Here is a 72089-nt window from a genome sequence, read left to right on the forward strand (position 1 = left end):
TTATTTTTAGTTTATTTTAGTTTTTAAAATAGTAATGTTAGGTTTATTTTAGTTTTTTTTTTACTTCACAGTTTTTTTATTTTAAGGTATATTGTAACTTTAATTTAACGTTAGGGGGAATTAGGTTTAGGGGTTAATAGTGTAATGTAGTGTGTTGCGATGTAGGGGTTTGGTGGTATGGGGGTTAATAGGTTTATTTTAGTATTTGTGATGTGGGGAGTCGGCGGTTTAGGGGTTAATACGTGTATTTAGTGTTGGTGATGTGGGTGTTCTGCGGTTTAGGGGTTAATACTTTAATTTAGTGTTGGCAATGTGGGTGGGCAACGGATTAGGGGTTAATAGGTTTATTTTAGTATTTGCAATGAGAGGTGGGGTTTTAGGGGTTAATAGGAAGTTTATTGATGTTAGTGGACTTTGTAACATTATTGTTATGAGTTTAGCGAAATATTTTTGTTTCACAAAATTCATAACTACTGGTCTTTTTTAGCGGAATGAGCTATAGCTGGACTGCACAACCTGTAATACAGGTGACCTGAAAATTCCACATTCAAAAGCCATATTTTATGTGGGTAATGGAGAGTTGCAGTATAGGCAAAAAATGCTAGTGGTATAGCCATACCACCACGACTTGTTATACAGGTGGCCTGCCATTCCGCGCACAAAGGCCAATTTTTCAGGGGTATAGCCGTACCGCACAACTTGTAATTTTGGTGAGTACTTTCAAAATATTAAAAGTTAAAATATAGTTACTGAGCAAACAAAACATACATACCAAAAGGAAAGTGCTCTACAAGGACCAAACAACATCTCAGTAGCTTGAACTCAGGTGGCAAATCACCAAATAACAAGCTATTAAGCCTTTTTTCATTTCTTGAGAGAGAGCACTTCTCTGTATGTATTTGTAATATGATACAGGTGAAGCCTCCCTAAGAGTAATGGGGAAACCAGATATGGACTCCTTGCCCCATGTATTCAAAGGAATATGCCTGCACCTCGCTGATGAGGCCCAAAGAAGGCCAAAATGATTGTCTGGGATGGCCATGTTCCTTGTTCATAGAGGTATTGCCTGGTATTTTAGGGCTGGACTGACCTTTTTGTTAGGCGGGATCAGATTGATGTACTTTAGGAAACTTTTTCTCTGTGAAAAGCACTATTGGGCTTAAAGAGGCTTCTCCCGGGTGTTAAAGCTGTTGTTCGTTCTCTTTCTATATTTATTGAACAAATATTCCAAGGGGTTAATTCAAAATAATTTAATTCAATCTTGAGGTATGAAAGGGCTATTTTGCATGTCAGTTTCAGGTGGCTTCCCAGTTTCTATCCTGATAACAAGTACTTAACACACATAAATTACTTTTCGAAAACACCTTTGCAGCCTCAGGCTTTTAACACACTGATCCATTATACGTTGTAATCATTTGAAATATTTGCTGACCAATTTGGCTTGAAAGAAAAAAGCCATTTTAAGAGGAAATTGCTGATAGATTGTTATTAACCTCTATGTCACCTCAACTCCAAGAAAAGCATCACCACATATTTTCCACACCACAATCTAAATTGTACAACACTGCCCTCAGTGGATTAACTCTGAATCTACTGAAACCACCAGTATTATCCTGACAATGGCCCACTTACCACATAAACTTTACTGAACTCCTACCCAGAGCATTAAGTACCTACCACTCAGTTGGACCTACTTAACGCCTAGACCCCAAAACCTATTCTGACATTAAAACCTCAATTCTGATTTCTTCAAAATATCTCTATAAAAAGGAAAGAAAAAAAAATATCTCTATAAAAAGGAAAAAACTAAACACCTGTGGCAAGCAAGAGGAATGCCAGGGATCCTTTTTAATTTGTCTAGAAGAATAGACATTAATTGAACTAGGTTTAAGGTAAAGCCAACAAATTTGACTTTTAATCAGTGACATGTGGTGAGGTCAGTGGCTGGTGAGGCAGTGTCTAAATGTAGCCACCAATCAGCAAGCGATACCTAAAAATGGGCCGGCTCCTAAACTTACATCCCTACTTTTTCAAATAATGATACCAAGAGAATAAAGAAAAGTTGATAATAAGAGTAAATTAGAAAGTTGCTTAAAATTGCATGCTCTATCTGAATCATGAAAGAAAAAAAAAAAGTTTTCAATTTTGAAAATATGTTTCAGCAACCAAACATCACCATAGTACTTTGTACAATAATACTGGCATATTGATATTGTGCCCTAGACATAGAGGCCTTTGAATGTTTATTTAACTAGAAAAAGCAAAGGAAATTATCAAAAGGCAGTGTACATTTTTAAAATGTTAGAAGTTTAGTGACATGTGACAGCAGTTTTATGACAAGTTAAAAGACAGCAACACATCAAGGAGGAATATGTCTTATCTGGTACAACATGGCTAGGCAGAGAAAAATATGCGAAACAGTTGCATGACAGTAAGGCGGAATTAAAATATCTGAACATTTTAACTTGTTAAGTATGGTGAAAAGGAGCTGTACAACTTTCATATACTTAAAGGGACACTGAACCCAATTTTTTTTCTTTAGTGATTTGGATAGAGCATGCAATTTTAAGCAACTTTCTAATTTACTCCTATTAGCAATTTTTCTTTGTTCTCTTGCTATCTTTATTTGAAAAATAATTAATCTAAGCTATTTTTGGTTAAGACCCTGGACAGCACTTGTTTATTGTTGGGTGAATTTATCCACCAATCAGCAAGAACAACCCAAGTTGTTCACCAAAAATGAGCCGGCATCTAAACTTGCATTCTTGCTTTTCAAATAAAGATACCAAGAGGATAAAGAAAATTTGATAATAAGAGTAAATTAGAACATTGCTTAAAATTGCATGCTCTAGCTGAATCACAGAAGAAAAAAAATTTGGGTTCACTGTCCCTTTAAATATGTGTAAATATATTCAGGCTGGTTAAATTGTTGAGCTGCCTTTCTTCATAGAGCCAGGATATTTTACTATTAGTTTTAACATTGGCAACTCTGAAGAGAACCTCATCCCTGCCCAGCATTTGTTAATAAACTAATGCTCTTTTATATTCATGAAAAGGGTTAAGAACCATGTACATTTAAATAACGTGGATGGGAAATAAAAAAAACAAATGAGGAGAAATTTCTAAAATGCAAGACTTAGTACAAGGTTTGTATTTTTTATTTAATTCTTAGAAGAAAATAGGCAAAACATGGTGACCACTAAATATGGGCAGGGTTGGAGCTTGTTAAGGAAACAACTGCCTAAGAATGCTTTTCTTTCCATTGCAATGCATTATGGGATCTACTGTACAGCACAGTAAAAAATACAGATACATACCTTTTATTTTATTAAGCAGAGTGGTGATATCACAAACCAAAAATAAATCAAAATGTCTAGTATACATTTGCCTAGGGGCACATGCCAGTTCTATAAATCCAGCCTTGAATATGGGAAAAAGGAGTTGTAAGGAGTTTGATCACATCGTCAGAGCAGAGGTGGGGCATAAGGACAGAACAGGGTGAGGTCCTAGCAGGCTCTTGAGATTTCGCTCTAACATGAAAACATGAGGGTCTGCCTGTAATGAATTTGAGTGCTTACTATATGGATACACACCAAGTATAAGGGACTTTAAATGTTTTATCTATAATAATATCTTGCTGCATCAAAAGAGCACTGCTTCAGCTATATGTAACAATGTTTAGATTAGTTACAGTAAATTGGCCATATGTGATTTCACATCTTATTTGCTCAAAAAGTATGACCATAGCTCAAAAACAGATTTTACAAATGTTCATTATGGGGAAACAGATAAAACCTGTGTACCTGTACCCCTTTAGTGTAACCTGTATATATGCAGGGATTAAAAATATAGCATGCACACAATGTATTTGCTGCCTTACTATATTACCTTTTTAATAAACAATGATGATGTAAAGTTAGTTTGTACAAAGTACAGTTTACTAGTAAAGCAGAGGCTTGGTTCCTGAGAGGTACAGGCGAGTAATTTCACATAGTACCAACACACATACTAACAGTATCAGCATTGACTTTTTACCCCATGTCATGATGTCATGCATGGACCTGCCAGTGGTTTTGGATTCAAATTGTGCTGACTCAAGTAAGTGTTGGTATCCTCACCTGTCTGTGTAGACTGAGACTTGGTATTTGGTAACAGCATAGCAGTAGCAGTGGCACAGCACTCCACTGGTAACTCAGGAGTCACTTCTTCTGCCACTCAGAGAGAGTCTTCTTCTGCTAATGGACTAACAGCTCTGAGACACTGACAGTCGACTGTCCTCCGTCCTCACAACTCACACGACATGTGACCACGCGTCTCACTCCGTGGTTGTTGGTTCTTCTCGCCCAGACCTTGTCCTAGAATGAATAAAAAGAGAGCGGGCCACTGATTGGCTCCTGAGGCTGCTTAGAGAGCCGCCTCATTGGGAGCGATTTTACCTTTGGGGGTACATCATTTTTGTATATCAACTTAAATTTTTTATTTTTTTTATTAAACATAAAAACAAAGTGTAGGACTTCCTGTTGGAGGCGGGGCATGCAGGTAGCTGCAGGTAGCTGCAGGTGCAGTGGAAGCTCCGCACCTCTGTGTGAGGCCTAATTCATCCCAACATATGCTGGTGTTTCCCTTGGCCACGTACAGGCCTGGGTATTAGGATTTCGATCCCGCATGGGAAGCCAAATTTGCAGCCTAAGAGTGCACGTTGGCTGGTGCACACCATTTCTGCACGGGCTCTTAAAGATTGAAACAAGCAGCCCTTGAACTATGCCTTCTAACTATATCTATGACGTTATGTGGATGGTGGTCAGTTTGCCAGACTACTGTTCCTGCCATTGAAACCGTGTATGTTAAGAGACATTGGACTTTTCTTATATAAGCACCCCTCCATAAAAATACTAATTGTACCCTGGTGTACACTAAATAGAGCTGCGGTCACAATCCTCACCTGGTTGAGAACTGTTTCGTACTTTGGCCGCAGCTCTTCTGTGTCCTGGCAGGTTCTGGACTGGATATCGGAGGATACAGGGTGTTGTGAACCTGTGTGGCAAGCGCAACATCTTAGGCGGTGGAGTCTCTCTCCCTGGCTGAGAGTGGACGGATACCGGTTTCAAGTTTGCCGCAAGAAGTTTGAGCCCCCGGAATAGGCCAATAGCAAGAAGAATTCCACCTCTCCTGACGTAAGGCACTGTGGGTGTTGCCGCACAGCGCCCCTGCCTGCAGCGTGGTCGTGGTTCCTGTTGCCAGCGGTCAGTGTGCAAGTAAACGGAGGAGCTGTGGTCGCGTCGACCGACTGGACTGCTGAGCGTTACATTAGGGACGGACTGCTCTGCCTCTCAGCTGATTCTCTCTTCTGGCTGCAGCAGGAGGTGCATCTGTTCCGGCAGCCCACAATCTGGAACAATTGAACAAGCAGAGCTTCTGATGAGAGCCTCGGTAACAGTGGTGAGGTGCTGTATTCTGTCTGGCTGTCTGTACCCTGCTGAGAACAATAGTACACTGAACTTGTTTCCCTTACCTGCATGATTAGTGTAATGGTTTGGTTCATTGAGCCACACTGAATATTGGCCTGCTTTGGGTATTACTAAACGCACTCTAGACGCCAGTTGACTAATGCAAGTTGCTGCTTCGGCAGCGAAGACGACATGCTTTATTGCTATTTGGGTTGGCTAATGTGGCATGGACTCTAATGTGTGTGGTAGCATTAGCCCCTTTCTATGATGATGCATTATTTCTGTGTGTTTTTCTCATAAAAAGTCCGCTATACACAGGTTCTGATAGTGGGATATTATGCCCCTGTGAATGACAATAGGGGGAACAATATACACTTAAGAATGTTGGTATAAAACATCCCCTATGTGTCAATCATAGGGAGTGGTTGGCAAAGATAGCTTCGCTTGAGATTTAGTCTGCATGGATTACCCAGGCAGAGTTATATCTTAAGGATATAAAATTGGCACTAAGTTATCATTGTTTTGGTAAATTTAAAACGCCAGTTCTCCTTGTGTATGGCCCCTCTAAAGTAATAGTGCCGAACCTAAGGTTATAGAGTTCCATTCTTACCTCCTATAGTAACCTATTAAGGTACTCTGCTTGATATTCAGTTTGCATAGATTAACAAGGCAGAGTCATATCTAAAGGATATAAAATTGGCACTAAATTATCACTATTTTTGTCGATTTAATACGCCAGTTTTCCTTGTATATGGTCCTTTTAAACTATTAGTGCCAAACCCAAGGTTATTGAGCTCCTTCCTTACTAAACTAATTCAATAGTAACTTACTAATGTCTGTACATTTTCACAATTATTTGACACAGTGTCTTACTGGGTAACTACATATCTAAGAATTCCTCTTTCTTCCTTTTTCAAAGCCTTTTTTAGTTAGGCGAATTTCACATTGCTATACACATTAGTATTGGTTAAGAACTAGGAAACTATTTTTAGAAAGTGTAACATTTTAGTTGAAGTTAAGCATAAGTGAATTTACTTAAATTGATACTTGAAACGTAAGCACTATAGCACTTTGTAACATATAAGGGAATATTTGGGCCCTCCCTAATTAATTATCTCTACTCTTTGCACACAATATAGGAAGTTTTGCACGTAGCACTAAATTTGTAGAAAGGTCGCTAAAGCAGCATAGGAATTTAGTTATTTAAATGCACTTGCTCCAGCTAAATACTATAATCGTGATAAGCCGGTATATTTATTTGTTAAATGCAAAATATCAATTCTTTGGAGCCTGCTTCCTCCAAACTAGCAGGGCTAGATTGTATGACATTGAGCACTGTATAGATATATTTATAACCTATTTTGTGTAGTTCCTTGTATGGCCATGAGGTATTCACATTAATTGCTATATTTTGGGTTTAGACAAGCAATATAATAGGGAAGCTGACATCCTTTATTTGATCTTTCTTGTAGCCCTGTTCCCCTTAGCTCTAAATCGTATAGTAAACATCAGTCATAATATAGACAATTTAAAGTGGCGTCCTGTTCATGGACAAATATATGTATCAAAGAAGTTCTCCCTCCAACATGGCCCCTAAAACAAAGGAGAAAAAAGGGAGCAGCAGGAATCTGGACTCCAGTATTGTCTCCCCCTCGGGAAAAAATGTTCCCATTCCTTCTCCCAATAATTTGACAGATTTTGCAGCTGAAGTGGCAAAAATCTTGACACCCCAATTCGATATGATTAAACAGGAGATCAGAAGTGAGATTTCAAACCTCACTTTAGAGGTCAGGCAGTTTTCATCAAGATTAGATGAAATAGAGAACAGGATTTCAGATCTTGAAGACAGATTCAATGTAATGGATCCTATAATGGAAATGCATAGTAAAACTATTACTTTATTGCAAGCTAAGATCGAGGATCTTGAGGACCGATCGAGACGTAATAATCTCAAAGTGATTGGACTCCCTGAATCCTCTGAGTTTTCAGACTTAATGCATTTTGTCACCACCACACTACCACAGGCCTTGCAGATCCCGGCTCCTGCTGCTCCCTTTCAGATTGAAAGGGTACATAGGATAGGGCAACGACGTGATCATACTGAGGGCTCAAGACCTAGGCCAGTTATTTTTAAATTCGTAAACTTCCAGGATAAATTATTATACCTTAAACACTATAGGAAATGTTGTCCTCTTTCTCTAGGTTCTCATAAATTACTTATGCTTCAAGATTTCTCTTCAGAAACTTTAACCAAGAGAAGGGATATGTCTTTTTTTATGGGAGACTGCAGAAAGAGAGCTACAATATTAGGCTGATTTATCCGGCAAAACTAATAGACCTGAAAGATGGCGTAACACACACACTTAACAATGTCATGGAGGCGGAGACTTTCTGCAGGGACGCAGGGGTTCCTTGAATAGGTAGCTAATCTTAACAGGTATAGGTATCGACAGAAGTAGAATATGTAGTCATAATAGAGAAATGGTTATGGATAAATATGTCATTCAAATTTCGAAACAAGTTATTTGCAGTAATGGTGTTTATGGGCGGGGATCTGTGGGGGGGGGGTGTATGTGTGTGTGTGGCCCATTTTTATTTTTTTTTTTCTCCCTCTCCCCTTCTTCTTCTCTCTCCGACTCTTCCCCTCTCCTTCAGGTCATTGCCTTTATTAGAGTGGGGCTAGGTAATCTACAAAAAATATGGTACCAATATGGTTTACCATTACAAGCCCGTTTGGTTCTTAGATGAGTAATATCACTAATCTTAAGTTATTATCATGGAATATAGGCGGAATTAATTCACCAATTAAAATAAAAGCTATTATAAAATATTTGGGGAAATTCAATCCAGATATAGTTCTTTTACAAGAACTACATCTAAACGCTATCGAAGTACCCAAACTTAAATGTAAGTGGGTGGGGGAAGTGGTGGCAGCCCCATTCACCTCAAGGAAGCGGGGGGTCACAATTTTATTAAACCGGAATCTAGAATATCAAATAACTAATATTGAATCTGACCCAGAGGGCAGATTCCTAATACTGGAAGTAGAAGTTAGGAATATCAGATATATACTTTGTAATGTATATGGACCTAACCAAATTGACCATAAATTCTTGTCAGCCCTTACAGTGAAACTTCATAGATTTATCGGCTTAAATTTAATCATTGCGGGAGACTTCAACTTATTAGCTGATCCTATCCTTGATAGCTCTAAGAAAAAGACCTTGGAAAGTAGAGGTAGGAAAGCACAGATTTTTCAGAAACTATGCTCCCATTTAGGTGTGGTTGATGTGTGGCATGTACAAAATCCAGATGTCCGTGCCTATACTTGTGTTTCACATGTTCAATGTTCTTTTTCACGGCTTGACTACTTTTTAGTCTCAGAGTCACTACTTGCTCGGAAATGGGACACAAGAATTGATGACATAGCTATCTCCGATCATGCAGTTATTGCCCTGAGTGTTGATAACGGTCAGAAATATTTCGGTAAGAATCATATTTACTTTCCCAGACATTTGTCCAATAATGTCAAATTTCAGAACCATCTACGATTAAAGTGGGCAGAATATTGTAATAATAATGGGAATTATACAGACAAAATTGAGACATTCTGGGAGGCCTCTAAGGCCGTCCTACGGGGAGAGATCAAATCTTTTTCACGTTATTGGAACAAAAACTGTAATTTAGTATTCAGGCAACTAGCTAATCGCGTTAAGAATACATATCGAGCTTATATTCACAGTCATACCAGAGAACATTGGGAAGCCTACACTACAGCTAAGACACTGAGAGACACGCATATGAAACAGACTAGTGCCCAGGAAGAACTTAAACTGAAAGCAAGATACGGGGGCTTTATAGGCAGATCGGCCAAATTCCTAGCCAGGCTAGTTAAATCTTCGACCAGACATGTTATAGCTTCTATTAAGCAAGGTACTAGGAGGCATACTAATCATGCTGATATAGAAAAAGTATTCTTTGAATTTTTTCCAAGATCTATATAGGCAAGAACCTATTAAACCTGAGAAAAAAGAAGTATTTTGGGAAAAGATTAAAGTACCATGTCTATCTAGGGAAGCCATAGATGCCATTAATGCACCTATTACAGAGGAGGAAATAATGTGGGCAATTAAGAATGCGAAACCCAATAAAGCCGCTGGTCCAGATGCTCTCCCTATCGAGTATTATAGAATTTTACAAAGTCAGATGATGCCTACATTAATCAGACTATTTAATTTTTATTTTTCTGAAAATACGACATGCTCCACCTCTTTTACTGCGGCAAATATTTCATTAATTCTAAAAAAGGGCAAGGATCCCGAGGAACCAAGTTCATTCAGGCCTATCTCGGTCTTAAATACCGATTATAAGCTGCTGGCAGCCATTGTATCGGCACGATTGAAACCCCATATGGGGGATCTAGTTCATGAGAATCAATCTGGCTTCATGCCTGGGCGTAATCCAGTTAGGAATATGAGGAAATTACTAATCTTGATTGAATTCTTTTGGAATAGGAAGAAGGCTATGGAATTCCATGAGGGTATAGACAAGGCTATTTTGACGGTCGATGCAGAAAAAGCCTTCGATAGGGTCAGCTGGGACCATCTATTTACCACACTGGAGCGATTTGGTTTCTCGGGATCCTTTAGTAATTATATACATTTAATTTATAGTGTGCCTTCTTCCGCGGTGATTATTAATAATACAGCTACCCAACGTTTTGATTCATTTAGAGGGACTAGACAGGGCTGCCCACTTTCTCCTTATCTGTTCAACCTTAGTGTTGAACCATTGGCTATTAGATTACGGCAAGAATTGGAAAGGATCTTTCTGGCAGGTGAGAAGTTGGTCCTCTTACTCTACGCGGATGACCTCTTGCTATTTCTGTCGAACCTTGAGGTCGCCTTGCCCACTTTACGGACTGTTATGCAAGAGTTTGGAGAAATCTCTGGGTTTAAAATTAATATGTCTAAATCAGAATTAATGTGGCTATATAAGAATCCCACACTGGACATTATCCATCCTTTTCAAGAAGTCTCTCAAATTACATACTTAGGCTTACGGTTATCTAACAACTCGGGGGATTGGTACAGGTCAAATCATAGGATTGCAATAGAGTCTTGTAAGAAAAAGCTCGAGGAATGGGCTATGCTCCCGATATCCCTTTCTGCCAGGGTGACCCTAATTAAATCAGTTATCTTTCCAAAGCTTCTTTATATCCTGCAAAATATTCCATGGTTTTTGCACAAGAAAGACATCACTATATATAATAAGGCTTGCTCCAAGTTTTTGTGGAACGGGAAGAGACCGCGGATTGCCGTCCATAGGCTAATGAATTCTAAGATATCAGCCGGTCTGGCGCTTCCTAATATTTTGACTTATAATTAGGTTATTATCGCCAGATTTGCACTGGATTGGATAACGGAGAAGGAACAAATATCATCATTTAAATGGGAATCTAAGATTGTGGCACCCTTTCAGCTAAAGGCTTTGCTACACTGCCCATTTACTTCAATTCCATCTAACATATTCTACCTAGGCACTTTTAAGAACGTTATAGGGGCTTGGCAGAAATTATGTGCTGAAGCAGGCAATTCACCTTATGTCTCGCAGTATTTGCCTATAGTTGGTAACCCTGAGTTCAGCCCCGGTATTTCTAATCAGATATTTAAAGATTGGGAGCGTAAAGGTCTCCAAACATTGTGGCAAATACGAGATATAAGGGGTCACCCATTAATATGTCAAGAAATTGCAACAAGATTTGATCTAGGTGTGCGTGAGTTTTACGCTTATCTTCAAATCAGACACTTTCTACAGGAGCTTTGCATGAAGTATGGGAACAACTGGTCCATAGGTGCACTACAGGCCCTGATCTCCGCTTATGCGGCAGGTATATATGCAGTTTCCCCTTTGTACCTATTTTTAAATCAGAAAGTGTCTACACAGCAAGTAAGCGAGATGGTTATTAAGTGGAGCAAGCTATTCCCGGACATAACCGAGCAGACTATTGTGAGTAGCTATAAAATAATTCAACAAAGCTGGGTCCCGACATCTTGGAGGGAAGCACAGATAAAAGTTGGGTTACAGAGATATCTCACTCCTGAGATTCTATCAAAATGGTACAAAACAAGGGTTAACTGCCCCAGATGCTCATCCACAGGGGCGGATCTATTCCATTGTCTATGGAGCTGCCCTAAAGTAAGCCAATATTGGGGAAGAATCACATTTTGGATGATGGCGGTGCTAAAACCATAAAATAACCTCAATCGAGGTTTTCTTTTTGGTAAAATTTCAGGGTAGAATTAAGAACTATAGTCTGATAAATACTATAATATTAACGGCACGTAATCTACTCTTCAAATCATGGAAAGCATCAGTTGCACCTTCAATGGAGCAATTTAAAACAGCCCTGTGTAGTCATTTTATAACTGAGCAGTTTAATGTACCATACCCGCAAGAAAAACATTTAATGGTCTTTTTTTAAAAATGGGAGATCTATGTAAGATCTCTACCCTTACCACAGCAAAAAAAGCTTATTAAGCCTTTTAGAAATTCGGAATTTGTCCAGTTGAACATTTTGGCTGGCCATTTCCCTGGCGAATGGGTGGAGGCTAATGATTGAGAACCTGATGGAGGAGAGTGGGGAGAGGGTTTTTTTTTTTTTTCTCTTTCTTTCTTTCTTTCTTTCTTTCTCGTTTGTTTGTTCTGTTTCTGTGGTAGTAGGTTGGGTGTAGCCAGTTGTTTGATTGGGACGGTTGTCCATGGGGGGGTTGGGGGTTAAAGAAGAAAAATAACAAAGATGTAAGAATCATATTATTGACAGGAATTAAACGTGTATTGTTTGCATTTACTAATGCCACATATTTGCCCGGTCTTAAAGTTTTTGTATGATTTACATTGTTGCACAGGCACTTTATTTAATTTATTCAATTAATTAATCAATTATTTTCCTAAGTATTTTTTCTCCCTGTTTGTCACATCTGCAAACACTGTTTTTGTTAACCAATTAAGTATGTATCCTGTCTCTTTTTATTGTGATACTTGTTCCTATATTGTATCATGGAAATTGCAGTATATCTCTTTGTCTTTGTAATAAATACATCTTTAAAAAAAAAAAGAAAAAAAAAAGTGTAATACCCACATAGGCCTCCTATGATGACACATCACTGCTTTTAATTTAATTGGTTATCAGACTTCTTCATTCAAAAGAGGTCCCTTTATTGCTAGTGGATCCATTGGTTACTAGGGAGAGGTATTTTGAGAAGGACATAGAGGAATAGACTCTTAGGTCCCAAGGAGTCATACAGGGAGGGTCCCTTCAGCGCTAGGGATAGTCCATGAGTTGTGGGTAATGAGACAGGGGGCATTGCTTAGTGTGATAGGTAGATGTTGTGGTTAGGGTTTAAGTACTAGGGAGATTTGGCACTGAGGTTAGCATTAGCCTATTAGTATGTGATTGAAAATATTTTTTTTTACTTTCTTTAAAGGAATATGAAATAAAACTTATATCAACAGAGTTGTTTGTACTTTTCATTTACACACCTAATGTGATAAATATTCATAAGTATTTATTAAGCGTGTTTCCCCATATTTTTTCCAGAAAACATAAAAAAGGTGCACACTAAGGCCTAGATTTGGAGTTCGGCGGTAAAAGGGCTGTTAACGCTCCGCGGGCTTTTTTCTGCCCGCACCATAAATTTAACTCTGGTATCGAGAGTTCAAACAAATGCTGCGTTAGGCTCCAAAAAAGGAGCGTAGAGCATTTTTACCGCAAATGCAACTCTCGATACCAGAGTTGCTTACGGACGCGGCCGGCCTCAAAAACGTGCTTGTGCACGATTCCCCCATAGGAAACAATGGGGCTGTTTGAGCTGAAAAAAAACCTAACACCTGCAAAAAAGCAGCGTTCAGCTCCTAACGCAGCCCCATTGTTTCCTATGGGGAAACACTTCCTACGTCTGCACCTAACACTCTAACATGTACCCCGAGTCTAAACACCCCTACCTTTACACTTATTAACCCCTAATCTGCCGCCCCCGCTATCGCTGACACCTGCATATTTTTTTAAACCCCTAATCTGCCGCTCCGTAAACCGCCGCCACCTACGTTATCCCTATGTACCCCTAATCTGCTACCCCTAACACCGCCGACCCCTATATTATATTTATTAACCCCTAACCTGCCCCCCACAACGTCGCCGACACCTGCCTACACTTATTAACCCCTAATCTGCCGAGCGGACCTGAGCGCTACTATAATAAAGTTATTAACCCCTAATCCGCCTCACTAACCCTATCATAAATAGTATTAACCCCTAATCTGCCCTCCCTAACATCGCCGACACCTAACTTCAATTATTAACCCCTAATCTTCCGATCGGAGCTCACCGCTATTCTAATAAATGGATTAACCCCTAAAGCTAAGTCTAACCCTAACACTAACACCCCCCTAAGTTAAATATAATATTTATCTAACGAAATAAATTAACTCTTATTAAATAAATGATTCCTATTTAAAGCTAAATACTTACCTGTAAAATAAACCCTAATATAGCTACAATATAAATTATAATTATATTATAGCTATTTTAGGATTAATATTTATTTTACAGGCAACTTTGTAATTATTTTAACCAGGTACAATAGCTATTAAATAGTTAAGAACTATTTAATAGTTACCTAGTTAAAATAATAACAAATTTACCTGTAAAATAAATCCTAACCTAAGTTATAATTAAACCTAACACTACCCTATCAATAAAATAATTAAATAAACTACCTACAATTACCTACAATTAACCTAACACTACACTATCAATAAATTAATTAAACACAATTCCTACAAATAAATACAATTAAATAAACTAGCTAAAGTACAAAAAATAAAAAAGAACTAAGTTACAGAAAATAAAAAAATATTTACAAACATAAGAAAAATATTACAACAATTTTAAACTAATTACACCTACTCTAAGCCCCCTAATAAAATAACAAAGCCCCCCAAAATAAAAAATTCCCTACCCTATTCTAAATTAAAAAAGTTACAAGCTCTTTTACCTTACCAGCCCTGAACAGGGCCCTTTGCGGGGCATGCCCCAAGAATTTCAGCTCTTTTGCCTGTAAAAAAAAACATACAATACCCCCCCCCCAACATTACAACCCACCACCCACATACCCCTAATCTAACCCAAACCCCCTTAAAGAAACCTAACACTAAGCCCCTGAAGATCTTCCTACCTTGTCTTCACCATACCAGGTTCACCGATCCGTCCTGGCTCCAACATCTTCATCCAACCCAAGCGGGGGTTGGCGATCCATAATCCGGTCCAGAAGAGGCTCCAAAGTCTTCCTCCTATCCGGCAAGAAGAGGACATCCGGACCGGCAAACATCTTCTCCAAGCGGCATCTTCGATCTTCTTCCATCCGGAGCGAAGCGCGGAACATCCATCCGGACCGACGACTGAACGACGAATGACTGTTCCTTTAAGGGACGTCATCCAAGATGGCGTCCCTCGAATTCCGATTGGCTGATAGGATTCTATCAGCCAATCGGAATTAAGGTAGGAATTTTCTGATTGGCTGATGGAATCAGCCAATCAGAATCAAGTTCAATCCGATTGGCTGATCCAATCAGCCAATCAGATTGAGCTCGCATTCTATTGGCTGATCGGAACAGCCAATAGAATGCGAGCTCAATCTGATTGGCTGATTGGATCAGCCAATCGGATTGAACTTGATTCTGATTGGCTGATTCCATCAGCCAATCAGAAAATTCCTACCTTAATTCCGATTGGCTGATAGAATGCTATCAGCCAATCGGAATTCGAGGGACGCCATCTTGGATGACGTCCCTTAAAGGAACAGTCATTCGTCGTTCAGTCGTCGGTCCAGATGGATGTTCCGCGCTGGATGTCTTCAGGATCCTGCCGCTTCGCTCCGGATGGAAGAAGATCGAAGATGCCGCTTGGAGAAGATGTTTGCCGGTCCGGATGTCCTCTTCTTGCCGGATAGGAGGAAGACTTTGGAGCCTCTTCTGGACCGGATTATGGATCGCCAACCCCCGCTTGGGTTGGATGAAGATGTTGGAGCCAGGACGGATCGGTGAACCTGGTATGGTGAAGACAAGGTAGGAAGATCTTCAGGGGCTTAGTGTTAGGTTTCTTTAAGGGGGTTTGGGTTAGATTAGGGGTATGTGGGTGGTGGGTTGTAATGTTGGGGGGGGGTATTGTATGTTTTTTTTTACAGGCAAAAGAGCTGAAATTCTTGGGGCATGCCCCGCAAAGGGCCCTGTTCAGGGCTGGTAAGGTAAAAGAGCTTGTAACTTTTTTAATTTAGAATAGGGTAGGGAATTTTTTATTTTGGGGGGCTTTGTTATTTTATTAGGGGGCTTAGAGTAGGTGTAATTAGTTTAAAATTGTTGTAATATTTTTCTTATGTTTGTAAATATTTTTTTATTTTCTGTAACTTAGTTCTTTTTTATTTTTTGTACTTTAGCTAGTTTATTTAATTGTATTTATTTGTAGGAATTGTGTTTAATTAATTTATTGATAGTGTAGTGTTAGGTTAATTGTAGGTAATTGTAGGTAGTTTATTTAATTATTTTATTGATAGGGTAGTGTTAGGTTTAATTATAACTTAGGTTAGGATTTATTTTACAGGTAAATTTGTTATTATTTTAACTAGGTAACTATTAAATAGTTCTTAACTATTTAATAGCTATTGTACCTGGTTAAAATAATTACAAAGTTGCCTGTAAAATAAATATTAATCCTAAAATAGCTATAATATAATTATAATTTATATTGTAGCTATATTAGGATTTATTTTACAGGTAAGTATTTAGCTTTAAATAGGAATAATTTATTTAATAAGAGTTAATTTATTTCGTTAGATTTAAATTATATTTAACTTAGGGGGGTGTTAGTGTTAGGGTTAGACTTAGCTTTAGGGGTTAATACATTTATTAGAATAGCGGTGAGCTCCGGTCGGCAGATTAGGGGTTAATAATTGAAGTTAGGTGTCGGCGATGTTAGGGAGGGCAGATTAGGGGTTAATACTATTTATGATAGGGTTAGTGAGGCGGATTAGGGGTTAATACATTTTTTATAGTAGCGCTCAGGTCCGCTCTGCAGATTAGGGGTTAATAAGTGTAGGCAGGTGTCAGCGACGTTGAGGGGGGCAGATTAGGGGTTAATAAATATAATATAGGGGTCGGCGATGTTAGGAGCAGCAGATTAGGGGTACATAGGGATAACGTAGGTGGCGGCGATTTGCGGTCGGAAGATTAGGGGTTAATTATTTTAAGTAGCTGGCGACGACGTTGTGGGGGGCAAGTTAGGGGTTAATAAATGTAATACAGGGGTCGGCGGGGTTAGGGGCAGCAGATTAGGGGTACATAAATATAACGTAGGTGGCGGTCGGCAGATTAGGGGTTAAAAATTTTAATCGAGTGGCGGCGGTGTGGGGGGACCTCGGTTTAGGGGTACATAGGTAGTTTATGGGTGTTAGTGTACTTTAGGGTACAGTAGTTAAGAGCTTTATGAACCGGCGTTAGCCAGAAAGCTCTTAACTCCTGCTATTTTCAGGCGGCTGGAATCTTGTCGTTAGAGCTCTAACGCTCACTTCGGAAACGACTCTAAATACCGGCGTTAGAAAGATCCCATTGAAAAGATAGGCTACGCAAATGGCGTAGGGGGATCTGCGGTATGGAAAAGTCGCGGCTGAAAAGTGAGCGTTAGACCCTTTAATCACTGACTCCAAATACCAGCGGGCGGCCAAAACCAGCGTTAGGAGCCTCTAACGCTGGTTTTGACGGCTACCGCCGAACTCCAAATCTAGGCCCTAGTATCTGTCCTTTCATATTTATGTATACTGAGCGTCTTTATATGGGTTGCCACCATCTTGGTATACATGTATTGCTGCATCCTGTTACAGAAGCAGTTCACTTTCACAGATAAGTGACATTGGAGAAGACAACAATATCACTGATCTGTGAATGTGCACCACTTCTGTCACAGAGTACAAGAATATTTAAATTGCAAGATGGCGGCACCCAGTGGGGAGATGCTGAACATGACTAATCAGCACTTTTTAATATATTTAAATAAGTGAATAGCTTTGAAGAAGGCTACATGCACATGAGGAAAAACAATATAAATGTAAGTAGTAACCATGCTATGGTAGTTGTATCCAGCAGTGTAATGTCTTTTTATTAGGATTTGATGGTAACTGCTTAATGTGGAACCTTTTTTGTAAACAAACAGAAATATATACTTGTGTATCATGTATATGTTAAATTTATTTTCTTTCTCTTACAATGAACACCCCTGCTTTTTAGTGGTTTGTAACGAAAATACCAGATGAACTAGTGAGATAAGGATATTCCATGACTTTGGTGTATCTCCCTGTAGTCTTTTAAGTCTTCGACCCTGATTCTAGAATATCTCTGGGCTGGTGAGATTCTATAAGAATGCTCGCCAGTCTTTCTATTTCCCTGGTGTAATAAAATAAAGCCAATTTTTACCTTAAGAAAACAGGATGTCTCGTTAAGGGGCATATACTGCATTTTCGTATGGGAAGGAGATGCATACATTACTAAAGTGCACAATAAAGTTAGTAATTTATAAGTCTTATAAAACAATTAATTAATTGAACCATTCACACAAAAATACACAGGGAAATATTGTGTTGTAAAGATGCATCAAAATTCCTAACAAAATTGTACACCAAAAATCATATTTTCTCAGAAACTTTACAGATAAACTACACAGGAATAAATTGTATTAACTATGCACAGCGCAAATTGTAATTTAAGTACACTAAGGGGTAGATTACGAGTGGTGCGCTAACTATAGCACAAGTGTGATATTGTTTCATTTAGACTCACTAGCCTTTCTAGCCTCACCAGTCCATATGTTATTAAATAGTATTTAATAACATAAGAAACTATCAAAATCACAAGAATGTCCCAGATATAGCAATACTAAATCTCATATGAGTTGTATCCAAATGAGAATGCACTCTTGTAACACCGTAACAGCTTAATGTGCATGTGGCAAGTGTCACTCCAGGAACTCACAACAACAACCGCTGTGTACAAACAGAAGAGAGAAGCATCACACAATGGGAGATCAGTACCTTATATCAGTGTGGTGACAGTCTCTCAAGGTAAGTCCTGCCTGCTGCTTTTCGCCCCGCCCATTACTGGGTCTGAGCTCCACAGATGCGAAAGAGGCCAAATTCAAATTAAGGTGCCTCACTCGGAAAGTCACGTGACCAGCTTCGGGAAGATGATTGGACAGGATTATTTCAGCACTCAATGGATCTGGAAGCCTCCCACGCTTTAAAATAGAGTTGCAACAAAAAGAAAGTAGATCCACATCCAAGGAGAATTGAAAGTGTAACTTTTAATGTATCATATTAGTAATGACATAGAGGGTAGCATAAGCTCGCAAAGCAAACATCCCTCTATGTCATTACTAATATGATACATTAAAAGTTACACTTTCAATTCTCCTTGGCTGTGGATCTACTTTATTTTAATAACATAAGGACTGGTGAGGCTAGAGAGGCTGAAGATGCTCTAGGGAGCCTAAAGAAAACCAATATCGCACTTGTGCTACAGTTACAGACCATTCCTAACCTAACCCTTAATGTGCAAAAAAAAAAGCAAGAAATGTGTAGTTAAAAGTACAAAATACAAAAGCATAATTGTTATATTTTCATAAAATAGGCTGAACTTGGGTGTTCCATGGGTGTATATTAAATTTTCTCTCAAATCCCAGAGTAATTCTATAAGCATTTTCACACTACAGATCTCACTGCTTTTTCTTGCCAGTTACAAGTGGCACATTTTTCACCAAAATACTCAGAACAGGAATTATTCTGAAAGGAAAGCCTAGGTAGATGAATATTACAGCAAATTTAAGGTACAGTGGACTGAAAACAGCATAATTTGGTTTGTATTAAGTGCTGGTTTCTCCCTCTGTACCCTCCATTGCAAACTTTTATCTAGCAGAGAGCTCTCATTATTTGTGTGAGAGACATCCTGCAACAGAGACAGCCCCTTTTATTATATAGAATTCCATGAGGGCTGCCCCTGCGAGTGTTGTAATGGAAAATCACATCTTGACCTCTTTCTCTCATATTTGAGTCTGGCCTCCGTCCAAAAAATTGTTGGCTGTTTGTGTTATCTTCCCAGTGTCTCTGTTTTTTCTGCCATCTGTATCCCTTCCCATCATCTTTAGAAGTAGAAATCAGCATTAAATGACATCCTGTGTTCAGTAGCAGCAAAAAGAGAGAAGCGGAAGTATGCAAAAAGTGGAGGAGCGATATCAGAGGAAAAATAAGGGTTTAGAGGCTAATAATTGAACAAAGAGAAGAATAGAGTAGGCAAATAACAAAGAGAGCAAGGAGCGAGCAATAGAGGAAGTAACAGTAACACGCAGGAAAAAAGGCATGGCAATACATTTACATTGTACATACAAATGTAAAAATAAAACAGTTGTCATTATCTTTACATTCATATGAAAATAAATAACTTATTTACAAAACCAAGAAATATATCTAAAAATGATTTGAAAAAATGAGTGACTGAATGAATTAAATTAGTTTCTTCATTCATTATTATGAATGGAGCAGGTACTTAACCAATTAAAATGATCATACTGTTAGGGATTTTATTGGTTGTTCCTGTAGCTTTTTAGGGTAAAGCTGGACAGTAATATCTAGCCAATCCAGAATCCTAAGAGATTGGCAGAGAAAATAAAATGTTTAAGGCTGTGCATGCCATTTGAGTTAAAACTTTGCAAGATCCTCAATGAGCTAGCAGTTAGTTTGCTTACACTGAACGAGGCAGAGATTTGAGACAAAGACACTGACACAGTGACACAGTGACATCCATAGCAAATTGTCTCACTGCAGATTTATTCTCTGTAATATTTTTTTATTATTTTCTATTTTTGTTATGTTAAAAATATTTTTGTTACATAGTAATGCAACAACACTTTGGTGCTAGAAAGTTTAGGAGTGCTTTACTTTTATTTTAATTTAAGTTATAAACATAACACGTTTTACCTTTTTGAAACTTAGTTTACATTAATTTAAATTTTATTTTTCCATGTAGTGAAGTTAACTATTTAAGTGCTATTAGTTATTTAAATTTGTATTTATCTTACATTACAGGATTTCCATTGTCAATCAACCCTCACAACTCTAAATTTATTGTTATCCTATTTATTCACACCCTGGTGTGTGCCTGTTTATAAGTATTCCTGGCTTTGCATCCATATTTTTTTTTTGGAGTTATTGAGCTATACAGCTTATCAGAAGTTATACCACTTGCCCCATTAAAAATAAAATGGAATATACTCTCTAATCTTGGCTCAAGGTGTAAAGTTAGAAGGAAAATGGGACCCAACTCAGGAAGGTATAATTCTACCTTGAAGAACCTCCATTACTGCTGATGTCTTCTTTGGTTGGCTATTCTTGAAATATACATGAAGTATGGGTCCCCACTATTAACTATTCATGCAAAATATCAATAAAAAAATAACATGCCAGACGTTTGGATAGTTTCAAGTGTATTGCTATTAAAATAAGGGAATTTGTCTCGAACACACAAAACCCACACCTAATACTACAAAAGGTTTCCATTTGCTTGATGGTGAACTGCTTTATAAGCAATAAGGCAAAGTAGTCAAGACAGCAGAACACACAAATTAAACTATGTTTATATATGTTATGGCATTGAATCCTTATACTGTGCAACAATAATTATATATAAATGAAGACTTATAGGCAGCAGTTCTAGATATTTTAATAACACTTTTATAACATTTTTGAATAAATGACAATTTACAAAGATTAAAATGTTTTTCACACATATATACAAGATTTCCATATGTTGGTGTGAATTATGTTTCTACAACATTCCTTTTGAATAAGTATCAAAATATGTACATGGCTTGACGAGTAACAGGTAGCCCTCAGTTTATGTCGGGGTTAGGTTCCAGAAAGAATAGTTGTAAATTGAAACCGTTGTAAATTAAAACCCAGTTTATAATGTAAGTCAATAGGAAGTGAGGGAGTTAGGTTCCAGGCCCCTCTCAAAATTGACATAAGTAACACCTAATACATTATTTTAAAGCTTTGAAATGAAGACTTTAAATGCTAAACAGCATTATAAACCTAATAAAATAATCACACAACACAGAATATATAATTAAACTAAGTTAAATGAACAAAAACATTTGCTAAACAGCATTATAAACCTAATAAAATAATCACACAACACAGACTTAACTTGCATTTTTCTGCAAACAGTTCTTTCTATGCATTCCAATCTGGACTGATTTATATACAGGAAGATCTTGTTCCTTTGAAATCTGCTCGATAGCTCAGGTCTGGTTAAACTGATTAATTTCAGTTTGCTTGGCTTTGCTGCAACACAAGCAGACAGCTCCACCTACTATATTTTAATGAATGCACTGCTTCTCAATGCTTTTCAATAGCAGTCACATGACTGGAAAAAAAGGTTGTTATTCTGAAACGGTGTAAATTGAACCGTTGTAAACCGAGGGCCACCTGTATTTTTGTGATTTGTATCACAACACATTTGCAATTACATGTCTTCTCTTTTTAAATCTAATTCAGGAAGAGCATACAATTTTAATCAGCAATCCAATTTGCTTCTGTTATCAAATTTGTTTCATTCTCTTGGTATATTTTATTGAAGTGTAAAACTAGGTAGGCTCATAAAAGCTCAGGAGTGTGCACGTGTCTTTAGTAGTCTATGGCAGCAGTGTTTTGCAACATTATTTGTATCTTTGTTATTCAATGTTGCAAAACACTGCTGCACGCTCCTGAGCTTTTATGAGCCTACCTAGTTTTGCTCTTCAATAAAAGATACCAAGAGAACAACGCTAATTTGATAACAGAAGTAAATTGGAAAATTTTTTAAAATTGCTCTATGCAAATCATAAAAGTTTTGTTTTGACTTTACTGTCCCTTTAAGGTAAAATAAGAGATCCTTTCCCTGGTGTAACCAGTCTACATAGAGGAATCTGGGTGTCTCTGAGTGTTAGACACGTAGATAGCACAGAGCACGGAGAGTGACACTGAAACTTCTGGGGATAAACTAGTCTTCCTTAACTGCCATTGCCTATTTTGAAATATTTACATAGATTTAAAGGAAGTGGTTTTGTAAAGACCGCTATTCTATATAACTGCAGATTGTTTTATTTAACTATATTTCTATGAAACTTTATAAGCTATATTTATTACCTTAAGATGTTATTTGACAGGGGTTCTCTATTTTATTTCCTTTCTTGAACAACTTAGCAAAGTATTTTGGAACTATACTTATTTTGCAGATTGAGTATTTTAAGAAGTTATACATATTATACATTTGTTATACGTTACATTTGTTTAACGAAAATGAATGAAAATGGTCTACCGATGGCTGGTATTCATTTTGTTTAAAACAAGACAAATATTGAATAGCATGGGAAACACATTTTTTAAAAGCATCTGTTGGTATGCAAAAGCACCCCCTTTAGTGACAAAAGCCTCACTTATACATAATGCGTAACAGGCTGTTTGGCAGTTTTATTTCATGCCTGATACTAGGGTATCCTGACACTGGTTAGGAAAGATCTGTGACAGCATATAATATGCCCTTAACCAGCACAACCCCTCTAGTGTGTTTTTAAATGTAATTTTTGTAGGGAACAGCACAATGCTGTGTACATAGGAAACCACCCCTTTAGTGACTAAAAACTTGTACTTTGAATGTAATTGTAAGTTGGTAATGTTATATCACACCTTCTGATATAGCGCCTATCTATGTAATCTAATGTATGAAATAGGAATTGTTTGTGCTGTGTGATTCTGTGTGTGAATGAAGATATAAAGGGTTTGTAAATGGTAATCTGAAAGGTGTGTGAATTGAGATCTTAAAGGTGTTCAGATGGAGGTAGGAAGGGTGTGTTAACAGAGTTTGTAATGATGATGGACAGAGGTGTGTGAATGAAGATAAAAAAAAAGGTATGTGAATTTACATATAAAAGGTTAACTCCTTGACATGCAGTTGCTGATTGTATTTACTCTCAATGATGTGTTTGTGAGTGTTCTTTTGGGTCCATTTTACAAGGGCCGGAGAGGAAGCTATTCACGCAAGCAGGGGCTGACAATAACACCCGGTTGGAGAAGTCCTGGGGGATTGACAATAGCTACTTTAGAGTTGGCATAGCAGGTTAAGAAGCAGCGGTATGATGACCTCTCCTCATTAACTATTGGCTGCAGGCTCACTCATGCAAGCCTGCAGCCGAAGGTTCTCCAAAGCTGCATTCACAGCTTCTTAAATGGAGCCCTATATATGCAAAGCCTTATGACTTAATGTGGTAATTTCCACTTCATACCTTAATTATTTACAGTAGCTTTTAAAGAATAATGCAAAATGTATGGTGCGTTGTGGATTTCTTGGTCAAACCTTTAATGGAACAACATTTTTTTGAGAGGGGTGGAGCTACCTGCTGACTCAGTGAACAAGAAATCTGCCTCATTTGCATAACTTTGTATTTATTGGGCCGCTGCGTTAATGTCCTCTGCTGAAGGTTCATTGTGTATCAAGTTTTAGTGTGTAATTCTTAATTAATTGTTTATTTAAGGCTTCCTGACCATAGTAGATGTAATGTAGTTGTCTCTCCTTCACATCCAGAACCCGGCATAGAGAGATAAATAGTTCTCAACCTAAAAATTGTCTTTCAAAGTTCTTTGAGGGTTTTCAGTACTGACAAGGCTCTTTAGTTATTCTCGCCTGACCTTTGGGACGTAAGTGAAAAAACTAAAACATATTCACTACTAATAGCAAGGAAGAATGATCATTATTATTTACTAATAAGAAGTAAGAAAAATATATTTTTCACTAACTGCAAGTGATCAAGAGGGTATAGTCACTAATGATGAAATTGAGAACAAGAATATACCATTGGAAAATCGTGGATTCTGTTGCAACTGTCTTTTAAAAAAACTGGTAGAATTGCTGTATTTTCAAAGGGAGAAAAAAACACCTGAAAAACTATGAATAGCTGATTGGCACTGTCACTAAATCTAAAGGTGTGCCAGTCCCCTCCACTGTTCTGACTCCTGGCTCTTCAGTGACACGAGTCTGGGCCCCAGCTGGTGAAATGAAAACACAATGTGATTTCTTTAGTTTTCCAATATCATTTACTTTCTCTGTGGAGATGATATTTGCCCTTAAGGCAGAACAATGGTGTTTTCAAAAAGCATTAAACAATCAAAAACACAACGCTCCAAACTGGCAAATGCTTAGCATTATGTAGTCGTTTTAAATACATAAATTATGTGTGTTTTTAAAGAATGTAGCCAAAGTGTTTTGTATAAAAAGCAGAATAACAGACCTCCTTGTACAGTGACTTCAATAAAATTGTTATATATTTTTTGATGTAAACTGAAAAGAATCTATTTTTGCACAGGTCAAAATTATATATATATATATATATATATATATATATATATATATATATATATATATATATATATATATATATATATATATATATATATATATATATATATATGTAGGTATATATATGGAACAGTTAAATGGAAAAGAAAGAAAGAAAAATAAAGATGAATTTTTTTTTAATTTAATATTTCTTTTATTGAGGTTTTTAGCAAAAATTACATTACAAGTATAATTTGCCATGACTCAGTATAAACAGGTATGAAGACATTTTGTACTATATCGAAAACATATACATTCAATTACATATAAACCAGATGAGGAAAAAATACATATATATCTGGCACTTCCTTTTATATAAGTATATGAACCTCCTATTGTATCGATAGGCTCCTCTTGGCCCTATATTTAATATTCAACTTCAATGGAGGTAGGCTAAACAGATATATAGCTGGTATTTAGTGAGAATAAATACACAAATAAAGTTTGCCAAGTCTCAAAATATAGTAATATATGCATAATTTTCATACAACAATAAAAACATATTCATATAAAGATAGATAAACCAAGTAAAGATAAGGCAGGTATAACTGAAACCTCTTTTTTATATTTAAATGAACCTCCTACAATATTGATAGGCCACTCTTGGAACTATATGTAATAACTAGGATCATTGGAGGTAAACTAGAATGATATAAAGTCACTCTTGGGCATGGTACAGTAACATATAATATAATTGTATTCTTTAGTATTGTATACTAAGAGTTATGTACAGGGTGTATACACTATAATGTAATTGATTATCCTCTTCAAAATAGAAAATTAACTTTTGATCATACAGAAAGATATAGTATAATATGGGAGGAGGACCCAAAACATTGCTAAATAAACAAGAGCAGGATTATAACATAGCAGCAGACATTATTGACAAATTAGCATAGAATCCTATCATTTTATATGAATTTGATCCAGAATATATCAAGTCTCAGACTTGGGCAGGGAAATATTCTAGAAATTACTGGTAGATGTCAGACAATATGGGCCTAAGCCTGGCTTTAGTACAGTCTAATAGGAACCCCTAGTTGTATATGTTTCCCACAAACATAGACAATTGTAAGTTATACTAGTCATTAACAGCAGTGTGGATTTCTGTTATGGGTATTTAGATAAATGCAGCTAATGACAATTGATTAATAACAGCAGTGGATCTCAATTATCGAAAATAGACATATCAACATTAGGTAGAGAAAACATGGAAAGACATGAGCTAATAATCTGTAATTGCAAAAATTGTGGTGATTACACTAGAACAATAAAAAACAAAGATGTATGTCTGAGAACCTTATGAGGGGAAATAATAAACTTTAATGGATAGATAATGGAGTACCCCGTGTCGGATATCCATAAGTGTCAATATTGTTATCCAATACCTTTCATGTACTGATGGACTAAAGCAAAAATTATTATTATAATTATTATTATCGGTTATTTGTAGAGCACCAACAGATTCCACAGCTCTATAAACAAAAGTGGAGTACAACAAAACAATTATATGGAACAAATGGATAGAGGGCCCCGCCAAGAGTTGCACTGTTGTAGTCAGCTCTTAAGAAGGTGATCTACAAACAGCTGGACTCTTAGGCTTACATGCTAAGGGGGTTCAGGGGATAGCGATGGAGGAGAGGAACTGGTATAAAGAAAGGTTAGCGTAGGTTGTATGCATCCCTGAACAGTAGAGTCTTTAGGGAGCGCTTGAAGCTTTCAAAATTAGGGGAGAGTCTTGTGGAGCAAGGCAGAGAGTGCCACAAGATGGGAGCCAGTCCGGAGAAGTCCTGTAAAAGGGAGTGTGATGAGGTAACAAGAGAGGAGGAGAGTAGGTGGTCATGAGCAGAGCGAAGGGGACGGGAAGGAGAGTATCTGGAGACAAGGTCTGCAGTTGAGGGCTTTGTATGTCAGAGTGAGAATTTTGTGTTTGATCCTAGAGGCAAGAGGAAGCCAGTGAAGGGATTGGCAGAGAGGTGCAGCAGATGAAGAGCGAAGTGTAAGGAAGATGAGCCTGGCAGAGGCATTCATTATGTATTGTAAAGGAGCTAGGCGGCAGCTGGGGAGACCAGAGAGGACAGAATTGCAGTAATCAAGGCGGGAAAGGAAGAGAGAGTGGATTAAAATCTTAGTTGTGTCTTGTGTAAGGAAGTGTCTAAATTTAGAGATGTTTTTAATGTGGAAGCGGCAGGCTTTAGCCAAGGACTGAATGTGAGGAGTAAAAGAAAGATCTGAGTCAAATGTGACCCGAGACATCGGGCATGCGGGGTAGGGGTAATGATGGAGTTTTTGACAGTTATAGAGAGATTGGGGGTGGAGATTTGAGAAGAAGGGGAGAAAATAAGGAGCTCAGTTTTGGAGAGATTTAGCTTCAGGTAGTGAGAGGACATTAACCAAATATCTCACAGCGCTTCACCCACTGGGATTCCTTATAGCTCCTAGGAGTGCGGATACCTAGCTTATCCTTATGTGAATAGACTTAAAAAGATCAAAATCCAAGGAGCATCTAAGAATTGGCTAAGGATGTATACTTAAAAATATTATTAACATTTATTTTCAGCAATAAAACTAACAGATAAATATGGTTGTAGATAATTCCAATTACAGTAAAAAACATGGATCCATGTAATTAACAAGTTAAAACAGTATATTGCAATAGTCCTGTAAATCCAAATGGCAAGTGAATATTCCTAATAAAATTGTCAAATTATGATTATTTTCTTAGTCCAATAGGTAGGGATATATGGCAATGGATCCTTAAGGAATAATTTGTTCCTTCCCAAAGCTAGTGAAAAGGATAATGAGTGAAAAATGTGTAATAAATGTGAAAAATGTGAAAAAAATATATTACAGATGTTGAAAAAACAAAAACAAAACTCAAATGTTGAAAAAAGAAAAATCTAAATTTAAAAATGAACTTGGTGGGAAAAAATATATCCAAAAATTTGTGTGTTTGAAAACGTATAGAAAAAAAAATAATACATAAATAAAAATATACACCTAGATTTAGAGTTTTGCGGCCAAAGGGGTGCGTTAGCTACGCGTCTTTTTTTTCCAGCGCTGCTTCTAAACAACGCTGGTATTGAGAGTTCTCTGAAGGGCTGCGTTAGGCTCCAAAAAGAGAGCATTGAGCCAAATTTACTGCCACTTCAACCCTCAATACCAGCGTTGCTTACGGTAGCGGCTAGCTGGAAAAACGTGCTCATACACGATTCCCCCATAGGAAACAATGGGGCAGTTTGGGCTAAAAATAAACCTAACACCTGCAAAAAAGCAGTGTTCAGCTCCTAACGCAGCCCCATTGTTTCCTATGGGGAAACACTTTCTAAGTCTGCACCTAACACCCTAACACGTACCCCGAGTCTAAACACCCCTAACCTTACACTTATTAACCCCTAATCTGCTGCCCCCGCTATCGCTGACACCTGCATATTATTATTAACCCCTAATCTTCCGCTCCGGACACCGCCGCAACCTACATTATCCCTATGAACCCCTAATCTGCTGCCCCTAACACCGCCGACCCCTATATTATATTTATTAACCCCTAATCTGCCCCCCCCCAATGTCGCCTCTACCTTACCTACACTTATTAACCCCTATTCTGCCGACTGGACCTCGCCGCTACTCTAATAAATGTATTAACCCCTAAACCGCTGCACTCCCGCCTCGCAAACCCTAGAATAAATTGTATTAACCCCTAATCTGCCCTCCCTAACATTGCCACCACCTAACTTCAAGTATTAACCCCTAATCTACCGACCGGACCTCGCCGCTACTATAATAAATGTATTAACCCCTAAAGCTAAGTCTAACCCTAACCCTAATACCCCCCTAAATTAAATATAATTTTAATCTAACGAAATAAATTAAATATTATTAACTAAAGTCTTCCTATTTAAAACTAAATACTTACCTGTAAAATAAACCCTAATATAGCTACAATATAATGAATAATTATATTGTATCTATTTTAGGGTTTATATTTATTTTACAGGCAACTTTGTATTTATTTTAAATAGGTACAATAGCTATTAAATAGTTAATAACTATTTAATAGCTACCTAGTTAAAATAATTACCAAATTACCTGTAAAATAAATCCTAACCTAAGTTACAATTAAACCTAACACTACACTATCAATAAATAAATTAAATTAACTACAAGTACCTACAATTACCTACAATTAAATAAACTAAACTAAATTACAAAAACAAACAAACACTAAATTACAAAAAATAAAAAAAGATTACAAGAATTTTAAGCTAATTACACCTACTCTAAGCCCCCTAATAAAATAACAAAGCCCCCCAAAATAAAAAAATGTCCCTACCCTAATCTAAATTACAAAAGTTAACAGCTCTATTACCAGCCCTTAAAAGGGATTTTTGCGGGGCATGCCCCAAAGAAATCAGCTCTTTTGCCTGTAAAAACCCCCCACAATACCGCCCCCCAACATTACAACCCACCACCCACATACCCCTACTCTAACCCAAACCCCCCTTAAATAAACCTAACACTACCCCCCTGAAGATCTCCCTACCTTGAGTCGTGTTCACCCAGCCGGGCACCGATGGACCAAAAGAGGACATCCGGAGCGGCAGAAGTCTTCATCCAATCCAGGCAGAAGAGGACATCCGGACCGGCAGATATCTTCATCCTAGCGGCATCTTCTATCTTCATCCATCCGACGAGGAGCGGCTCCATCTTCAAGACCTCCGGCACGGAACATCCTCTTCCTTCCGACGACTACCGACGAATGAAGGTTCCTTTAAGTGACGTCATCCAAGATGGCATCTCTCGAATTTCCGATTGGCTAATAGGATTCTATCAGCCAATCGGAATTAAGGTAAGAAAATCTGATTGGCTGATTGAATCAGCCAATCAGATTCAAGTTCAATCGGATTGGCTGATCCAATCAGCCAATCAGATTGAGCTTGCATTCTATTGGCTGTTCCGATCAGCCAATCAGATTTTCTTACCTTAATTCCGAGGACAGAGCCTTGCAGTACTCTGCAAGGGGACCGAGGACAGAGCCTTGCAGTACTCTGACAGAAAGTGGTGATGGGGCAGAGGAGGCCCCAGAGAAGGCTACATTAAAGGTATGGTTTGACAGGTAGAAGAGAGCCACGAGAGGGCTGTGTCACAGATGCCCAAGGATTAGAGGGTTTGGAGCAAAAGAGGGTGGTCAACAGTGTCAAAGGCTGCGGGCAGATCAAGGAGGATAAGCAGAGAAAAGTAGCCTTTTGATTTTGCTGTAAGTAGGTTATTGGTAACCTTAACAGATGCTATCTCTGTGGAGTGATGGGGATGAAATCCAGATTGCAGTGGGTCAAGGAGGAAGTTTGATGTAAGGAAATGGGATAGGCGTGCATATACTAGTTTTTCAAGAAGCTTTGAGGCAAGAGGGAGGAGGGAAATAGGGTGGTAGTTGGATGGGGCGGTAGGATCAAGGGAAGGTTTTTTGAGGATAGGTGTGACTAGTGCATGTTTCAGAGATGAGGGAAATATACCGGTGCTGAGGGAGAGGTTGAAAATGTGAGTATAGGGGTAATGGTAGCAGAGAGGGAGGGGAGTAGCTGTGAGGGGATAGGGTCAAGGGGACAGGTAGTGAGGTGAGAGCGCAGTATAAGTGCCAAAATTTCTTCCTCAGTAACAGGGGAGAATATGCTAAGTTTACGGTTATGTGGGTTGTGGTTGATTGATGCATTTGAGGGGGTGAGAGAATGGAATTATGTTGAGAGCTGATTTCGTTTCTGATGGAGTCGATTTTGTAAATTAAGTGGCTAGCAAAGTCTTGAGCTGACAGAGAAGTTGTATTAGGAGTTGGGGGAGGGCGGAAAAAAGTATTGAAAGTGGAGAACAGACGTTTTGGGTTTGAAGAAAGATTAGAGATAAGAGTAGAGAAGTAGTGCTGCTTATTGAGATTAAGGGCAGAATAGTAGGAGTGCAAGATGAATTTGTAATGAAGAAAATCAGCTGAACTCCCAGATTTTCTCCAGTGCCGCTCAGCAGTACGGGAACATCTGCGTAGGCAGGGCCGTCGAGAAATTTTGGGGCCCCTGACTAAACCATTGATCAGGGCCCCCCCCCTTTGATATGTACAATTTTTGACCAAGTGACTAAAACGTATATGCACTTTATTCTTAAGTGTCTATTTAAACTTGGAAATGTTGTAAAGGTAGTAACATAAACACAGACACACTCATACACTGAAACACACACACTCACACATAAGGATTCACATATAGACACTCTAGCACAGGGTTCTTCAAACTACGGGTCGGGACCCATCACTGGGTCGCAACAGCATGCTTACTGGGTCGCGACTTTTGTGTGTGTTGTATGAGAGCCTATGTGGTGTGTGTGTGTGTTGTATGAGAGCCTATGTGGTGTGTGTGTGTTGTATGAGAGTGTGTGTGTGTGTGTTGTATGAGAGTTTGTGTGGTGTGTGTGTGTGTGTTTTGTATAAGAGTGTGTATGGTGTGTTTGTGTGTTTTGTATTTATATTTGTGGGTTGTGTGTTGTATGAGAGTGTGTGTTTTGTTTCTGTGTGTTGCATGAGTATGTGTGTTGTGTGTGTGTGTAGCATGAGTGTGTGTGTTGTTTGTGTGTGTGTGTTGTATGAGAGAGTGTGTGATGTGTGTGTGTGTTGTATAAGAGTTTGTGGAGTTTTTGTTGTATGAGAGTTTGAGTGGTTGTGTTGTATGAGGGTGTGTGTGTGTGTTATATGGAAGTGTGTGTGGTGTATGAGAGTGAGGGTGTGTTATTACATTTTACAACTTTTTAAAGTTTGACTATAATCAGAAATAAAGTACACACATATTTTAGTCACTTTGCCAAAAATTGCAGCTATCAAGTTGTATATTACTTACTAATATTTTCAAACCAAGCATAAAAATAGGGCCGCAAAGGTGTGTGGTATCATGGCACTGAATCTTGGGAAAAAAAGGTTTGAATCACCCTGCTCTAGCAGACACGCAAAGAAACACACTCAGACACAGACACCCAAACAGACATTCAAACAGACACTCAGCACTTGTTTACATTGACATGACAAGTAATGAGGTAAACTACAGTTTTGTAAAAAAACATAATTTATGCTTACCTGATAAATTCCTTTCTCCTGTAGTGTAGTCAGTAAACGACAGCCATGTGGAAAAATAATGCCCAAAAAGTTTTATCACCAAGTACCTCAGAGAAAAACGATTAACATGCCAGTAAACGTTTTAAAAATAAAATTATGAAATGATATTAATAAGCCTGCTGCTAGTCGCTTTCGCTGCAGTGGGGGCTCAAATATAAGTTAGATGTATACAGTATTTTCTTAGTGAAGTTCCATTCCCCAGAAATACCTCAGTGTAAACATACATACATATCAGCCTGATACCAGTCGCTACTACTGCATTTAAGGCTGCACTTACATTATATGGGTATTAGCAGTATTTTCTCAGTCAATTCCATTCCTTAGAAAATAATATACTGCAACATACCTCTTTGCAGGTGAACCCTGCCCGCTGTCCCCTGTTCTGAAATTACCTCACTCCTCAGAATGGCCGAGAACAGCAAATGGATCTTAGTTACGACCGCTAAGATCATACACAAACTCAGGTAGATTCTTCTTCTAATGCTGCCTGAGAAAAAACAACACACTCCGGTGCTGTTTAAAATAACAAACTTTTGATTGAAGATATAAAAACTAATTTTAATAACCACAGTCCTCTCACACGTCCTATCTATTAGTTAGGTGCAAGAGAATGACTGGGTATGACGTAGAGGGGAGGAGCTATATAGCAGCTCTGCTTGGGTGATCCTCTTGCACTTCCTGTTAGGGAGGAGATATAATCCCATAAGTAATGGATGACCCGTGGACTGACTACACTTAACAGGAGAAAAGGAAATTTAGAAAACAAAATATGGAGTTCTGATTATCTTTTTGTAAAGGAAAATGCCAACGAAATGATGACAACAGCATGCAGTGGCTGAAAGGAAGGGCCCTGAACTGCCTAAACAATAATTTAAAGGTTAAATGGTGGATTGGTGACTTCCGGAAAGGTCTCATTAGTCTCAAAGTCTGTAGAAAGATGTAATTAATCAGTAGTAAGGTCAAAGACAGCCTCAGAAAACACACAAAGACATACAAACACACAGACACCCACAGAAAACACACAGGCATACACACACAGAGAGACAACCACATAAAACACAGAAAGACATACATACACACACCCTCACTGAAACATCAACAGAAAACACACAAAGACATACACACACCCTCACAGAGACATCCACAGAAAACACAGACATACATACATACACACACACACACACACCCTCACAGAGACATCCACAGAAAACACAGACATACACACCCACCCTCCCTCACAGAGGCATCCAGAGAAAATACACAAAGACAAACATACACACACCCTCACAGTGACACCAATAGATAAAGCTAAAAGACATATGCACACACCCTCACAGACATCCACAGAAAATGCACAAAGACATACACACCCACCCTCACAGAGAGATCCCACAGAAAAAAAATACATACACACTCATAGACACACAAACCAAAGCACAAAGACATAAACACAGACACCCACAGAAACACTCACAGAAGGAAACATTTATGCACCTTGCATCCCCTAAATCAACAGTGTGTGACATGCATGATAAAAAAAAATGCAGAAATTAAGAGATCACGTTTTAAAGAAAATAATTCTGTGAATTCAAAAATGTACATTAATGATCTGGGTAGATTAATGATCTGGTTAAATGCAGGATTTAGGCTTGTTGGTATGTATTTCAAAATTAAGTCAGCTGTAGTGTAAACTGAACAGTTTTAAGTTAACCTGTCTCATTTCAAGCACTGAGCAATCTTAGTCTGAGAGTATAACATTTTATGCAGATGTAAAAATCTTAGATAAAATGCCTCCTTGAAACTGGAAAGTCCTTGCATAAAGGGGCAGTAAACTAAAATTATATATATATATATATATATATATATATATATATATATATATATATATATATATATATATATATATATATATATATCTGCCAAAAGGGCACCTACCCTTTGTGTATTGAGGAGGAAACATTTCTGCATGGTTTTAAATATAGAATTTCTACAGTATTGTCAAATAATCATAAATACACTGCTGCTAAAAAAATTTGTTTTTATGGACTCCTGGCCCCACCATACAACTGCTACCACACTGAAGTTACAATCCGAAATTGCACAAAGAAATATAAAACATTTGCTAAGTAAGTCCTACCTCCTCTGCAAATGAAAGTGATCTGCCGTCTGACTCAGGCATACACTGTACAAACAAAGTGCCAAGTCTGTCTTACACTGTGCATAGTGGTTTAGTGCACACTCAGAAATCCTATCAAATGCTAATACTTTACTCTTTGTAATAACATTTCCCATGCTCATGACTCATGGGGCCCCCCTGGCCCATTGGGCCCCTGATAAGAGTCACTCCTGTAACCCCCTGATGGCGGCCCTGTGTGTGTGTGTGCGAGTATGACTGTGTAGCATATCTGTGGGTGTGAATGTTTGTGTTTGTGTGTGTGTGTGTGTGTGTGTGTGTGTAGTCATCATCCAAAAATCCTTTATTTTTACAATTTGTTTATAAATGCATTTTGCTTTTTCATAATACCAACTTTAATGCAGTACATGCTGGTAAACCATGGCTATAATTTTCCTTGCAGGTCTAATTTGCATTTAATGATAAGGTAGGAAACACATTATTTATAAAGTAGAAACAAAAAAATCTTGAGTGTACTTTCATGTACAGAGAGTACTTTGCATTTGTGCTTTTATGTGTGTTTTTAAAATGATGAACTTTAAAGAAGACTGTCTTTACCACAATAATACTAGGAAGCAACTATCTCGCTATACAAGGATGTTAAATAGAGTACAAGTGCATAATTAGTAAAGCTATGGCTTAGAGAACAAAATAAGTAAAATTACTTTTCAAGCCTATTACCTTTTCTGAACATACAGTCACACATTAAGGACCAGATTACGACTGGCGCGCAAACTGCTTTGCACAAGCGATATTGGGTTTATCGCAGCAGTTTGCACGCGTCGGAAGGGGTGCTTGTATTACAAGTTAAAAGTAAATGCGAACATGTAAGCACAATCGGGATTTACGCTAGAATGATTACAGCAACCTCAGAGCTCTGGTTACAAGAAACAAAAATTGTCACAAAACAAATAAAAAGTACATTACAGAGTATATATACACTCATAATAACACTAATAAAATTATTAAAAAACAAATATTGCACAAAAAGAGTTATAAGGTCTCAGAGATATAAGGTCTCAGGTGTCAGAAAAAAGGCCTGTAAAATGCTTTAACATAGAGATACATACAAATACATGTCTTAATGTGTATATATATATATATATATATATATATATATATATATATATATATATATATATATATATATATATATATATATATATGTGTGTACATATGTATTTCTGTATTTATATGTGTATATAATATATTTATGTATTTATTTTATATGTGTATATATGTATTTACAGACATATATACACATATAAACACAAATATATATGTATACATATATAGACGTATATAGAAGTGCATTGGAGCCCTTTGCAGTTAAACGAAAAAATGCGGCAGCAACAAGCAGAGTAAGAAGTAATTTAAAATTCAAATATTTTATTTCACATGTCTTAAAAAAGCCAATTGGCAAAGAATACAAAGGGTAGCAGGTGATAACCCTCCTTACATGTTTCGTGCCTATGCTCGGCACTTAATCATAGGAGTGAGATATGTTAGTACAACCCCTGCTATTTAAAGGGGAAGTACCCAATGATGGAAAAGCTTTAGAAACACCTGTATCAAAGTAGTGTTAAAACTGCTTACCCTCACCTAGCACTTACCATAAACACAGAAAAGTATATTGTGTTTGAAAAAATGTATGTACATATATGTATATGCTGAATTACTTAATAAGATATATAGTTATATATGGTATGTAAGTACACATAAAACAACAACTTCAGCACTATGTTATAACCTTGTAACCTTATGTCTTTGTGGATACTAATTATAAGTCACCTCCTATAGCCTAAAATATGTTTATTATTTTGTGATAAATACCTATAATAGATATAAAGGGAATTGTATCAAGAAATAGGGGACTATATTCATATGCTCCTATTTATGGACCTAAATATATCCCATTGCTTATTCATGCTTATACAAACCAAGTATATAATATTTAAATTGAACCGAATGAGAACTTAAGATCCAATATATGGTAAAAGTAAATTACTATATGCACTATTATTCAAAAGACTTTGTTAAAGTTTCTGCATAGTAAATTAAGTTGACCCTTAATAAATAGACAAAAAAAATATATATAAATAATTAATTACTCCACATAATAGGACATGTCCCATTCTCTATTTAGACCCTGTGGTACTATCGTTTTAAGTTTGTAAATCCAAAATAATTCACGTTTGAGCAACAATTTTTGTTTGTTGCCCCCTCTAGTGGGTGACTGAATTTTGTCAATAACTTTAACAGTAATATGTGCTATGTGGGTCATATGTGTTTGATTAAAATGAACTGCTACCGCCGAGTCTTTATTATAGTTTTTAGTGTCCCTAATATGTTCTCTGATACGTGATCGGAGCTCTCTGGTCGTTTGACCAATATATTGTAGGGAGCAAAGGGAACATTCTATTAGATAAACTACAAATTCAGTCCTACAATTTGCATAGAACTCCATATTATATCTTTCATGTGTTGCTGAACTGGTGAAAGTATCACTTCTTTCAATAACTTCACACGTAATGCATGGTTTAGTGCCACATTTGTATGTGCCTTTTTTCCTTATCCAGTTACTCCCCCGTTTATTTGTTATTGTATTTACCATACTAGGCACCAGCCTGGTGCCCAGAGTCGGTGGTTTCTTGGACACAAATTTACAAGTGTGAAAAATGTTACCCAAAGATTCATCTTCTTTTAATATGTGTAAATGTTTCTTAAGAATAGCTGTGATTTCATTGAATTGTTTCGAATACTCTGTGGTAAAGACAATTTTGTCCTTACTAAAATCTTGATCTGATCTCTTTTTGGTTGCAATAACCTCTCTTTGAGTCTTATATTTTATCTTTTCGTGAGATTCATTAAGAATCTTATTCGAATATCCCCTTTGCTTTAATCTGTTTGTAAGATCAGTACATTGTAAATTGAATTTCTCAGTACAATTAGTGTTTCTTCTCATTCTAATATATTGAGCTTTGGGGATTGATCTAATTAGATGTGGAGGATGACATGATTTGGCATGGAGTATGGTATTTCCAGCCGTTGGTTTGCGATATGTGTCAGTCATTATTACACCTTTTTCTGGATCACCTGTAAGTTCTAAATCTAAGAAGCATATTTTATATTGTTGTAATTCACCTGTGAATCTCAAATTTAAATCATTGGTATTAACATACTCTAAAAAGGTGCTCAACTCAAGTTTATCCTCCACTATAAATATAAGATCATCTATGAAACGCATATACTTAATAATATGCTTTGCAAATGGATTGGAAAGAGTGTAAAGATATAAATCCTCCCACCACGCTACATACAGGTTGGCAAACGAGGGGGCAAATTTTGCCCCCATCGCTGTGCCACAAACCTGCACATAGTATTCATTATTAAACATAAAAAAATTATGTTTTAATAAAAATTCAATGATTTCACAGAAAAAAAGTTTGAATTCTAAAGAATAACGTGTGGCTGTATCCAAAAAATATCTAATGGCTTTTAATCCTAGCGTGTGGGGTATACTTGAGTAAAGAGAGGTGGCATCAATGGCCACCCATCTGAACTCCTTGTTCCATTCTACATATTCCAAACAATTCAACAGATGTGTTGAATCTCGTAAATAGCTATTAAGGCTTTTAACCAAAGGCTGGAGTATGGAGTCGACCCATTCAGACAATGGCTCAAACATAGAGCCAATGCCTGAAATGATAGGTCTTCCCGGGGGAGAGGTCATATTTTTATGTGTTTTAGGCACATGATGGAATATAGGCACTAATGGATAATCCGGTATCATATTTTTGACCTGTTCCTCAGTGAAGACATTGATAGCTATTCCTTGTTCTATTATTGAATATAGTTTAGACTTAAATATCTGTGTTGGATTCCTATCCAGCTTTCTGTATGTTTTGGTATCAGACAATTGTCTGTAAGCCTCATTGCAGTAGTATTCCTTATCTAGGACCACTACATTACCACCCTTGTCAGATGTTCTTATCACAATACTATCATTTTGTTTTAGTTTGTGTAATGCATTAAATTCTGCTTTTGTGAGATTAGGTTTCCCAGTGGTGCCCTTTGTTTTTATCTCTGTCTCTAAATCTAACAGATCCTTCTGGACTCTCCTCTGATACAGATTGATATATGGACCCCTAAAGTTTGTGGGATAGAACTCTGACCTCCCCCTTCTGGGTGACTGTATATCACTGTCCTCTGGACCATATTCACATTCTAAAGATTTTAATTCATTAAGTGTTATACAGTCCCACAATTTGAGGGTTGCTGAGCCCATCTCACTTACAACACTGCTATGGTCAACCATTAAATCTGAATTATCATTTGCACACTCTCCTAATGCAGATTCTTCCTTTTGCAAATTAAAAAAGCGTTTTAATGTCAATTTCTTGACAAATTTATTAATGTCAATGATAGTTTTGAAAGCTGAAAAAGTGTTCGTAGGGGCAAAGCCCATTCCCTTGCTCAGTAGTGATTTTTCTTCCTCTGTGAGTTCCAGTTTAGACAGGTTCAATACCGATAGTCCTTCTTGTGTGATTTTCTTTGGGATTTTCTTGATTCTTCTGCCTGCCCTCCTTGTGCGCCTCCTAAAGGGACAGCCGATATATCTTTATCCTTATCTTTAGGACATACAGCTGTATCTTCTTCCTCATCCGTGTCACTGTCACTCAGAACCTGTAATGACAAGAGGGGGCAGGAAGGAGGAAGTATAGACTTAGAAGAAGAAGAAGAAATAGTAGAATGAAAAGGTGGTGGAGAGGGGGGAGAGAGAGATCTTGGCCCCACAGGCCCTGAAGAAACGCTTCCATCAGATATATATGATTCCTGATCTGAAGTATCAGTTGAAGAAAAGGCCACTTTTCGTTTAGATTTATGCTTCAAGATTGGTTTAGGATTTACTGTTGCAATATTTTCTGTAGATGATGCTTGATTCTTTTTGCCCCCTTGTGGACGAAAGGACCTTCTTCTTGGTCTGTTCTGAAATCTTGACCAGTTATACACCTTGTTATTCAAATAGTCCTCCATATCTCTGTTAAATTTATTGCCTTTTCTCTGCGCCAATTCTCCATCTGTTTTTTGTATTTTTGCTTTTAAATTGCTTTTAAATTCTCCATATTTAGTATCTGATTTCAGGGTTTTCAGATCTACTGTGATATTATCAATTTTAGATTTAAGATTATCTCTCTTTTTGGTTTTACTTCTGATAACAATGTCCATAAGTGTGAGAGAACATTTGGTTAATGCCTCATTCCATTCTGTCTGTAGGTCTGGGTCTTCTAGATCAAAGGAGGGGTATTTTTTGATTCTCAAACCCCTTGGTACTCTTATGGCTTTGATATAATGATCAAAAGAGACCACATCCCACATTAATCTTAAATCTGTTAATAAAAGTCTCTCTAGTTTAATAAATTGGCTCTTTATGTCACTCTGACCCCCTCCAGAGTGTTCAGCAACATTGAAAATGGTGTCAAAAAAACTTTGGCGGTGTTGTACATTGAAAAAAGATTTATGAGAGCTTTCACCCTCATTTTCCATGTTAATGGATAGTGCTGTGTGCAGGCTAAAACCAAAAACTCTGCTGCAATACCCTGTATTAACTCTGCTATGCCCCTATTGAAAGTGCTCCACTAGTGAACCCACTTGTAAGTGAAAAAATCAAACTGCTTTCTTTTAATATGCTGTTTATATATTAGTAACGATCTCCTTAAGTAGGTCAGTCCATGTACTGAAAAGCCTGTTTGTTGTGCTGTCAGATATGAGCCACCGCTCCTGCTGCACGCTAAAGGCACATAAGGATAACCAAGAAGACCGTATATCTTTAAAACAGAAATCCCAACAATATCGACAAAGCAGTAGTATAATCAAAGTTCACTTACTCCAAATCCATCGATTGGTGTCAGACCGAGCTGGTTACCAGAATACTCCTCAGGAACTTCCACGAACGCTGAACCGCTGCAAGCCCTTTAGCCGGTTTCTCAATTAACCGGAAGTGTGTGGGAAGAATAGTAGTGGAGCACTGGGGGTGCACGCCGCTGTTAGCAGCCGGTTCCGCTGCTTGTAATCCCAGAAAAACGAAAAAATGCGGCAGCAACAAGCAGAGTAAGAAGTAATTTAAAATTCAAATATTTTATTTCACATGTCTTAAAAAAGCCAATTGGCAAAGAATACAAAGGGTAGCAGGTGATAACCCTCCTTACATGTTTCGTGCCTATGCTCGGCACTTAATCATAGGAGTGAGATATGTTAGTACAACCCCTGCTATTTAAAGGGGAAGTACCCAATGATGGAAAAGCTTTAGAAACACCTGTATCAAAGTAGTGTTAAAACTGCTTACCCTCACCTAGCACTTACCATAAACACAGAAAAGTATATTGTGTTTGAAAAAATGTATGTACATATATGTATATGCTGAATTACTTAATAAGATATATAGTTAATTAACTGAAAACATGTAAAAAAAAATTATGCAATATTCATATTTAATAAATAGGCCTCTATGTATGAAGCCGTCAACTTTCCTGCATTCGCCGCCCCAATACGCTCGCCTAAGCTCGCCTACCATAGCTGCCGCAGACCTGAATACGTTCGCCAAAGTTATCAAGAAAGCTGTCAAGAAGCCGCGCACCAAGTACGGAGCGTTGAGCAGCAGACTGTTTTTAACTGACAGTCATCGATCTCGCTGCTCATAGGCTTCTTCGCAGCTTTCTTGCTACCCTGTCACTAAGCACCCAAACTAAACTATACTGTTTTACCCCCTAAACCGCCGCTCCCGGAGCCCCCCGCACCTAAATAAAGTTAATACCCCCTAAACCGCTGCTCCTGGACCCCGCCGCAACTATAATAAATGTATTAACCCCTAAACCGCCACTCCCCTACTCCACCGCCACCTACATATTACCTATTATCCCCTAATCTGCCGCCCCCTATACCGCCGCCACCTATATTAAAGTTATTAACCCCTATCCTGCAGATCCCGGACCCCGCCGCAAACTAAATAAATTGTTTAACCCCTAAACTGCCACACCCGGAGCCCACCGCCACCTACATTACATTTATTAACCCATATTCTTCCCCCCACTACACCGCCGCCACCTACATTAAACTCATTAACCCCTAAACCGCCGCTCCCGGACCCCGCCGCAACTAAATTAAATGTTTAACCCCTAAACCGCCGCTCCCGGACCCCGCCGCCACCTATATTAAATTTATTAACCCCTATCCTGCCCCCCCTATACCGCCGCCACTATATTAAACTTATTAACCCCTAAACCTAAGTCTAACCCTAACACCCCCCTACCTTAAATTTTTTTTTAAATAAATCTAAATAAAACTAACTATTATTAACTAAATTATTCCTATTTAAAAATAAATACTTACCTGTAAAATAAACCCTAATAATTATATTGTAGCTATTTTAGGGTTTATATTTATTTTACAGGCAACTTTGTATTTATTTTAACTAGGTACAATAGTTATTAAATAGTTATTAACTATTTAATAGCTACCTAGCTAAAATACTTACAAAATTACCTGTAAAATAAAACCTAACCTAAGTTACAAATACACCCAACACTACACTATCATTAAACTAATTAAATAAATTAACTACAATTATCTAAAATTAAATACAATTAAATAAACTAAACTATAGTACAAAAAACACTAAATTACAGAAAATAAAAAAAAAGAATTACAAGAAGTTTAAACTAATTACACCTAATCTAAGCCCCCTAATAAAATAATAAAGCCCCCAAAATAAAAAAAAAGCCCTACCCTATTCTAAATTACAAAGTAATCAGCTCTTTTACCAGCCCTTAAAAGGGCTTTTTGCAGGGAAATGCCCCAAAGTAATCAGCTCTTTTACCTGTAAAAAAAATACAGCCCCCCAATATTAAAACCCACCACCCACATACCCCTATTCTAACCCACCCAAAACCCCCTTAAAAGAACCTAACACTAACCCCCTGAAGATCTCCCTACCTTGAGTCGTCTTCACTCAGCCGAACCGAATTCTTCATCCAAGCGGGGCAAGAAGAGGTCCTCCATCCGGTAGAAGTCTTCATCCAAGCGGCGTCTTCTATCTTCATCCATCTGGAGCGGAGCCATCTTCCATCCAGCCGACGCGGAGCCATCCTCTTCAACCGACGGACTAACGACGAATGAAGGTTCCTTTAAGGGACGTCATCCAAGATGGAGTCCCTCAAATTCCCATTGGCTGATAGGATTATATCAGCCAATTGGAATTAAGGTAGGAAAAATCCGATTGGCTGATCCAATCAGCCAATCGGATTGACCTCGCATTCTATTGGCTGATCGGAACAGCCAATAGAATGCGAGATCAATCCGATTGGCTGATTGGATCAGCCTATCAGATTGAGCTTCAATCCGATTGGCTGATTGAATCAGCGAATCGGATTTTTCCTACCTTAATTCCAATTGGCTGATAGAATCCTATAAGCGAATCGGAATTCGAGGGACGCCATCTTGGATGACGTCCCTTAAAGGAACCTTCATTCGTCGTTAGTTCGTCGGTTGAAGAGGATGGCTCCGCGTCGGCTGGATGGAAGAAGGCTCCGCTCCGTATGGATGAAGATACAAGACGCCGCTTGGATGATGACTTCTACCGGATGGAGGACCTCTTCTTGCCCCGCTTGGATGAAGAATTCGGCTCGGCTGAGTGAAGACGACTCAAGGTAGGGAGATCTTCAGGGTTTTTTTTTAAGTGGGGTTCAGGTGGGTTAGAGTAGGGGTATGTGGGTGGTGGGTTTTAATGTTGGGGGGGTTGTATTTTTTTTACAGGTAAAAGAGCTGATCACTTTGGGGCAATGCCCCACAAAAATCCCTTTTAAGGGCTGGTAAAAGAGCTGATTACTTTGTAATTTAGAATAGGGTAGGGCATTAATTAGTTTAGTTTATTTAATTGTATTTAATTTTAGGTAATTGTAGTTAATTTATTTAATTAATTTAATGATAGTGTAGTGTTAGGTTTAATTGTAACTTAGGTTAGGATTTATTTTACAGGTAATTTTGTAAGTATTTTAGCTAGGTAGCTATTAAATAGTTAATAACTATTTAATAACTATTCTACCTAGTTAAAATAAATACAAAGCTGCCTGTAAAATAAATATAAACCCTAAAATAGCTACAATATAATTATTAGTTATATTGTAGCTATCTTAGGGTTTATTTTACAGGTAAGTATTTATTTTTAAATAGGAATAATTTAGTTAATAATAGTAAGTTTTATTTAGATTTATGTAAAAAATATTTGTTAGGGGGTGTTAGGGTTAGGGTTAGACTTAGGTTTAGGGGTTAATAAGTTTAATATAGTGGCGGCGGTATAGGGGTGGTAGGATAGGGGTTAATAAATTTAAAGTGTCAGTAAACCTAAAAATAATGCTATATAATTCTGCACATAGTGCAGAATTATATAACATTATTTTAGTGCTATAGTTATAAAAGCCTTTTTTCCCTTTTAATATTTAAAAAATATATACCGCTTTTACAGACCCGCTCTCTGCTCTCTGCTGAGCTGGTCTGTTTTTTTTAGTCAGTGCATCGGGCCAGCTGTATAGTCACAGCCAGGCCCGACCACGCCATAAGACTAAGTGCAGCTCGCTCCTGCTCTGTCTGACAGCAGGAGCGAGCTTCACTTAATGTTATGGCGCGGTCGGGCCGGGCTGTGACTATACAGCTGGCCCGATGCGCTGACTAAAAAAAACAGACCCGCTCAGCAGAGAGCAGAGAGCGGGTCTGTAAAAGTGGCATATTTTTTAAATATTAAAAGGGAAAAAAGGCTTTTATAACTATAGCACTAAAATAATGTTATATAATTCTGCACTATGTGCAGAATTATATAACATTATTTTTTAGGTTTACTGTCCCTTTAATATAGGTGGCGGCGGTATAGGGGGCGGCAGATTAGGGGTTAATAGGTATTATGTAGGTGGCGGCGGGTTCCGGGAGTGGCGGTTTAGGGGTTAGTAAGTTTATTTAGTTGCGGCGGGGTCCGGGAGCGGCGGTTTAGGGGTTAATATGTATAAAGTAGGTGGCGGCGGTGTAGGGGGGCCAGATTAGGGGTGTTTAGACTCGGGGTACATGTTAGGGTGTTAGGTGCAGACATCTCCCATAGGAATCAATGGGATATCGGGCAGCAGCGAACATGAGCTCTCGCTGCTGTCAGACTCCCATTGATTCCTATGGGATCCGCCGCCTCCAGGGTGGCGATTTGAAATCCAGGTACGCTGGCCCGGAATAGTGACGAGCGTACCAGGTAGTAGTTTGATAACTACCAAAAGTAGTCAGATTGTGCCGAACTTGCGTTTGGAAAATCTGTAGTGACGTAACCATCAATCTGTGTCGGACTGAGTCCGGCGGATCGTATGTTACGTCACTATATTCTACTTTTGCCGGGCTGTAGGGCTTGATAACTATGGCGAATCAGCCTCGCCACAAATACGCTACGGAATTCCAGCGTATCTGCGGTTGACGGCTTGATAACTAGAGGCCATAGTGTGTATTCACTGTAAATATTTCACATTCCAATGTTCTTCACATAGAATATATTCTATGTATTTTTAAAAAGATATTCCTATATATATGTGTGTATATCTATACCTATATATAATTATATTATCCGATTGGGTTTGTGCTCTGCTTTTTGCACACGTCGGGGTTAGCGCACAAGCAAAAACTTTTTACTTTTAACTTGTAATACGAGTGCTACCCAACACGTGCAAAAAACTTACATCTAGTGGAGTTAGCGTGCGAGCCGAATTGATAACTAGCGCTCCACTCGTAATATAACCCTAAGTTACTGCAAATTCCAGTACAATGTATAAGTTCATAAATTTAGGGGGGGGGGGGAGGCAGAAAATATGTTGCAGCAGCATCTGTCAAAAAAATACTTTTTCTAACAAAAAAATTATTTTGTCTGAAATATTTTATTAATAAAGATATCGTTTTTGACACTTAAGAGAGGTGGACAATGGGCCGTTTACAGATCCACCGAGTAGATTAATGATTCTAATTGAGTCTGTGGGGAAATGTTACAGTTTAACTACTGGAACTAATTTATACATTCACTACATCGTAATAAGTCAATTTCAGTTTCCAGAAATAAAACTGGATATCCTGGGTATAGATTTTAACTGTAAATCCCTGCAAGAAAGAAGTCTGTGTGTTCATTATACATTGTAAAATTGCCATATGGACCTGTCAACACTCCTTACTACAGCTTTATAACAATGTCATTTAGTTTAACATTGTAATGTGCCAACTGAATTAATGTGTCTGACAAAATGAATTCCTTCTAAACTAGTATTTTTGAGAAGAACTGCAAACTTTTAGAAATTCTACATATAAAGAACACAAACTTCCTGGTTAAAACAATAATGCAGTGAAGGGAACACTAGCTAATTACTGTACACATTCATAATGTGACTAATTAAACAGGTTTCAGCTTACTATTCCCTTTAAATAAAATTTAATAAAGAAAGCTGATTTTGCTTTCTTTATAGGGGGTATTAATGCATTCTTTCATATAGGGGGTATTAATCCTTTTTTTCATATAGGGGTATTAATGCATTCTTTCATATAGGGGGAATTAATGCATTCTTTCATATAGGGGGTATTAATGCTTTTTTTCATATAGGGGGTATTAATGCATTCTTTCATATAGGGGGTATTAATGCATTCTTTCATATAAGGGGTATTAATGCTTTTTTTTCATATAGGGGGTATTATTGCATTCTTTCATATAGGGGGTATTAATGCATTCTTTCATATAGGAGGCATTAATGCATTCTCTTCTTAGCCACTTAACAGCCCTGTGCTGAGAGGATTGCTGGTCACATTTAAAAGGAAAAAAAAATGGAAAAAAATTGGAAACTGTATTTTAAATTGTATGCTCTGTCTGAATCCCATAATAAATGTTTTGGATCTCATATCCCTTTAAGCACTATTGTAAATCATTTTTAATAAGGAATTTACTCAAATTAAATATTTTTGTGTTTTTCTTCAGAAGACTCATCAGATTAAAAGTTTACAATTATTTTATGTTTATATAATGACATATGAGAATTATACAACAAAAAGTGTGAAAACGATTGTGATAAATATTACTGTAAATAATATTGGGTAAGAGCATTAACTGCGCTAGAAGTAAGCTTTTTGTGCTCGTCGGGTTGCACTCGTATAATGAGTTGAAAGTAAGCTGAAGTTAGAATATTGTGTGCACATTCACGTATTCCCCCATAGAAGTCAATGGAGAAAATAACCCGATCACATATTCTCATGTGTGCTAATCCAACATGAAAATATGAATATTTCACATTCCAATGTTCTGCACAGAATATGTTCTATTTATCCATAAATAAATTATGGTATTTTGGTACAATGTTCCCAGTTTGTTGGATTGAGAACTTGCATTATGTGGCTGTTTAGGGACTCGAGTTTTGGAAGATACTTTGACGTGGTACCTGGGCTTGTCCCATTTGGCCAGATGCGGTAACTAACTCTTCCATTTTTGCTTTTATTCTTAGCTGAGAGCTTGTAAGTAAGTGCTGGACTTTCTCTGTACGCTGTATTAATTTGTGTTGTAATTTTCCCTATGGGCCTTGCACCCAGACCTGTCTGGGGTTAACTGCCTGTGACTCTGGGGACAGTGCAGCTTCCTGAGAGTGCTATTGGGCACCCAGGGCTGTGCATGTTGCAGGGTCATGGGATGTGTACCCAGTCCGGCTGAGAGTGCAATCTCCTTCCGTGTTTTGTATATGTCTAGGGTGATTACATAAGCCTGTGCACCCTTCACTTGTTCCCAGTTTGTTGGATTGAAAGCTTGCATTGTGTGGCTGTTTAGGGACTCAGGTTTTTGAAGAGACCTTGACGTGGTACCTCGGCTTGTCCTATTTTGCAAGATGCGGTAACTAACTCCTCCATTTTTGCTTTTAATCTTAGCTGAGAGCTTGTGAGTGCTGGACTTTCTCTGTATGCTGTATTCATTTGTTTTGTAATTTTCCCTATGGGCCTTGCACCCAGACCTGTCTGGGGTTAACTGCCTGTGACTCTGGGGACAGTGCAGCTTCCTGAGAGTGCTATTGTGCACCCGGGGCTGTGCATGTTTCAGGGTCATGGGATGTGTACCCAGTCCGGTCTATATATATATAAGGATCCAAGTATGAGGGCACTCACAGGATTTAATTCATCAAAGTTTATTCAACACTTGGTTCATAATCCAACATATTCCATCTGATAAATGTCAACGTTTCGGCTTATAGTTCAAGCCTTTTTCAAGACAATCTACAATACAGATAATTATATTACAATAATAACAAAGGTCTATAGGAAAATGGCATAGTAAATATATACATACAAAAATCACTTTACTAATACCCCACACGTGTATATCAAATATCCCCTAATAGCCAATATAGGGGGATAGAAATTAAAGCGTATAAGCAACATCAGTATTTATAAAATCTACAATGACCTACCCAATGGATTTTCATCACATTTAGTCTTAACCAGTTATTCAAGCTTCACAAAGTATATAAAAGCCGTCAGCTTTAAGCGTCATCAAACAACATCATATTACATACCTTTCTTGGTTAGAAATAAACGCTCAGCGTGTGTAACGCCATTGTGTAGCTTTATGTTTACTAGGAAGCGGTCATTTAAATGAGCTGGTACCATCCTATTGGGCTGCGTCATATGACGCTTTAGAGGGAGTGAAGTTGTGGCATATTACTAATCGAGTATCCGCACTTGAAACTATGTACTCATTACAAAGGATACAATGTATTCAAAACATATATCAGCTGTTGCGGTATTCATAAATAACACACTTGTAACATCAGAGACTTAGTTGGAGATCGTTCACTTGTATCAGACTTTGTCTATACCGGCAGCAATGAGATACAGCAACATCACAGTACCGTGATATACAAGGCCATATTAGTAACCATTAACCATACCTATTTCAATTATATTGTTAAACATTGTATTAATTATGCTTAAACCATACTGACATTGGTAGTGCACATTGATTTACCAATAACAGGCTCACATATTGAGGGATAGTATAAACCCACCTTACTCATTGTGTTTACTTTAGTAAACCATATATGCTAGACTGTACAAACCATGCATCTAGGTACTAAATCTAAAACAACTACAGTAAACCAGAAAAAAACTGTGACCTAGCAGTGCGCCAATGGGTAACAAATAGTTAGTGATAAACAAATTAGTAATATAAAATAATAATTTTAAATTAGTAATAAAAAGTATTATTTAGTGATAAGTAAAAAATATAATAATCTTGTGATGGCTTATGTCAACTATATAATCAGTGTAGTGAAAGATTTGTGACTCGAAAAAATGAGTTATAATATATACAGTAAAAAATTTGTGACTCAAAAAATGAGTTATAATAAAAAATTAGTTATAATATATAAAATCTGTGTGAAAAATAATCATGTGAAAAATAATCAATCGTCCAATTTTAATTCCAGACGAAGAAAATCTCAGTGATTTGGCTGTGATTTTTCTGTAGTGTTCCTTATAGTAGTCACATTATTTCACTTAGTAACTTGGAGTCTATAATAGCAAAAAACAGCAGCAAAAAACAACAAATAGGAAGCCGCTCTCTTGCAAGATAGAAGAAAACAGCAAATTCCAGTTCCTAAGGGCAGGAAAGAAAAGAGGCACCCAATGGTGTGATATCGTAGATGCAAGTGTAAAAAGACAAAAGCAGATATCAATTGTACTCACAAAACCCAGGTGCACATCTAGTGCAATAATCAGTGGTCCGAGGCTTCGGAAGCCGCTCGGCTGACTCAGTCCACTAGTATCGACCTGCAAGGGAACATGTCCTCAAAGGAATGTCACTCCAGGCTAAATCCAATATTCCAAACTAGAGCAGGGTGTATTTGAATAAATGTAGACTTTATTAAAATCAATTAAAATACAGGAAACACAACAATGCGTTTCTCAGCACATACGCTAATTCATCAGGTTGTAATATTACTTCACAACCCAGCTCTAGATATACCTACAAACAACCAATTAAAAGTGTGAATCGTGGCACATCCCCAAAAATGACACACCTTATTGGTCATTGATCAGCATCTAAGTTATACACACACATCTGTGTTCATTTAGTATATGCACAAGACCAATAAAAGATTGAGAAAATAGTACACCCACTGATGCACTGCATACAATTGGACACAGAGGCCGATGAATGGGCCAATCACACAAGAGTGTGTGTTAACATTATTATTATTAAAGTCCGAACATGAAGGCAAAAGCTGATGCTTAATTTAGAAAAAATAATAATTACTAAGGTCCTCACATAGGATATTTAATCATTAAGAAGCTAAAACGGCTGAATATATCGGATCAGGGCCAAAATAGTACCACGTATCTGAAGTGACGCACGAACGCCACCATAACCAAAAGCGGGTCCATCTAATAGAACCAGAGTACTAACATGTCAAGCCAATAAAGAAACATAAGCTTCTGCCGTTATCCTCAAGACAGAACAAACAATAAAATTCTGACATATAATATGAATGGTAGCTTTCACAATATTAAAGTATCATTATAATATTAATGTATCATTAACGATCCGTACTAGGATCAGTTATATTTAGCCCAAATCAATATTGGAAGTTCAACTAACAGGTTGACTATTTATATATTTCTAAAACTAGATACAAAGGATCAAAAAACGTAAACTAAAAATATAATTTAAAACAAACTATTGATAGATATAAAAGTCAGATCTAAAATGTAAACGACAATATCATGTTATTAGATCATTCATATTCGAATCTTAAGCAATTCTAAGATCTAGACAGATATGTATTGGACTCCCTAATTGTGAAGCATAACATCAAGCTTTAAGGTCCTAAGGTAGTATCACATATCTATAATCAACCTATCTGATAGTCTTTACCAGGCCTTACCACTGTACTATACCAACAGGGGATACACTCAATGGTTTGTAATTTGTCATAAACATATCCATATAAATGTATGATGATAATATTTTCTAAGGATAATAATTTCAACCATAAGGGGGAATCTAACTCAAGGCTTAACTAGATCATTCCAATCACCCGACAATATAAGTCTATATAGATCCGGAAGTCTAGTGACACTGTAGGGAGGGTCACATACAGGAAACACAAACCGAAGAATTTAAAATGCCGCCAAATTGATGTTCATATTGAGGCTAAAAGGGTGAAGAGTCTTCAGCTTGTGTATCCAGTATGTCTCCCTCTGACGAAGTCTCACAAATCTGTTATACATATATGACTGAGGAAAATGTTCTATCGGAATAATTTGATAGCAATCAGGATTGCCATGATGTTTGAAATAGCAATGTCTAATCACACTATGTGATTTTTTGTCTTTGGTTGCACTAAATGAAAGTTCGGACCACCTGTGGCTGACCCGTTTAATCGTGCCGTCAATATATTGGACCCCACAGCTACAGGTTAACAAATAAATCACATGCAGCGAGATTACGAGTTTGGCGTTAACAGGGGTGCGGGGCTAACAAGGCTTTTTTTTCTAATGCTACCTTAAGCCAACGCTGGTATTACAGTTTTTTTTAAACCTGGCGTTAGCTGCAAAAAGGTGAGCGTAGAGCAGAATTTAGCTCCACATCTCACCTCAATACCAGCGTTGCTTACGGTAGCAGTAAGCTGGCAAAACGTGCTCGTGGACGATTTCCCCATAGGAAACAATGGGGCTGAGCTGGCTGGAAAAAACTTGACTGTCTTTGTTTTGTGTCTATACCAATGTCCACCACGTCTACGCTTTTCGTCCGACTCATACGGACTTTTTCAAGACTCTGGACTTACCAGAGTCCAGAGTCTTGAAAAAGTCTGTATGAGTCGGTATTGGTATAGACACTAACCAAAAGACAGTCAAGTTGCGGCCACAGCTAAAGTTCAATAAAGACTAATTGCTGAAATTGTTATTGCCGATCGACCAAACCTACATGCAAGCACGGAACTCAGCCGGAAGTAACATCAGCTAGTAACATCAGCTGAGAAGTTGCCGGGTTGCTGATAGAGTATTTTGTCAAAGGCGTTACTTTCATTGTGATCTTGTAAGTACAACTTGTATCAATAGCGCTAAGAGAAATATTAAACCTTTTACCTTGAATTGCGGTTGCGCTCTCTTTTCTTCTACTTCCAGTGTATATTGTAGCTAGCTTAGGATTTATATTTATTTTACAGGCAACTTTGTATTTATTTTAACTAGGTACAATAGTTATTAAATAGTTATTAACTATTTAATAACTATCTAGCTAAAGTAAGTACAAAATTACCTGTAAAATAAATTCTAATCTAAGTTACAATTACACCTAACACTACACTATCATTAAATAAATTATCTAAACTACCTACAATTAATTACAATTAAATTTAATAAACTAAAGTACAAAAAAATCAAACACTAAATTACAGAAAATAAAAAAAGAATTACAATAATTTTAAACTAATTACACCTAATCTAATCCCCCTAATAAAATAAAAAAGCCCCCCAAAATAATAAAATTTCCCTACCCTATACTAAATTACAAATAGCCCTTAAAAGGGCCTTTAGGGGTTAATAATTGTAGGTAGGTGGCGGCGACGTTAGGGGGCGGCAGATTAGGGGTTAATAAATATAATGTAGGTGTCGGTGATGTTAGGGACAGCAGAGTAGGGGTTCATAAGTATAATGTAGGTGGTGGCGATGTCCGGTCGGCAGATTAGGGGTTACATTTTTTTATTATAGTGTTTGCGATGTGGGGGGGGGCCTTAGTTTAGGGGTTACTAGGTAGTTTATGGGTGTTAGTGTACTTTTTAGCACTTTTTCAGGCGTTAGCCTATAAAACTCTTAAAGGGACAGTCTACACCAGAATTTTTATTGTTTTAAAAGATAGATAATCCCTTTATTACCCATTTCCCAGTTTTGCATAACCAACACAGTTATAATAATATACTTTTAACCTCTGTGAATATCTTGTATCTAAGCCTCTGCAAACTGCCCCTTTTTTCAGTTCTTTTGACAGACTTGCAGTCTAGCCAATCAGTGCCTGCTCCCAGATAACTTCACGTGCACGAGCACAGTGTTATCTATATGAAATAGGTGAACTAACACCCTCTAGTGGTGAAAAACTGTTAAAATGCAATCTGAAAGAGGTGGGCTTCAAGGTCTAAGAAATTAGCATATGAACCTCCTAGGTTAAGGTTTCAACTAAGAATACCAAGAAAACAAAGCAAAATTGGTGATAAAAGTAAATTGGAAAATTGTTTAAAATTATTTGCTCTATCTGAATCATGAAAGTTTATTTTGGCCTAGACTGTCCCTTTAACTACTGACTTTTAAATGTGGTAGAAGTCTTGACAGGAGAGGGTCTACCGCTCACTTCTTCCAAGACTTGTAATACCAGCGTTAGGCAAATCCCATTAAAAAGATAGGATACGCAATTGACGTAAGGGGATTTGCGGTAGCCTCGAGTCGCAGAAGAAAGTGAGCTGTGAGCCTCTACCTGTCAGACTCGTAATACCAGCGTTAGATAAAAAGCAGCGTTGTGACCTCTCAACGCTGCTTTTTAAGGCTAACGCAAAACTCATAAACTCGGTGATAGTGAGATGCACATGTTAGTATATCCTTAATGGGATAGCTTTTCTTAGTTATATAAGAAGTGAAACTAATTTTCCCAAGGCCAATATGTTGGCACATTTTACAATTTCTAACACAGCATTTAAAGACTCCTCTCCTAGATCTACAGGAGGAGTTGTTTAGAACTTGTTTTTTGAATCTGGGGCTATTTCTACCTAGTGCCATAGAGCAAGAATATTGGGTGGTTTGATCATTTATATTGTTAGTGTTATCTCTATTGACTCTACTAGGTGCCAGGATGTTCTTCAGATTAGGTGCCCAATTGTATACTACAGTAGCTTTCTCTCCTATAAGTTCATTTAGTATGGGGTCCCTCTTAAGAATTCTCCAGTGTTTATATCGAGAATTTAGCAAATTAATGCATGATTTTAGTTGTTTTGAGTGATAAATCTCACAGTAGGTTTTATAGAGTGACTGAATTTCTTTCTAGTATTACTAAAATATTCATCTCTATTTTCAGCTCTTGCCCGGAGAAAACCTCTCTCAACAATTTCAGTAGGGTAATGTTATTCTCTAAACCTCTGTTTCAAAATAAGGCTTTGTTTATCATATTGATCTAGTGAGCTACAATTTTGTCTTTTTCTTTAAAACCGTCCGTATGGGACATTACGTTTCCAAGGAAGGTAATTGTTACTTGAATATTCCAAGTAACTATTAAAATCAACCCTCTTGAAGTGTGTGGCACTATTAATTCCTCCCTGTCCAATAAAACATAAATGTAAATCCAAAAAGACTATTGCTTGTTGGTGAATAGAGCTAGTAAATTTTAAATCTTTATCATTCTTATTTAAATGATCAACAAATTCACATGCTAACTCTTTAGAGCCATCCCAAATGAAGATAAGGTCATCAATGAACCTACCATAGAATACCAGGTTCGCCCTGAACTTGGATTGATATATATACTCCTGTTCGAAACACCCCATAAAGAGATTGACAAAGCTAGGGGCGAACCTGGTATCCATGGCGGTTCCTTTGACTTGTAAATAAAAATGATCTTGAAATAAAAAATAATTATGTTTCAAAATAAACAAAATTAATTGGAGAATAAACTGTTTTTGTAGAGGGGGAATATACCAATCATCCTCCAGATATCTGGAGACAGCCTTTATCCCCAGATGATGGAGGCTATTTGAAAAAAAGTGCCTGTACAGATCAGAATAATCTCTAATATAGAAATCTAAACCCACTACATATTTCTGAAGATAAAAGTCTACATATGCAGAGACATTGTCCGTTAATCTCCCTATGCCTGTTATTATTGGCCTCAACACATCCTTATGAATTTTGGGCAGGTGGTAATAGAAGGCACAGTCAGGTTCCTTGGGAATCAAAAATTCTTTTTCTTGTTTACATACAATCCCCTCCTGAAATGCAAATTTAATCAAGTTCGTGAGTGTTTTAAGATATGGGGCGGTGGGATCCACCTCCAGAGGCACATAATAGGATAAATCTTCTTGGCTTCTATAACATAATCGTCATAATTCTGAAGGACGATCCCACCACCCTTATCAGCCTGACGGATGACCAATTGTGCATCATTCTTTAAAGTGTCGAGTGCCCTGAGTTCATTGGGAAATAAGTTTCTATCGGCTAGATTACGAGTTGTGTGTTAGGCAAAAAAAGCAGTGTTGGCCTGTGCTAATGCTGCTTTTTAACGCCCGCTGGTATTACGAGTCTTGCAGGTACAGGTGTACTGCTCACTTTTTTGACCAGACTTGGAAATACCGCCAATCCACTTACGTAAATTGCGTATCCTCTTTTTTCAATGGAACTTGCCTAGTGCCGGTATTACAAGTCTGACAAAAAGTGAGCGGTACACCCTCTCCTGTCAAGACTGGTACCACATTTTAAAGTCAGTAGTTGAGTTTTACACTACAATGCCGTAGCATAAAACTCTTAACTAAAGTGCTAAAAAGTACACTTACACCCATAAACTACCTATTAACCCCTAAACCGAGGCCCCCCCCACATTGCAAACACTAAAATAATTTTTTTAACCCCTAATCTGCCGAACCGGACTTCGCCGCCACTATAATAAATATATTAACCCCTAAACCATCGCACTCCCGCATCGCAAACACTAGTTAAATATTATTAACCCCTAATCTGCCGTCCCTAACATCGCCAACACCTACCTATATTTATTAACCCCTAATCTGCCGCCCCCAACGTCACCGCCAATATATTAAAGTTATTAACCCCTAAATCTACGCCTAACCCTAACAACCCCTAACATAAATATAATTTAAATAAATCTAAATAAAAATAACTATCATTAACTAAATTATTCCTATTTAAAACTAAATACCTATAAAATAAACCCTAAGCTAGCTACAATATAACTAATAGTTACATTGTATCTAGCTTAGGGTTTATTTTCATTTTAGAGGCAAGTTTGTATTTATTTTATATAAAAAAAAGAGAAAAAAGATGTAAGCTCAACTATATAGAAAATGATAATAACCAAAATTAATGTCCTAAACCAATCAATAAGTCAATTATCAAGGAGGTGCAACCTGGTAAACAACTTATACACAAATATTGTAAAAAGAGAGAAGTGGAGATTCCGGTATAAGGTATATCCTAAAAAGACCAGGGATACTGCACACACCTTAAATAAATACCAAGACTCAACAATAAATATTACCAAAAATAATTTTTATAGTGCATTTAAATATACACAAATACATTACCAAAAAACACACAAAGACACACATAAAAGACAACACATGGGCCCCATATACACCCTATAAGGTAACTAAGCCGGCTAACAATATTATAAAAGTAAATACAGGCACTATACTAAATACCAGATGCGTAAGAATAAATGCAAATATAACAGCTGACTGGTTATAACTGTTGCTTGGTCAGTTCAAATAACCATAATATGTCCCATAAAGTATGATGGTAATTGGAGAGGTCTAAGCAGATAGCAAATAAAAGTCAATACCGCAAAGATGGTTAAGTAGCAAGCAGCGATGTTAAGTCATGCATTGATAAAAGTTTGTTAGTAAAGTGACGTAGTGCATGCAAAGTTAATTTAAGGGCATAAGTATCATCCCTTCTTACTAAACCCTGTGTGGGGTATCCACATGAGTGTTACTTGCGTGTGATCGAGGTACGTGTTATGCATCCATCAGCAGACAGGTAATGACTTCACGTCTCCAATGATAATGAGTCCAAACATTACCTCTCCTTAGCAGGCTGGTTCCAAATGTCTGAGTGCAGGACCTTCAGCTTACTACTCCTCCACACAGGGATAGTATACAGGTAACGGCTTGAGGTGGGGGGATCCCACGGTTCTAGTGCTGCGCAGTACTACAACCGTTGGATCCCCCCACCTCAAGCCGTTACCTGTATACTATCCCAATGGGATTGAGCTGGCATTCTATTGGCTGATTGGATGCAATCAGCCAATAGGTTTTTTTCTACCTTAATTCCGATTGGCTGATAGAATTCTATCAGCCAATCGGAATTGAAGGGACGCCATCTTGGATGACGTCACTTAAAGGAACCGTCATTTAGTAAGAAGACTTCGTTAGAAGAGGATGCTCCGCGCTGGATGTCTTAAAGATGGACCCGCTCCGTGCCGGATGGATGAAGATGGAAGATGTCGTCTGGATGACCACTTCGCCCGGCTTGGATGAAGACTTCTCCTGGCTTTGTTGAGGACTTCAGCTCGGTTGAATGAAGACTTCTCCCGGTAAGGTTAGTGTTAGGTTTTTTTACGGGGGTATTGGGTGGACTTTAGAGTAGGGTTGGTTGTGTGGGTGGTGGGTTTTAATGTTGGGGGAGGATTTGTAATTTTTTTTTTACTGGTAAAAGAGCTGATTACTTTGGGGCAATGCCCCGTTAAAAGCCCCTTTTTTATTTTGGGGGGGGGGGCTTTTTTATTTTGTTAGGGGGATTAGATTAGGTGTAATTAGTTTGAAAATCTTGTAATTTGTTTATTAATTTCTGTAATATAGTGTTTGTTTTTTTTGTACTTTAGATAATTTTATTTTATTGCATTTAATTGTATTTCATTTAGGGAATTAATTTTTTATAGTGTAGTGTTAGGTGTTAGTGTAATTTAGGTTAGGTTTTATTTTCCAGGTAAATTTGTCTTTATTTTAACTAGGTAGTTATTAAATAGTTAATAAATATTTAATAACTATTCTACCTAGTTAAAATAAATACAAACTTGCCTGTAAAATAAAAATAAACCCTAAGCTAGTTAATTTTAGTAATTTTATTAAGATTTATTTAAATTATATTTGTTAGTGGGGGTTAGGGTTAGGGTTAGACTTAGGTTTAGGGGTTAATCAATTTAGAATAGTGACAGCGACGTTGGGGGCAGCAGATTAGGGGTTAATAAATGTAGGTAGGTGTCGGCAATGTTAGGGACGGCAAATTAGGGGTTAATAATATTTAACTAATGTTTGCGATGCGGGAGTGCAGCGGTTTAGAGGTTAATATGTTTGTTATAGTGGAGGCGACGTTGGGGGCAGCAGATTAGGGGTTAATAAGTGTATGTAGGTGGTGGCAACATTGGGGGCAGCAGATTAGGGGTTAATAAATATAATGTAGATGTCGGCGATGTTGGGGGCAGCAGTTTAGAGGTTCATAAGTATAATGTAGGTGGCGGCGGTGTCCGGAGTGGCAGATTAGGGGTTAATAATATAATGTAGGTTGCGGCGATGTTGGGGGCAGCAGATTAAGATTAATAAGTGTAAGATTAGGGGTGTTTAGACTCAGGGTTCATGTTAGGGTGTTAGGTGTAGACATAAATTTTATTTCCCCATAGGAATCAATGGTGCTGCGTTAAGGAGTTTTACGCTGCTTTTTGGCAGCAGTTAGACCTTTTTTCAGCCGGCTCTTCCCGTTGATTCCTATGGGGAAATTGTGCATGAGCACGTTACATCAGCTCACCGCTAACGTAAGCAGCGCTGGTATTGGAGTGCGGTAATGAGCAAAATTTTGCTCAACGCTCACTTCTTGTCTGGTTTGTAAAAACCCGTAATACCAGTGCTGTATGTAAGTGAGCGGTGAGTGAAAACTGCTCGTTAGTACCACACAGCCTCTAACGCAAAACTCGTAATCTAGGTGTATGTTTGTTATTTTTGGGAATGGATTCTAGTTCTTCAATTACCAATTCTTTAAAAATCTCAATGTATGTATTATTGGAAGTTGTAGTATTAAAGTTTGATTTATTCCTAAAATTACTTTGAACAAAACCATTACTCAAATGTTCCAATAGACCCTCAGGCTCATAGCTAACCAGATTGGGGTTCTCTTGAGTCTCCATGGAATCAGTCAGAATGGGGCAAAGGGAGGTTTATTTTAGTTTCTTTTCAGCAAAATAGTTTTGCATAGTAAGTTTTTGTGTAAAACGATTCACATCAACAACTAGATTGAACATATTTTGTGAATTGGAAGGGCTAAAAGAGAGGCCCTTTCCTAATATCCTAACATCATCTGTTAGACAATGAGAAAACAGATTGTACATTCCTTTATTTAAATTTATGAAGTATTGTCTTTTTGGAGGAGGTACCCCTCCCTCTGCTCCCCCATCTGCGTATGGATGATAGAACATGTACCTCAGTCATATATGTATAACGAATTTGTGAGACTTCGTCAGAGGGAGACATACTGGATACACAAGCTGAAGTCTCTTCACTCTTTTGGCCTCAATATGAACATCTATTTGGCGGCATTTTAAATTCTTCGGTTTGTGTTTCCCGTATGTGACCCTCCCTACAGTGTCACTGGACTTCCAGATCTATAGACCTATATTGTCGGGTGATTGGAATGATCTAGTTAAGCCTTGAGTTAGATTCCCCCTTATGGTTGAAATTATTATCCTTAGAAAATATTATCATCATACATTTATATGGATATGCTAATGACAAATTACAAACCATTGAATGTATCCCCTGTTGGTATAGTCTAGTGGTGAGGCCTGGTAAAGACTATCAGATAGGTTGATTATAGATATGTGATACTACCTTAGGACCTTAAAGCTAGATGTATTTTATTGCAATGTTATGCTTCACAGTTAGGGAGTCCAATACATATCTGTCTAGATCTTAGCATTGCTTAAGAATCGATATATGAATTATCTAATAACATGATATTGTCATTTACATTTTAGATCTGACATTTATTTCTATCAATAGTTTGTTTTAAATGATGCTTTTAGTGTACTTTTCAGTTTACTTTTTTGATCCTTTGTATCTAGTTTTAGAAATATATAAATAGTCAACCTGTTAGTTGAACTTCCCATATTGATTTGGGTTAAATATAACTGATCCTAGTGTGGATAGTTAATGATACCTTAATATTATAATGATACTTTAATAATGTGAAAGCTACCATTCATATTATATAAGTCAGAATTGTATTGTTTGTTCTGTCTTGAGGATAACGGCATAAGCTTATGTTTCTTTATTGGCTTGACATGCTAGTACTCTGGTTCTATTAGATGGACCCGCTTTTGTGGGTGTGTATTTTCTTGAACTCCTATTGGTTATGGTGCCGTTTGTGCGTCACTTCAGATACGTGGTACTATTTTGGCCCCGATCCGATATATTCAGCCGTTTTAGTTTCTTAATGATTAAATATCCTATGTGAGGACCATAGTAATTATAATTTTTTCTAAACTAAGCATCAGCTTTTGCCTTCATGTTCGGACTTTAATAATAATGTTAACACACACTTTTGTGTGATTGGCCCATTCATCGGCCTCTGTGTCCAATTGTATGCAGTGCATCATTGGGTGTACTATTTTCTCGATCATTTATTGGTCTTGTGCATATACTAAATGAACACAGATGTGTGTGTATAACTTAGATGTCGATCAATGGCCCAAAAAGGTGTGTCATTTTTTGGGGGGTGCCACGATTCACACTTTTAATTGATTGTTTGTAGGTATATCTAGAGCTGGGTTGTGAAGGAATATTACAACCTGATGAAACAGCGTATGTGCTGAGAAACGCGTTGTGTTTCCTGTATTTTGATTGATTTTAATAAAGTCTACATTTATTCAAATACACCCTGCTCTAGTTTGGAATATTGGATTTAGCCTGGAGTGACATTCCTTTGAGGACGTGTTCCCTTGCAGGTCGATACTAGTGGACTGAGTCAGTGGCTCCGAAGCCTCGGTCTACTGATTATTGCACTAGATGTGCACCTGGGCTTGTGAGTACAATTGATATCTGCTTTTGTCTTTTTACACTTGCATCTACAATATCACACCATTGGGTGCCTCTTTTCTTTCCTGTCCTTAGGAACTGGAATTTGTTGTTTAGGTACTAAATCTACATATAAAAAAGTACACTAACACCCATAAACTACCTAGTAACCCCTAAACTAAGGCCCCCCCCCCCACATCGCAAACACTATAATAAAAAAATGTAACCCCTAATCTGCCGACCGGACATCGCCACCACCTACATTATACTTATGAACCCCTACTCTGCTGTCCCTAACATCACCGACACCTACATTATATTTATTAACCCCTAATCTGCCGCCCCCTAACGTCGCCGCCACCCACCTACAATTATTAACCCCTAAAGGCCCTTTTAAGGGCTATTTGTAATTTAGTATAGGGTAGGGAAATTTTATTATTTTGGGGGGCTTTTTTATTTTATTAGGGGGATTAGATTAGGTGTAATTAGTTTAAAATTATTGTAATTCTTTTTTTATTTTCTGTAATTTAGTGTTTGATTTTTTTTGTACTTTAGTTTATTAAATTTAATTGTAATTAATTGTAGGTAGTTTAGATAATTTATTTAATGATAGTGTAGTGTTAGGTGTAATTGTAACTTAGATTAGGATTTATTTTACAGGTAATTTTGTACTTACTTTAGCTAGATAGTTATTAAATAGTTAATAACTATTTAATAACTATTGTACCTAGTTAAAATAAATACAAAGTTGCCTGTAAAATAAATATAAATCCTAAGCTAGCTACAATGTACACTGGAAGTAGAAGAAAAGAGAGCGCAACCGCAATTCAAGGTAAAAGGTTTAATATTTCTCTTAGCGCTATTGATACAAGTTGTACTTACAAGATCACAATGAAAGTAACGCCTTTGACAAAATACTCTATCAGCAACCCGGCAACTTCTCAGCTGATGTTACTTCCGGCTGAGTTCCGTGCTTGCATGTAGGTTTGGTCGATCGGCAATAACAATTTCAGCAATTAGTCTTTATTGAACTTTAGCTGTGGCCGCAACTTGACTGTCTTTTGGTTAGTGTCTATACCAATACCGACTCATACAGACTTTTTCAAGACTCTGGACTCTGGTAAGTCCAGAGTCTTGAAAAAGTCCGTATGAGTCGGACGAAAAGCGTAGACGTGGTGGACATTGGTAAAGACACTAAACAAAGACAGTCAAGTTTTTTCCAGCCAGCTCAGCCCCATTGTTTCCTATGGGGAAATCGTCCACGAGCACGTTTTGCCAGCTTACTGCTACCGTAAGCAACGCTGGTATTGAGGTGAGATGTGGAGCTAAATTCTGCTCTACGCTCACCTTTTTGCAGCTAACGCCAGGTTTAAAAAAAACTGTAATACCAGCGTTGGCTTAAGGTAGCATTAGAAAAAAAAGCCTTGTTAGCCCCGCACCCCTGTTAACGCCAAACTCGTAATCTCGCTGCATGTGATTTATTTGTTAACCTGTAGCTGTGGGGTCCAATATATTGACGGCACGATTAAACGGGTCAGCCACAGGTGGTCCGAACTTTCATTTAGTGCAACCAAAGACAAAAAATCACATAGTGTGATTAGACATTGCTATTTCAAACATCATGGCAATCCTGATTGCTATCAAATTATTCCGATAGAACATTTTCCTCAGTCATATATGTATAACAGATTTGTGAGACTTCGTCAGAGGGAGACATACTGGATACACAAGCTGAAGACTCTTCACCCTTTTAGCCTCAATATGAACATCAATTTGGCGGCATTTTAAATTCTTCGGTTTGTGTTTCCTGTATGTGACCCTCCCTACAGTGTCACTAGACTTCCGGATCTATATAGACTTATATTGTCGGGTGATTGGAATGATCTAGTTAAGCCTTGAGTTAGATTCCCCCTTATGGTTGAAATTATTATCCTTAGAAAATATTATCATCATACATTTATATGGATATGTTTATGACAAATTACAAACCATTGAGTGTATCCCCTGTTGGTATAGTACAGTGGTAAGGCCTGGTAAAGACTATCAGATAGGTTGATTATAGATATGTGATACTACCTTAGGACCTTAAAGCTTGATGTTATGCTTCACAATTAGGGAGTCCAATACATATCTGTCTAGATCTTAGAATTGCTTAAGATTCGAATATGAATGATCTAATAACATGATATTGTCGTTTACATTTTAGATCTGACTTTTATATCTATCAATAGTTTGTTTTAAATTATATTTTTAGTTTACGTTTTTTGATCCTTTGTATCTAGTTTTAGAAATATATAAATAGTCAACCTGTTAGTTGAACTTCCAATATTGATTTGGGCTAAATATAACTGATCCTAGTACGGATCGTTAATGATACATTAATATTATAATGATACTTTAATATTGTGAAAGCTACCATTCATATTATATGTCAGAATTTTATTGTTTGTTCTGTCTTGAGGATAACGGCAGAAGCTTATGTTTCTTTATTGGCTTGACATGTTAGTACTCTGGTTCTATTAGATGGACCCGCTTTTGGTTATGGTGGCGTTCGTCAACCTGTTAGTTGAACTTCCCATATTGATTTGGGTTAAATATAACTGATCCTAGTGTGGATAGTTAATGATACCTTAATATTATAATGATACTTTAATAATGTGAAAGCTACCATTCATATTATATAAGTCAGAATTGTATTGTTTGTTCTGTCTTGAGGATAACGGCATAAGCTTATGTTTCTTTATTGGCTTGACATGTTAGTACTCTGGTTCTATTAGATGGACCCGCTTTTGTGGGTGTGTATTTTCTTGAACTCCTATTGGTTATGGTGCCGTTTGTGCGTCACTTCAGATACGTGGTACTATTTTGGCCCTGATCCGATATATTCAGCCGTTTTAGCTTCTTAATGATTAAATATCCTATGTGAGGACCTTAGTAATTATTATTTTTTCTAAATTAAGCATCAGCTTTTGCCTTCATGTTCGGACTTTAATAATAATAATGTTAACACACACTCTTGTGTGATTGGCCCATTCATCGGCCTCTGTGTCCAATTGTATGCAGTGCATCAGTACTATTTTCTCAATCTTTTATTGGTCTTGTGCATATACTAAATGAACACAGATGTGTGTGTATAACTTAGATGCTGATCAATGACCAATAAGGTGTGTCATTTTTGGGGATGTGCCACGATTCACACTTTTAATTGGTTGTTTGTAGGTATATCTAGAGCTGGGTTGTGAAGCAATATTACAACCTGATGAATTAGCGTATGTGCTGAGAAACGCATTGTTGTGTTTCCTGTATTTTAATTGATTTTAATAAAGTCTACATTTATTCAAATACACCCTGCTCTAGTTTGGAATATTGGATTTAGCCTGGAGTGACATTCCTTTGAGGACGTGTTCCCTTGCAGGTCGATACTAGTGGACTGAGTCAGTGGCTCCGAAGCCTCGGTCTACTGATTATTGCACTAGATGTGCACCTGGGCTTGTGAGTACAATTAATATCTGCTTTTGTCTTTTTACACTTGCATCTACAATATCACACCATTGGGTGCCTCTTTTCTTTCCTGTCCTTAGGAACTGGAATTTGTTGTTTAGGTACTAAATCTACATATATAAGGAGGGTAAGTACAAAATTGTTTAGAAGAAAATTGTTTCTGAAAAATAATGAACAGTCAATGTTAGTGTTAAGACCCCTAGGTGTTATGGTCCCTAATCTATAAATCCACTGTGTTTCTCTCTTAATTCATATTACCCCCTCTTCTAAGGGGAGGTATTCTGTCTATTATCATTGCACATAGCATAGCCACTGCATGTCCTATTGTTAAAAAGTGCCTAGCTACTGGCTGATCACTTTTACCCTCTTTTAGTGCTGATCTTATAGCGCTTTTGTGATTAGCTAGTCTCTCCTTAAAGGGGGTACTTAATTTACTGATATACTATTTCCCACATAGACAAGTAAGGAAATAAACAATGTAATCAGAAGTGTGAGTCTGTGTCTGATGTGTACTTTTTGTTTTAAAGTGATTACTGAATGTGGTCCCTGAGTATAGTGTGTTACAAGTGACACAGTTACCGCATTTAAAGCAACCTGGTTTACCCTTAGGTAACCAGGTTTTTTGTTCCAAGCCAATGTCATTCCTTATTATTATTATTATTATTATTATTATTATCAGGTATTTGTAGAGCGCCAACAGATTCCGCAGCGCTATTCCTTACAAGCATAGTTCTCAGACTTTGTCCCTTTTTGAAGACCATTCTTGGTGGCTTCATGCTGGTAAACGGTAAAGTGGGGGTCTTCAGCTAGTAGAGGCCAATTATTAGTTAATATGTTTCTCTAATATGGTTGCTAATTGGAAAGTAGGTGGTGATGTAGTTTAACGCATGTTGGGGTTCCTTAAATGTTTTTGGTTTCTTAAGTAGTGTTACTTGGTCCCAACCACATATGTCAGTCCACATGTTGTCAATTTCTTTGGCTCTATATCCTCTGTCGATAATTTTTTACCTCATAATGGAATATTGGGTTTCTTTGTTATCAGTTTCATTGTTATGACGTAAAAGGCTTGAACTATAAGGCTTGAACTATAAGCCGAAACATTGACATTTATCAGATGGAATATGTTGGATTATGAACCAAGTGTTGAATAAACTTTGATGAATTAAATCCTGTGAGTCCCCTCATACTTGGATCCTTGTGTTTGTACTGCTTGGAGGAGACACCCGGTTAATTTGTATACTAACTGAAGGCAGTGAGTGCAAGTGCAAGAATACGTATACCAAGTCTTATAAGATTTGCTTCATTGCACCCTCACAACTTTTAGGACTACCTTACAAAATCTAGGTTGCTGTTTTATAGTTTGACCTGGAGTCAATTTCCCGGCTGAGAAAAAAACAAAAACAGGAAAAGATTCTCTTATGTCCAATGAGTGTGTTTAGGGATCACTGAAACATGCGCCTCTAACATGGAAGGTGGGAATGGCTTGTTTTCTGTGACTTCATTAAAGAGGAGGGCAAGGTGAGGGACTAAAACTGAGGAAAAGGCTTTGTAATATTTAGGCGATAAGCCATCTGGGCCCGGGCTTCTCCCATTAGGCATAGTAGTTATGGCGTGCTGAATTTCTTGTGTAGAAATTGGTCTTTTTAAATCTTGTAGTTGGTCTTGTGTGATTTTAGGGACATTACATCTGGCTATGTAGGATGCTAGTTTAAGAAGTGTTCTTCCGAGGGGAGGGTCTTAGTTATGTTATAAAGTTCTGTATAGTATTCCTGAAATCTCTTTCGTTGTGTTAAGGGGACGTTGGTGTTGTGGGTGGCGAATCTCATATATGAATGATTTAAACCACTACTTTTTTAATGCACGAGCCAGTAACTTGCCTGCTCTATTGCTCTCGTAATAAAACATACTATTTGTTTTCTTGTGTAAGGTTTGATATTCTATATCTAAGAAATTATCTAAGGCTGTGCGGGCGGCCTTATACTCTTGTTCTGTAGCTAAGTCATCTGGGTTTTGTTTTAATGCTAAGTCCAGCTGGGAGAACTTGTCAGTTAAGTCTTTGTACCGTTGTCGCAAGTTATGCTGTCGTTGGGCTTTTAGTTTTATCAGCTCACCCCGGATTACACATTTATGTGCTTCCCATATCATATAAGTATCTTTTATGGAGTTGATATTATGTGTAAAATATTCTGAGATAAGTGTTGATATCTTAGATAGAGAATCTGGATCGTTCAAAAGAGTTTCATCCAATTTCCAGATAAATGTTTCTGAGTGTGTCTCTGGCCATGAAAACCTCAACCTCACAGCCAAGTGATCAGACCATGATGTAGGAGATATATCACAACGTTGTACATAGGGGAGGCCTTTCTGGTTAGTAAATATATAGTCTAACCTACTATATGTTTTGTTAGGGTGTGAGAAAAAAGTATAATCGCTGCTTTCTGGGTGTATGAGGCGCAATATGTCATATAAATTTAGGTCTTTTAAGTTCTTCCATAAAGGTTTTCCTTGATACTGAGATTTTAGGGTTAGAGCTATCCTTTCCAGGTTGTAAGGGGAAGTTTAAATCGCCTGCCAGGAATACAGGGCATACTGCTAGGTCAAGTATTTTCCTAAACATGTTTTGAAAAAAGGAGGTTTGCTTAGAATTTGGGGCGTATACATTCACTAGTATATAAAAGTCCATTCAGTCCCAGAAATCTACCTTCTTTATCTCTACTAATGTGAGTGGTTGTAAATGGGAGGTCTTTTTTAATTAAAATGCTGACTCCAGCTTTTTTGTGTGTCCCAGAGCTGTGAAAGTGCTTGGTTCTTTTTGGTGTTGAAAGTGGGTCTCCTGTAAGAAAAGAATGTCTGCATGTCTTTTTGACAGGTCTGATATTGCTTTAGAGCGTTTGTGAGGTGAGTTTAGACCTTTAGCATTTTGTGTTAGTAGGGTCAAGTGGTGTACAGGTTTATTTGTAAGTCGTGACATTTTTACCTATACAGTGTGGAACAATTTTCAGGAATGCAGCATGTTACTTGGTTCTGAGTCTGGAAGAAGAAATATTGAAAACAAATTTTCCTGCAAGATAAAATATTAACGATGCAAACAGTGCAATCAGTCAATGTAAACTTATAACAAACAAGTAGATATACTGGAATTCTCATATATAAACTATAATACAAGTCTCTCCTCCTAACATAGGGCATAATGAGAGAATTTATAGGGGAATTAGTATTGCAAGCCCCAGAGTCATATATAATAGTAGATCATCTATTCTGGTGAATAAGCAATGTGAACAAAAAAACAAAAATGGTGGTAAGTTATTGTGTTTAAGACTTGTGTCAAAGTCTCAGGGTGATGTGTTGGAATTGGTAGGGCTAGGAGTGTCATTATTTGACGTTGAAGGAGTGACAGCCTTGCCTTTTTTGGCTACCACTGTGTTCCAGGATGAAGGTCTAGTGGTTGATCTTTTAGCAGTGGGCTGTGTAAGACAAACCGTAGATGTTGTCTCCATTGGGTCGATACCCAGTGATGAGCAAAACGATGGAATATCTTCTACTGTCTTACATATCAAGCAGGTATTGTTCCGAAGAACCCATATTTGTGCTGGGACGCCCCACCTGTAGGGAATCTTTTTATTCCGGAGAGATGTTGTTAAGGGTGCAAATTCCTTTCTTTTTTGCAAAGTTTCATATGATAAATCCTGATAAAATTGGATTACAGTTCCTCTGAAGCATATTGGCTGGTTCTTGCGTGATTGATTCAGTATCATTTCTTTTTCTAGAAAATGTTTGAATCTAATTTCTATGTCCCTGGGTGGTGCTGTTTCAGGGGGCTTAGGACGAAGTGATCGGTGCGCCCTAACCCATTGGATATCAGTTGTATGTGAAGCTTCCTTTATATGCTGGAATAAAGCCTGCAAATAGACCGGAAAGTCACGAGGCAAGACATCTTCAGGCACTCCTCGAATTCTAATATTCTTCCGCCTACTGCGGTTCTCCAGATCTTCTAATTTTTCTTGGAGGCCATAAATAATTTCTTGTTGGGATGAGACTTGTTCAGATAAAGTGTGAACTTCTTCTTTGAGTAGGTCTTGATTACTTTCTATAGATTCTATCTGGAATCCTAAAGTATGTATATCCTGTGACATAATTGCTAATTCCTTCCTGATACATGTACGGACAATGTCCGCTATATCTTGCTTTGAGGGCAGGTTATGAAGCAATGATGCAGGGAGTTGTGTCTCAGGGGGTAGTGACTTTGTGTTAGTGTTTAGCTGTGAGTTTGGAGTAGGAGATCTTCCCCCATTGCTTATTTCAGGGAGTGGGGCCTCCAGAGGGTCTGTGGCATGTAAAAAGGAGGACATAGTGAGAGTTTTCATAGATGCTGATTTAGCTGGTTTGTCGCCCTTAACTGTGCGCCTTGATGTCATTATTGGTGTTCTAAGGGTTCAGAAGGATGTGCAATATCAGAGGCGTGTAAGCGTCACTGAAATATCAAGGTAGTCTGGTTGTTGTATCTTCAGGCGTGTTCAAATATGTCAATAGGCTATAGCAGTGATTACTGTAACCAGAGCAAGCTTTTGTGGTATTATTATTCCTAATTTATTAAGGCAGATTAGAGACTGCCCTCTTCTTGTTGTTTAGCACAGTTGCATAATCTTTTCACTGTATTTCCGGTATGATTGGCTCCTGACTTTTCCATAAGTATATGCCAGTTCTTATTAATCTGGGAATTTATAGAGCCAGCAACAGTTTATACAGTCTCTTAATGAAAGCACCTAAGAGATTATTGGCAGATGTGCTAAACCGGGCTAAGTGGTACTTTTAACAGTTAGGAAGCAGCGCTCTTTGCAGATGTAAAGTTTAAAATCTTACCGGTCTTTTCCACTGCCTTTGCATGTTTGGAAGTAGGTATCAGCAGTGAAAGTTTGGTCGCCGTGTTAATTATCCTGTACAGCATCAGAGCATGGATGCCTTTATGCTGGCTGTTGTGTTGTGGCTAATACCCCAGATCGCCTGATGTAGTGAGATGTCAATGCCGTATAGGCTGCACTTCCGTTGTGGGCTATGGCACAGTAACTTGAAGGGCCAAGCAAAAAGTGAGATATTTACCGGATTGCTGATCTGAATACTGCAAGAAAGGGTTCATTTTGTTCAGCAGGGTTTCAGGATTCTTTTACCTATATTTTGCCATGGATGTTGTTAGGTCATCACCAGAATAGATCAACAAGTGCTGGGCTTTTGCACGGATCTCTGGTATTACACTGCTCTCATGGCAGCATCCGGCTCCGCCCCCGTCAAATTTTGTTTTTATTGTATAAGTGACCCAGTCTCTGGAGAGGAGTGATCTTGATCATATACACCCTAATATGGATACATCTATTGCATATTCACATACTGGGGCTATGTCCATGGAAAGAGAAGATGATGATTCCCTATTTGTTTACACAGATGAAGACACCGAAAGGATTTTACAAGCCTGTGGCAGTGAGGCCATAGGAGAGACTTCACTCAATTTGTATCATAGATTGCTTAATCTAAAGAGAAAGGAGATCGATTATAGATTACACTCTAATTATCTGGCAGATTATTTTAAGAAGAAAATGGTACCTCGAGGGTTTAGGGTTAAAAACCTCCCAACTATATGGAGTAACAACAGTGAATTTTGTAAAAAAAAAATGGTGTGGTATTGCTAACAAATATTCACTCGACTGGATATTGTTGGTAATAGAAGAGGTCACCCAATTGAAAAAAATCACTAAGATTGAAATAGATACTATTGAGAGTGAAAAGATATCAACCCTTAGGGAAGATACTAGTAAGGATTGCATTTTGAAACTTAAAGTACAACTAGAGAAGTATAGACAGGAATTGGTTAACTTTAAGAACAAAAAAACTACACACAGTATAATCAGAATACAGGGAGAAGAACGTGTACCCCTGGCTAAGTGGTAGAACAACAGGATATAGGAGGAGATTTAGGGATAGATAAACTAAGAAGAGCATACACACAGTTGACACCAGTGGTGATTCTAGTGAGCCACACAATACAACATCTGGTAATGCCCGATAAGACACACAAAGAATACAGGCTAGATCACAAAACAAACCTCCTAGGTTCACAAAAAAAGGACCCAACAAAAAGAGATATAGAAGCCACATCTGAAGGGGGGGGGTACCATGAAAAAAATAACCCCGCACTCTGAGGTGAATGTTGTAGTCAACCTTAGCAGTGTTAATCTGAGCACCCAACAAATTAAACTTTTAAACAAAGGCCTGAGCTATGTTCCCACTCCCAAGGTTGATGAGTTCTCACATCAAGTGGACCTGAACAGGTTCCAGCAACAACTCAAATTAAAGGACCACTTTAAAAATACACCTCCTACTAAAAATTTTAGCACCTTTAAAAACAAATCCAGATTTGAACCAAACACCACATATCCCACTATCAAGACATACATGTCTGTATGTAGTAGAAATATTATAAACCAACAAAAAGAAAAACACTCCAACATAAACAGGGATAAGTAGAAAGCATTACAAGAACTAAGGGAGGATACGTCCATAGCCATCTGCCCAGCGGATAAGGTTGGAGCTATAGTTATTATAGATCAGGAATACTATAGAATGGAATTACTTGAACAACTAAATGACACTTTGACTTACAAAAAACTATTAGGGAATCCCACAAAAGAGTACAAACATCTTCTAGATACAAAACTATTGATGGCTTTTCAGCAAGACTACATTGATGAAACGACTCACAAGTTCCTCTCTAATGATTTTCCTAGGTATCCTACCATATATACAGTTCCAAAGATACACAAAAGTCTAGATAAACCCCCAGGATGGCCCATTGTGTTTGCTATAGGCTCACTATTCCAGGGTGTGGCCCAGTACACAGACTTTCACCTTCAGAGTAATGTAAAGAAAACTAAATAATTTCTTTTGGACTCTATTAATTTAATTAAACATCTTTTTTTATGTTATTATTATATTTTACCTTGCAACACGCAGGAATGATCAGGAAAAAAAAAATATGTTGACACAGACCTTATATCACTTCTGAGTTATATATAAACCTAAACATCAACCTTGTAACTTAACCTCTATGATATAATCTTTGCCACAAAACAGTAGTTAAGGTTGCACTAAAAAAAAAACACACCATACATTATACATAATTCTGATGACCTCAGAAAAGATTCAAAAGGAAAACCAAGAAGAGAAAAAAAAAATAGAATACACAACACTCAGTTAATACCTCAAATATACTCTAAGATTAGGGTCACGTCTCGTATCTATTTTTGGGAAGTGTTAATCATACTGTTGGGGGTTTCAGGGGTAGAGAACCCCCCTTTTTGTATTAAAACTAGAGAACAGAACAAAACAAAAACAAAACAAAAAAGTGGGAAAGGGAAGGGGGGGATATACTGCCGGATATACTGTACTCTCTTTTAATCCCACCGCATTACTAATGAATGCTCAGATTACTGATGGATTCATAATCTCAAGGAGCTATCTCCCTAGATCTTGCTAACCACGATGGGGTGAATAAATTAGATATAACAAGCTCCGCAAATGCAATAGAGTTTAAAAAAGGCGAAAGGATACATCTTTGAATTGGAAGTGGGTAGGACTTAATTAAGGGTAGCCAATCCAGAAGGAAGGTTTTCACCCTAGTTTCCACTAAGAATTTCATAGGATAAGATTCAAACAGAATCTGAAATTGAATTTCTTTAAGAAAATGTGGAAAACTCTGGGCTACATGATCTTTCCAGCTTTTAACTATTAAATGTCTTGCTGTCAGAATAATAGTATTTAGAACTTTGACCACCCTCCTCGGTCTAAGGTTACAGTCTGTTAAGAAAAATATCTCTTCTGCTATAAATTGACTCAAATCTTTGTAGTGTTTACTATACCAATACAAGATCTTCTGCCAGAATTGTTGAATTTTAGAGCAGGACCAGAACAGATGAAGAATATCAGCCTTAATAAATGAGCAATGAAGGCACCCAAAATATTCAGTAGGGTAGAATATAGACATTTTATATGGAGATAAATAATAATTATTAATTAGTTTTATATGCTATTCTTTCCATGACATAGAGATCTGTAATTTATCTAGCTCCAGAAAACTTTGTTTTATCCTGGTCTCCTCTAAAGAGGGAAAAAGCCCTCCCCAGAAATTGTATAAATTGTCAACAAATAATTCACCCTGTTTAGCAAGCAAAATATCATAGATCAGCGATATTGAAGAACGACCCATTGAAAATTTCCGTATTACATTCTTGATATCAGACCAGTCCAAGAGAGTAGTAATATCTCATTTCTGAGAGAAGACATAGTGCCAAAGCTGAAAAAAGGCATACAAATTTGAACTGGGAAGATTAAACTTTGGAAAAAGAGACTCTGAGGTCAACATTTGATTAACA

Source organism: Bombina bombina, chromosome 1 (assembly GCF_027579735.1).
Source record: "Bombina bombina isolate aBomBom1 chromosome 1, aBomBom1.pri, whole genome shotgun sequence".
NCBI lineage: Eukaryota > Metazoa > Chordata > Amphibia > Anura > Bombinatoridae > Bombina > Bombina bombina.